General features: G+C 39.2%; 2 protein-coding genes across 11 annotated transcripts; both read right to left on the bottom strand.

Annotated features, from left to right (window-relative positions):
* Positions 1 to 1,497: 1,497 nt before the first annotated feature.
* On the bottom strand, positions 1,498 to 26,311 carry LOC146570951 (sucrase-isomaltase, intestinal-like). The gene is made up of 48 exons (XM_085279788.1): positions 26,207 to 26,311; positions 25,724 to 25,844; positions 25,183 to 25,268; positions 24,810 to 24,930; positions 23,954 to 24,063; positions 23,642 to 23,793; positions 22,571 to 22,742; positions 22,294 to 22,393; positions 21,932 to 22,044; positions 21,705 to 21,830; positions 21,457 to 21,588; positions 21,092 to 21,211; positions 19,311 to 19,424; positions 19,066 to 19,150; positions 18,566 to 18,683; positions 17,650 to 17,821; positions 16,716 to 16,832; positions 15,870 to 16,024; positions 15,364 to 15,448; positions 15,170 to 15,226; positions 13,569 to 13,693; positions 13,304 to 13,392; positions 13,015 to 13,064; positions 12,589 to 12,771; positions 11,974 to 12,108; positions 11,112 to 11,318; positions 10,861 to 11,015; positions 10,419 to 10,587; positions 9,786 to 9,882; positions 9,351 to 9,463; positions 8,732 to 8,857; positions 8,118 to 8,246; positions 7,855 to 7,971; positions 7,681 to 7,743; positions 7,488 to 7,604; positions 7,305 to 7,395; positions 7,061 to 7,199; positions 6,250 to 6,383; positions 6,037 to 6,071; positions 5,746 to 5,862; positions 5,239 to 5,387; positions 4,696 to 4,780; positions 4,491 to 4,547; positions 4,223 to 4,347; positions 3,856 to 3,944; positions 3,119 to 3,168; positions 2,149 to 2,316; positions 1,498 to 1,954 (listed from the first exon to the last, which is right to left on the bottom strand). The coding sequence occupies exons 2-48, from the start codon at positions 25,842 to 25,844 to the stop codon at positions 1,877 to 1,879; spliced, it is 5,448 nt and encodes a 1,815-aa protein (XP_085135914.1). The 5' UTR covers positions 26,207 to 26,311; the 3' UTR covers positions 1,498 to 1,876.
* A 3,479-nt stretch (positions 26,312 to 29,790) lies between these two features.
* Positions 29,791 to 59,707, bottom strand: add1 (adducin 1 (alpha)). 10 transcript variants are annotated; one of them, XM_085279794.1, is made up of 18 exons: positions 49,633 to 49,789; positions 47,297 to 47,505; positions 46,719 to 46,881; positions 46,384 to 46,535; positions 44,708 to 44,788; positions 44,390 to 44,539; positions 44,159 to 44,302; positions 43,970 to 44,068; positions 43,479 to 43,652; positions 43,044 to 43,394; positions 39,675 to 39,770; positions 39,475 to 39,567; positions 38,014 to 38,100; positions 36,895 to 37,051; positions 35,808 to 36,161; positions 34,799 to 34,888; positions 33,952 to 33,985; positions 31,907 to 32,047 (listed from the first exon to the last, which is right to left on the bottom strand). In XM_085279794.1, coding segments are annotated over exons 1-18 (2,496 nt in total). In that variant the 5' UTR covers positions 49,694 to 49,789; the 3' UTR covers positions 31,907 to 32,046. The 10 variants fall into 10 exon arrangements, with proteins under 10 accessions (XP_085135919.1, XP_085135915.1, XP_085135917.1 ...); XM_085279793.1 differs by lacking the exons at positions 33,952 to 33,985; positions 49,633 to 49,789 and adding an exon at positions 59,557 to 59,707 and having other exon boundaries at positions 29,791 to 32,047; XM_085279789.1 differs by lacking the exon at positions 33,952 to 33,985 and having other exon boundaries at positions 29,791 to 32,047; positions 49,633 to 49,788.
* Between the last annotated feature and the right edge of the window lie 1,241 nt (positions 59,708 to 60,948).

Below are 60,948 nucleotides of genomic sequence, written 5' to 3' on the forward strand. Positions count from 1 at the left end.
TGAGATGTGCCAGTATGCTACAGATCATAGAGAGACAGACAACCATTCATACACACCTACAGCCAACAATTTAGAATCACTCATTAACCTGATGCCACACAGACTGTGGGAGGAAGCCAGAATACCAAGACAAAACAGACACAAAGAAACATGCAAGCCCCACACAGAAAGGCCCCAGACTGGATTCATTCATTGTTTTTTTTGTCTGTTTTTCTCTTCCAGTGAGAATAAAATGAGACAGCTCATTTTGACCCCAACAAGCCAAACAGAACAAGTGAATGGAATGAAATAACTTCTAGCAACGAACATGCTGACCTTGTGTCTGCACAACAATTTTATTATAAGGAAGTACACCCCACTGTGTCCAATTTACACCCAATGTTTTGACCCCCTTAAATAAAAACTGGAACTGCATTTTGAAGGTCAATGCAGTGTCCTGCAATTTAGGGTTTTTCATCAATGTTTACTATCTGCAGAAAGCTGTATATTATTAATGTCCAAAATTAAAAGCAGAAACAACTGAACATAATTCACTGAAGTACAGAGTGTTTCGTGTGTTGACTAATCTGCTAAACCACATAGCAGGAGGGAATTGCAAAATTGTAGTGGTGAGAGTCAAAATGCTGCTGCTGGTGGAGATGTAGCAGGTAGAGACATGTATGAGGTTCTCTAATTAGAGTCTGAAAGGCTAGTGACAGAACAGAGGATGAACAGTTCACAGAAGAAAAGCTAGAGAATGATCAGGCCTGAGGGTTTGAAGGACATGGGGCAACCATAAGGAATTAAGACGAGGAGATGCGACCATGATTTGTCTGAGTTATTAAAATTTACGTGATCCTATAAGGATAGAAAGGAGAGTAAAGACTATGAAAGCCCTGGCTGTTTCACAGTCGTCATCTCAAAGTAATAATTTCTGTATGAATCCAGGAAGAATGTCCCATCAGATCATCAGCTCAATTAATCCCAGAGGCACCCAAGGTTGGGATGTTTTTAACAGTGAAAGTGTGAAACTCTTCATCTAACCTGAAAACAGGAAGTAGACTGATTCATCACAGATCTAAACATTTTCGAGAAAAGCACAACCCCCCTACACACTGTTTCCCATGGAGTGGTGATTAGACTGGAAATCAGTTTGAGGTTCCCATGGCTAAACTGACATCATTAGCTTCACTGCAGGCTGACTAATGAATAACTGCATCATTTTATGGGTAATTAATTGTGGCAACACAGCTGTACTATAAACAGATGCCAGCACATCCACACAAACACACTTTTCACATGAATCAAAGCATAGCCACCTATTGCAAAGAGATTTAAGATGTTTGTGACTGTTTGCCAGGATATTATCATGAAATCAATGATCCTGCATGTAAATTAGGTTAGCATTTCTTTCCTCCACAACTTAATGAATTGTTGCTGACATTCCAAACTATTTTTCATTGGCTAATATGACCAACAAGAAGACAGAGACATACAGGAGAAGAACAACAAACACACTTTTAGTTGTTTGATTTATTTGTGGCTTGTTTATCAGATCAGAACGGAAATGCAAATGATGGTAAATACATACAGTTAATGCACTTGGATTCATTTAACACAAGCAGCTAAACCATTATTCTTATCACTGATTCTACAGTATCGCACATTTTAACAACAGCAGTTGGTGGATGGGATAATGTTCTGAAATATAGCTTGACGTTTACGTAGAAGTGCAGAACAGTAGTAAACAGGACAGTTTCACTCTTGTACTTGGTACAAACTGAGGTTTCAGATTTCATGTTCAGAGAAAATGCACTATATTCACTTCTTAATTTAAATTACTCCATCATTAGTCATAGATATCTTAATTTTTTACAGGTCAACACAAATAGCGCACTCAGACACTGGTTTGCCATGTTATGATGAAAGGCTGATCCACATAAACATCCTTTGAAGTCGCATCAATAATCAGCTCCTATAAGAAGAGGCAGAGAAAACAGAGGGCGACTTAATCCTTTCGTTCATTTAACGTGGCCTGTTCTTCGTTATTTGTGAGCTGTATAATATTAATGATAATAATAACGCTCTTTAATTATTTACATTTAAATAGAGAAACCTACAGTGTTTAGATGTGTATAACAAAAATGAGCATCCCACAAATGCACTGACCTGGGAGTCAACGTTGTGCTCTGGGGTGAGATTATGTGCCACTCCAGCTACAGTCAGGGTAACCTTTGTGATCTTAGTACTGCCTGCACCCCAAACCTTCACGACGCCCAGCTTCAGCCGATCACCAGCAGTAAGACCATTGTGGGTCACCTGACTGGACAAGGTGTTCTAAATGAGAGGGTTGGAGACAAGGAGGAGGGTTAATGAAAACCAAATACATCCAGTGCAAATGATTACATATTTGATCTGTATCACTGATAAACAAAATAATAATAATAATAAATTCCACCAGCTATCAGTTTTACAGGATTGCGGTAATTGTATGACATGTTGGACAACAATCGGCACTGGAAGACACTTTAAGCCCTTTGGTGTATCTACAGATACTAAATCTACTCTGAGATCATGTCCAAGTTTTTCAGGTTTGTGAAAGAAATGCTTTGAGCTTGTCTGACTGCTAAACATGAACTTTTGCAGAAACCTTCCAACAAAACTGGTGGTGACTACATTGTGGCTTTTATTGTTTTATTTAACTAAATGGTGTCGAGGAAGAAGAAACACAACATTTCATTCTCTTCTGACTAAGCATGTACATTTTAAGCCACAAAAATGTAAGCACAAAATACCTTTGCTCTTGAGTAATTTGAAAGCATCTACTGAGTTATCATTTTTTTACTATAATGGTCACTTATCTGCTTTGACATAATTAAAATTATGTGTTAATATTATATCATTAAAGCACTAAAACATTTTTCTTTTCCCTTTTCTTTTCTATTTTTTAATACCGGTGTCAAAATATTTTCTAAAGTTAGAAATTTATCTGAAGAAAAACATATTTCAAACCACCAACTGCTAACAGTTAGCCTTTGACATCCACTTAATTTGGCCATTTTGAATGCTAAAGCATGCATTTACAGTAATAATGACAATGAAAAAAAAAACACGATACGTAGTTGGCTCTTGAACTCACCGACTGTGCTGAAAATGAGATCAGAAGATATTTGTTGGTCTCCACCGTGTCTGAGGAGAGAAAATACGAACATGAAAACAAAATAACTGACACAGAGACAACTTACGGATACGTGAGAATTTGTGCCGATGAAGACTTGAGTTGATATTCATTTGACTAAATGGAGAAAATATAAAAATGATGTAACATAGTAATGACTCGCAAGCAGACGAGCCATAACAATAACAATTAAGTAAAATAAGTAGATAATTGGCTTAACGTATGCAGAGTAAATATACACATGGGTGAATAATTAATTGGTGGCGTGAATAAGTGAACATGGAACTGGTTGGATGAATGACACCATGACCAGGTAAGCAAGTAATGCATTGAGAAAAGAAAATAAGACAGCTAGAAAATCACCATTCGTTATCAGGACTGGGGATTAAAAAAGTAGCTCTAAATTTTAATAGCAGTCCAAAGGAATGTTTGTTGAAGTATTTCAATTTAAGCAGACGGACTGACAAAGCAGCATTGCCTTTCATTAAAAGAAAAACACAACAAAGAGCTGGCAAGATGTTTATCTACTGACTAACAGGATTACTAAAATGTTAAAATAAAATAGCACTGTGTTCTGTGTGTTTGTGTGTATATGCATGTGTGAATAATCACTCTATAAACACATACATTAAATGTCAAACCCCATGCTATTCGGTGTGTTGATAGGTGTAGGTGTTTAAGAGGGACCTTTCACTTACCAATTCCCTCGCCATCATCCCAGAATAAAGATCCTTCAGCGGTGCCGCTGTCACTCAGAGGGACGATCAGTCCTAGAGGATTCTTCCGGCTAAAAAAAAAAAGCAGTGGAAATGTTTGTAGCAGATATCTAAAGGACACCGTCTGTTTAAACCTGATGCTGAGAACAAACAGGGGCCTGATCTCCTTACTGTTGAAAATGATCATCACCTGAGTGTCCCACCTCTCATTCCCACTCACACTTAAAAACATTCAAACACACAAGCAATATGTGTTTCTCTCTCACTAACCGACAAACAAGCACACAGGTCACGCTACACACAGGATGCAGACCTGTAGCTAACTGTATGGGGCATAATGTGTGCTCACCTGTAGTATGTAGTGTTCTCGGGCTTCTGCCAGGGTAAGATGTATCCTCCTCTGATGTGCAGGTTAATATGGTCCAAGGGTGTCGGCATGTTAATCATTTGGCCACGCACTCCAACATCTCCGGCCTGATGAAAGAAATGATTGAATGCTATTAAAGTACTAGAGGCACAGGTAGAGTGTGAAGGCATCTTTTAATTAACAGAATTACGCAAATGCATTGATAACAAATATTTGCTTTTAAATGTTATTGCTATAGACAAATACTTACTGTGTGGTAGTCATACCAGCGTGCGTTGGGAAGATAGCCATTCACATTTGTGACTCCCTGAAATCAGTCGCAAATAAAAACAATCAATCCCAACACTAATGGTGTAGACATTTAAAAGAAAAAGGGGAAAAAAATGTGTGTGTGTGTGTGTGCGTGTATGTGCGTGTGTGTGTGTGTGTGCATGTGTGTGTGTGTTACAGCATACCGGGTCAAGTGCGGGGCTGATAAGTAGGGCAGGTCCCCAAAGGAACTGTTTGTAGATTTCCCATGTAGATTTGTCGTCCACAAACCTGCGATACAGCAGCACAGACGCCATTAAACCTCAGTATTCAAGCACTCATTCAGGATTCAGTGGCTTCCAGATGAAAGCCAATTAAACTCAGCCAGCCAGCTCCTTAAATACCAGCTGCAACTTTTTAAGAGTCACTTAAATTGATCTTGTTTTTCAAAGAGTTTCACGTGTTCATGTTTGGAAGTTGCCAAGTGTAGCTAATCATCTCACATGCAGTGCCTTGCTCAGAGAGCTTTTGAAATGCCGATATGAAAGAAGTGCAATTGTCAAGAAAAACTATTCTAACTTTCTTACCAGTTCTAGTTATTCTCATGAGCAAATTACTTAAACTCCATACAAAAGTCATGGGTAACCAAAGTGAGTTTTATCTACCACTTTAACTGAACATCTGCAGCCAGTCAGAGATGTTTTGTTAGTAGTGTTTGTGTATTTGTGTGTGTTGTGATCTAAGCTTACTCGTGCAAAAGTGGTCTGATCACTGTGTTTCCTTTTGTATGTGCCTCATACATCAGCGTGTACAAATAGGGCAGGAGGGTGTAACGGATGTTCAGGACATCCCGGCTTGCTTCGGCGAATGGTTTATCCCAAGCAACAGGATCTTGTCTCTAAAAGAAAAAAATGTAAACACATTATTATTTAAAAGTTTCAAAATTTCAGCTTCAAAAAAAGCAAAGTTCATGAGTAAAAGCACCATTTTCATGGCACTGTTCATGACACTAGACAAACTCCTAATTCCCAGATTGGTGTAAAAATAAATTAATTCTATAGATAATGAAATAATTCAATTGTTGGCACTGAATCCAAGAGCAAAAATACATTTTAAAACCTTTAGATTTTAAGATCCAATGATGGTTTAGTAATTTAAGTCAGACTGCACAAATATAAACCTGAAAAAGTCAAATAAGCTGATTTTAAAATTCACAATCCAATCCATCTCTATGGATGCATATTTAACCCACTCACCGGGTTGCCCTTGCCATTGTGGTTGCGTGAGTATGGATAGAAAGCACCCAGCTGCATCCAACGGAGACACATCTCATAGTCAGGTTTATTAAACAACCCGCAAATGTCTGCCCCGGTCTGAAAGAGAGAGTCAAACCCAAAGTCTTTTGTATTTTTAAGCATCATGTTGAATCAAATCACACATTGCATTTCAAGATGTAAATAATGAAACTCAATTTAAGCTACTGTATGTTATTTAGTAAGTACAAGATCACTCAGAGGGTCAAAGCCAGGAGAGATGATGATACTTACGTAAGGGATCCCAAAGAGACTGAACTCCATCATACCTGTAGAGCAAAGAAACATTGGAAATTATGTAAACTGATTAGAGTTTTTGCTTCGTTTTAGGGGTTTGGGATCATGTTAACCTATGTGTTAAAGACAAAATATATATTTTCAAAACACAATTACGAACAGCACGTTTTATGCAGAAGAGTAAAATTAAAAATAAATGTGTATGTGTACCAATAATGGATTTGTAAAGCTGGTCCCAGCTGGCATTGTTGTCTCCGAGCCAATGTCCAGCCCATTTTCCACTAGAGGGGTAGGTGGACCTGGTGACCACTATGCCTCTTTTACCAGTCACGTCCAGAAGGGCACTGTGCAAAGGAGAAGGACAAGCATATTTGCCTTACACATGCAAATAACACACGTGCGCATACATAGCCGAGCAATTAGAATAACATAAAAGTGTCGTCTTTCTTTTAAAGCAGTTATTCATTTATTATAGAAATGAATTATCCAAGGTGCTATTTTTTAAATTAAATTAAGCTAAAGCAATTGAGCTAACAGCCTGAGCGTCCGCGTATCCTTTTCTGCAGCTAATTCTTCTCTGCGGTGAGAAAAGTGTTTCACTTCATGGACAAATGTATTTTCACATTGTTAAGTTAAATAAACATGCTGAAAGATATGAATTTTCAGTCTTACATTTACATTATTTTTATTCACCTATATGCAATTGGACTTTATTCCAATTATGGATTTAGATTATGATGACAATTTTGTCTGCTTCAACATATTAAAACAGATCTCTGGCATGATTTGCATTACTCAGATGAAATATCCTGGATGCTTAATATGTAAAAAAATAAATAAATAAAAAAGAGCGCTTGACCTTTTATGGTTAATTGCTTTTCTTAAATACAAAACAATAACAGCACCTGCACAGATACTGATGTCAGCAGGAAAGAAAACAATAACGCACAAAAACACGCATACAGACTTGCAACGACACACACACATGAACCGGCACATATATAAACACATATTCACTTACTCATAGGTTGGCTTGGTGTGCGACCATCCGTACAGGTTATGGACATCATAGTGTCTGACTCTCGTTCCATCACTGAGTATCTGTTCACTGTTCATGCACAGAGTCTTGTGGTTTAAGCCAAGATGTTTGGACTCCAAGGCTGCAAAATGCAGGCACATGTAGATAAACATAATGAGTTTAATAACCTAATTATTCTTATTATTGTAATCTAATTAGGATGAACAAAGACAACATTCAGCCTTACGTGGCATATATGGTGGGTTCTCTAGTTTTGGATCACCAAGACATTTCCCATCAACTGTGCCGTGGACAAAACTGGCAGGTTCATTCATGTCCTGCATGGAAAGGTAAAGTCCAGATGATGAGAGTGAAAAGGACATCTGGTATAAAGGTGCCTTTGTTACATTTTCTACTTCTGGACACTCACGATCCAAAGGCCATCAAACTTCATCGTTTTCTCGTAGAATTCTTTGATTTCTTGGTGCCACCACTGTGCTGTTTCTGGCCGGAAGAAGTCTGGGAATGCGGTGTATGACCTGTAGAGCTGGAGGTGAGAAGTCTTAAGTTTAGGCACATATTAAATATATCTGAGGTGGTGAGGTGAATGGATATTATTGTACCTGTACTTGGGTATCCCAGTCCAGATTCTCATCTACTATAACGTTGGGATAATCAGGCCAGACCTGTAGAAGAAAGCCACAAAAAAGCCACAGAGTTTAAATGCTTTATTTTACAGTACATACTGAGCTACACACATGTTGTCCAACCTCATGTAACCTTTCATTCCTTCTTACCTTGCCCCACACAATTCCATCACTGATGTGTTTGGGCCACTTGATGAAAACATCTGCTGCTTTGCCTCTCGCAAAGGCTGGGTAGGGCTGGGTCTCATTGCCTGAGATAGCGGGATCCTGGAAATAAATATGCACAAGTCTTGTGTGTCCAGTGGTAGACAGTGGCTACTTTTTCAATAACATTTATCCTTTGCAGATATAAATGACTACCATCACATTCAAACATCTTTTTTTCTTCCCTGTGGTTACTAATATGTCATTACCAGGATGAAGATGAATCTCATGCCCTCTTTTCTCATGCTGTCAACGAGTGCAGGCAGTCCTTTAAACTCTGAGTCCAGGACAAAGTCCAGCTGACGCTCCATGTAGTCAATGTCTGCATACTGCACATCCTGGAACAGACAGCAATTCAAGCTCAAATGAACAGATGTTTAAGTAACTTTGAACAGCCTGCCACATGTTCACCTGAATGCACTTTATATAGTGAGTGGATACAGTTAACTTTTATTTAAAGTTGTTTTGTTTGTTTGTTTTTTAAATAAACCCATTACTAAAGCACTAAACAGCTAAATCACGTTTTAAAATGAAAACAGGAATAGTATTTAAATTATAAATCATTTGCTAACAAGGCATCATTAGCTGGGTTTTAATTAATAAATATGTCATAACAAATAATGGTTCCTTTAGACGAATGTTTAAAGAATTGAATTATTAAACTTTGTGCAGACTTTCTCTCTTTTTCACAAGCATTCATAAATTAAATGTCTTTTATTTAAATAAACAAATATCATAGGTGTGCACACTTGCTCCATCGCTGAATAATATATTCTGCCACAGAACTGCAGAAAGTACAAACATCCTGTCTCCATGAACTTACATAGGGTATAGCAGCTGCCCTCATGTCTTTGTATAAGTCTGCTATTTCCTTGTCATTGGCGTAACCATAGCGACAGAGTTGGAACCCAAGAGACCAATAGGCAGGTAGAACAGGTCGTCCAATCAACTGTTAAGAAGAAAAACAAACAAGGATGTCAAAAAGTGTTAAGCACAGGGAAAAAGGTGTTATGCGGGATTGGCTAAATAAGAGTGCACAATGAAGCAAAAAAGTAAGGTGCTGTATTTTATCAACAGCTGCCCAGAGTCAGGGCCCTGTAAATTACATCTAGCCTATTTGGAGCACAAAAAGGAAAGCTGGCAAAAATGCTGACTGTGAACGGTTCTCAAAAGACACGATTAGCATCTGAGAGCAAATTAATAAAACATATAAAAATGTAAGCTTAGACTACGTGTGAATTTGATTTAAGGTGAGCAAATACAAATAGGTATCCAGTTTCATATATTAGTAATTGCAGAACAATATAAAATTGTTTGCAACCAACGGGAACTTTTTATTTGAAGCATACCCTGCTCTGCTTAGTTCTACGACACAAGTTACCATGACGATATACCCCACAAACTACATAGACGCAAACAAACCAGAAGTCCAGAAGACGTACCTCAGTGTACTCCTGCACCACCATCTCGGGCGTAGGTCCCAGGACCATGTAGAAATCCAGGATGCCACCCAGAGTTCGGTAGGTTAAAGCTGGATCAGGTAGGAAGGTCACATCTACAAAACAAAGCAAAAAAGACATTTACGTGACATTTTTATTACTTTCAAATGTACATTAAATTTACAGTAGGAATTACTATCCTCGCAAGAAATGTATGGATATAACAGTATGTGTAATGCACGTTCATCTGTTTATGTTTCAGGGTATGAAAACAAAGGACACAAAAGCAGGGGTGTGCTTATTTTGTGATGCTGGTCATGCAAATATCTCCCCATCAGAGGAACATGTGCGCATGTGTGATTATGTGTAGATGCAAAAGTGGACCAGCAATAGTGTTTATTCATCAGTTCCAACGTGATGTGTGTGTATTTCGCTTACCCATTGCATTGCTGTTTAGCAGCAGCACACCGTGAGCATCAGCTGTGTTCTCAAGGCCCATGTAGAAAGGATGGACTCCATAGCAATTCATCTTGTACTGCAGCAGAGACACACAAAAGGTGAGCATCAAGTGTGGACCATGTTTAACATGTACTATAGCACGCCCCTCCCCTATTTTATTTCCCTTAACAGTTGTCTGAACCCTGTGGAGCTATTTTTTTAAGCTTAGCAACTACCCATGATAATGTCAAGGACATAAAGTGATGGTGTCATGGTGAACGCTCATGTCAATAGAATCTCATCAAAGTATCATGAATGGGCTTTAAATTCTCTGGCAGGTTCTTTACAAGTCATCTCTATAGCCTCTACAGCTCGTGCTGCTAAAGATATTTAGTGCAGGGTGCTCTTGTATACAGCAAGCATGAAACCAGTTTTGATGAAACACACTAATGCCTAAATAATCTATACCTTTCAACCATTCCTTCAGGGAAGTTATGCTCTAATCTCTGCATCAAGAGTAGAAATAACAACTAAATATTGTCAAATAGAGAGTAGCACTCGTTTTTTTACATTGTTTGCAGATACATATACACATGTGCGATGTTACAGTATGCGTGTTAGTGTGATACTTACACCAGGAGGCTGGTCCTTGGCAAACATGCCCCAGGTGTGATAGTTGAGATCGTGCTTGTAGGTGAGATGCTCTGTTTCCCCAAAACCATAAACATACTGAGATGGCAGCTTAGTTGACACTTGGATGAACATGTCTGAGAAGGTAAAGCCTGGCACAGATGAATCCCAGCTAAGAAATGCAACAGAGGAGTGAGGGAGAGAGAGGGAGGGAGTTAATTGCGATATGTTTGACATATCTACAAAATAATTTCATCCTTTCTCCCTATCTTTGCTTTATTTAACTAGAGAAGTTTAAATTCTCTGTAAGTGAGTACTAAAAATAAGCAGTAGGAAGAATATTTTGAAATCACTGTGTGAAAGGTCAAAAAATCAATAAAATCAACAATTAATTCACAGCATGCCAACTTCCAACTTTTTTGGAAATGCAAGCCAAGATACTCACATTACGGTTCCTGTGCTTTTCCTAATGACCTGGATGCCGAATGGTTCGTTCACAATGACCACCTTGTAAAGTCTCTTGTTCTCATCAGTCTCAGGAGTGGCAGGAAGTGACAATCCCACTGGTACCTCATAGCGCTTTGTGTTTGGGTCAAAGATCTGAATGCGGAGGAATTGTTATTGCATTAGCATATAGGTAGAATCAATACAGATGCACCATTGGCTGAACAAAAAAATAAATGAGCAAAATCAGACCTTGAACTGCAGCATTTCACCGGTGTGATAATTAATCTCAACACGGAGTGTGTCAATATCCCGTGACTGTGGACGACCGCTGCTCCTGTACTTCCTGTTCCTAGTGATGTCAAGTGTCATGCCCGAGCTTCTTTCCCGTACTGACGTGACAGTGTAACCATAGTCTTGAGGATAGATGCACCATGGGCCTTGTCCACTGGTAATTGGCTACGTAGGGAAATAAAAGAAAGCATAGAGATTTTAAATATGTGCAACTTTGTTTCTAAAATCGCTGGGAGACTCTACAAAATTAACAAATTTAAAGCAATAGTCACAAAAGCAACACATCAAAGGCTTAAATAGAAACGTTATCTTATTTTTAATAACCCCAACCGGTTCTGGTTCTGCTGGAGGTTTCTTCCTGTTAAAAGGGAGTTTTTCCTTCCCACTCTCGCCAAATAGCTTGTTCATAGGGGGTCATATGACTTTGGGGTTTGTCTTGGTTTGTAATATTGTAGGGTCTATCTTACAATATAAAGTGCCTTGAGGCGACTGTTGTTGTGATTTGGCGCTGTTTAAATAAAACTGAATTGAATTGAATTGAATATGCACCCATCTCACTCCAGTCATGATTGGTGCTTCTACCTGTTCATACCTGATACCTGATTCTGACACTATGGCAGTAAGAACAGGTGTCATGCACCATAAACAGTTCAGATCAAAGCTTAGAATTTTTTTTATTTTGAATTAATAACAGGATTCAAAAAGGATTACTTGCTTAATAAATTATTTAGAAAAAGTTTATACTTCGTTGTCATATGCACCTATCTTGTGTTTTAGAAAAACACATGTGTATGTGAGCATATGACCATTTTTTACTTACATCCCAGATGCAGCCTCTGGCCTCGCAGTTAGCCTGATCCGCATGTTCCTCTGGATGGCAGTCGATGCGTATCACTTCCCACTCCAACACGTAGGTCTCCCCGAGGGTCAGTCTGAGGTCACGCAGGAACAGCACCTGAAGTTTAAGGGAGGAAAATGTTTTTGCGGTGATCCTTTCTGAGCTGTCTCTGAATTCAAATTTCCCCATGCTAGTGAGCTCAAAACCTGCTTCCTCAAGATAGAATGTGGGCTTGATGATGGATGTCCTCTCATTTCAGAATTATTTGTAATGTTTCTAAATTAGTTGTTCCTACAGCAATTAATAATTATTCTTACAATAATATTGTAAATCTTTTTTTACTTTTGCCTCTGCATTGATCATCTGATGCTCAACTGGAGATAAAAATAAATGTGTGGCGTTTTAAAATATACATTCTGCTGACACGTGAGTAACAGTAACATGGTGTTAGCATTGCTAGCACTATTACACCATGTGTTTTGTACATTAACTTTTTTTGCGAACATAATTTCCTTCGATATGAAAAAAACAGTAATGTTGTTTTTATTTTACATTTATTTTGTACGTAATCATGTCGATGCACATTCATGTGTTTACCTTCTTGTCTCCATCGTGGTGGATGTTGCTGGGTTCTAATGTGGTAGTAGAGTTTGTGGTGCCAACATGAGTCACAGAGATGGACACGGGAGGAACGGGTATCCCAAGGATAGTGATGTTGTCAAACTTCAGGTTGTTCGGATCATTGTAACCAGCATGGGTCACCTGCATAGTCAGAACTCCCTGCAAGGCAGCAGATACATAATCACACGATCTGACTTTCTACACATTATCCCAGATTTAAGAGATACAGCATTTATTTTCACTGTTGCCCTCGAGTAATGTTAACATATGAGAAATGCACATTATGGACAGGAAAAGCTAAAATTCTCATGTGGTTTGGAACTTTGAACTTTAGCGCAGATTGAAAGGAACATGTCGGCTGGATTTGAAAAAGTGCTGCATGGTTTTGTGAGGTGAACTCACCTGCTTAAGAGAGAACTTGTAGTGGATGTAGTTGCCATTCTCAATTGTATCTGTAAAGAGAAGGATGTGCAGATCTTTGTCTGAGTAGATGAACACGAGTGATTCACAGGTACATAGCAAAGTGGCTCACTTCTACTTGTTAATGTAAGTGAGCCAACTGAAAGTGATTTCAGAGTCACATCAATTAATTAACTTTTTTGCTAAAAACAAACAAACAACCAAACTTGTAGTGCCCCAGATACAACACATTTGCAAACAAAAAGGCAAAAGATGAGAAAAGAGATAATACCTCTGGAATCTCCATCATCCCAAAATAGTTCCCCATCTGCATTGCCGTTGTCATCAGGAGCAATGAGCAAACCCATTGGGTTACGCCGACTAGTTAAATATACAGAAACAAATGTAAAATTACAAACATATGAATAAATGAACAAATCCATCCAATGAATATAGTCCAATAAAATGAAAGAATTGTGCAGTATAAAATTATGCGCACATTTGTGTGTGTGTGTGTGTGTGTGTGTGTGTGTGTGTGTGTGTGTGTGTGTGTATACCTGTATGTGGTAGTGACATCAGGTTCCTGTGTGGGGAGGATAGCTCCACCTCTGATGTGTAATCCGAGCTTGTCAGCTGGTAGATACATTTCCATGTGTGTTTTTCGGACTGTTAGCTTTTGCATCTGATCAGAAGGACAGAAGAATAAAATATTATATCCCTAACTTTCCTCTTGTGTGCTAAATAATCCATGCAATTAACTTTTCATTTTTAGATATGGATTTTTAATTGTGTTTTAGTTCAGTTTCAATTTAATCAGGGTGCCCTGATCCCTCAAATCTGTTAGTCATCATTAGTAATTGTTATTTAAACTCCAGTTTAAAACTAGAAGGGGCGTATCAACTAAAAAAAGGACATAATAATTAAATATGTCCTTTATAGCACACTATAATTAGTAAAAGACTTATGATTTGTAGAGTAGCTGTTCCATTTTGTACAAGTGGACTAAGCACTAATATATGACTTCCTTACATTATGTTGAATAACACTGGACCTCATTATATATCAGTCAACTTTTAAACCTGTGTCTTACCTTAGACGACAGGCTTCATGACATTTGGGTGTTAAAATGGTTTTCAAAATATTATAAAGATAAACTTCACATTGCTCTCTTTGTTTTGTTTTGTCTTTCTATCCTCCATTCATTTCTTTATTGGCCCACAATCAACCACAGTTGATATCTAATCACTTGAAGACAACATGCTCACAGCAGCCTAATCTTCATCTTCCTTTCTACTTGTCCTGTTTTTCTCTCTTGTTTCTGGTTTTTGCTGTCTTTGTGTTGTGCTGTCCAACGTTTGCCCTTTCTTTTCATTCCACTGCTTATCGATTTGTTTTTGCAGTATTTCTTTGCTCTGTAGCTTGTTTTTCATGGTCACTTTCACTGCATCATTACTCCTCCACTCTTCTATACTCCTACCCAGATAATAACGGGGGACTAACCAGGACAAGGGTCCAGCAGCATGACAGCCAGCGTAATCATTCATCTGATCGGTGGATGCTTTCCATCACCGCCATGGCGCCTAAATAAGGTCCCAAAGGAACTTAACACCTCTTTTATCTTTCTGTCTCTTTCTTCTCTTCTCCTTGTCCTCTTTCTTGCTCTTTGTTCTCACTCCCACTCTGTCTTATCGCCTTAGTCTCACGATCTCAAACAAAGAACTTTCATGTGAAACATGTTTTTGTCACAGTGTAACATGATGCTCCATCTATCTGATCTCTTTATTTTTTAATCTATTTTCTTATATACTTATTGTGCTAATTCAGCTCAATGGGATTTTTAAGGCAGTTGTTTTTTGTTCAGATTATATTGAAGATATTATTTTAACTCGATAACTGGGTTTGCTACATTTTAACAGCTGCTCATACTTTACTGTCTGATTTATGGCAATTGTACCTAAAAACAGTTACTTTTGGAAGTGCACTTAGCTTGGACAACTTCCTGAAAACAGCAAGAATTTGACCTGAAAGTAGTGCAGTGTCCAAATTGAATTAATTATACAACTGCTTTTTTTTTCTATAGATCTATCAAGACAATCACACTAAAGGAAATAGTCGTGCTTTATGGAAAACATTTTAATCAACCAGAACATGTTCTTACCGACTCATAGTCATACCACAGAGCATCTGGTACATATCCCCACACCATGTCTACGCCCTGAACAACACAAGAGCAAAAGGCGTCTTTAGCCATTTTCACATTTTCATAATTTTATATATCTAAATACAGAAAGAGCAAGAAGGAAAAGAAGAAAACAGATGAGTAGGGGAGTGTGTTTGTGTGTGTTCACTTACAGGATCCAGTACAGGTGTGATGAGCAGGTGTTTTCCCCAAAGGAACTGGCGATCCACTGTCCAGGTTTCACTATCAGAGTAGAATCTACGACGAGGAGGAATACAAGTGAAATTAGATATCTGTCATCATGTCGTGACTGACTAAAATATATTTTAGATTAAGGTCTATATGTTTAATGTTCCACTGTTTAATGCCAACTTTTTAAAAAAAAAAAAAAGCTTCATATTGTTTATATATTGTTACTGTTTCTGTGTCTTTATTTGCTGATTATACCTTCTTTTTAATTTGTCTGTGTTTTTCAGTTTAGGCCTCATAGCTTAGCTGTCCTTACATCGGCTAATCATGCCAGTTTTCCATCATGCTTTACAATGATTGAATCATTGGAGTAATCTCCAATCATTTTTTCACTTCTATGTCACAATCACTTTTATCTCATTATTATCGTTATTTTTCCTTTTGTTATTTGGTACTAAATTGATTTAAGACAATATGCTGAGTGACTTACTCATGCATGACGGGACGTACAACAGTCTCCCCCGTGGTGTGGGCTTTGTAGAACATTGTGTAGAGGTAAGGCAGAAGTGTGTAACGTATCGTCAGGTAATGTTTAGAACTCGCCACCAGTACTGAGTCAGCGCCATATGAAGCTGGATCCTGAGGCTGGAGACAGAAAGACGGATTAAAGGGATGAGGCTAATAAGGAACAGGTAATGGGAAAAGAAAATAAAGATTTGTGGGGGGGTTTACTGATAAACTAATGGAAAAGTGATCAAACAGCAAAGGGGCGAGGGAAGTAAAAAACTAGAGGATTTTAGAAGGACTAGAGAATTAGAAGAATCGAGTGGCAATAAAGCTGTCAAAAGGATGGGTGAGGTAGTGCAAACAAATACACATTAGGCCTGTTCATAATGAATAATCACAAAATTACTTTTACATTACGCTTTTTAATTACTTTTTACATTTGAGCGATCCAGAGGTAAAGTTCGTAAAGACAGCTAGTAAATGAAAACAAATTATGCGTGATGCTAGTTCAGTGACAGTGGTGAGGGCAGGCTGTGGTCCTTAATCTGATCTGGGTGATCTTTTAATCCCATAACTCGTTTGTGCGTCTGTGTATGTGTTGGAACTAGCTGTATGGGATGTGATGAGTGCCATGAGTAGGGCAAAGCAAAGGTCACACTTCAGCTGTCTCTCCCCAGCTATGCAAAGCTTTTAACTGCTCGGGCTCTACAGCACCTATAAAGTGTTATGAAATGAAATGAAGTGTATACCCTGCAGCACTTTAGACCAAACAGGCAAAAAGTGACATCTGATATTAGACTTGTGACAGAAAAAGCTGCCTTTAGAGTACCTTGTAGCCCTCAGCGTTGTGGTTCCGACTGAAGGGATAGAAAGCGCCGACCTGCATCCAGCGACGGCACAACTCTTCAGGGGAGTCGTCAAAGAAACCACAGATGTCGGCTCCGATCTGAAACACATTTCCATCGACGTTTAGCCAAAACCAGCTAATTTAAGTGTATCTTGTTGTATTGGAAAAATGAAAGTTGAATAATATTTGACAAACTCCGAGAACAGGGAATGTCAAGGATTTTAGACAGATTTGATAATGAAATATTTCTAGATTATAGTAGCCAAAATGGCACCAATGTGATAACTTAGCCCCTTATTTGTCTTTTGAAATGTCTCTCTTGATCTTGGCTCAGTCCACTTGAGATTTACTGGCAGTAGCTGTTGGTTGTAATCTTTATTTACATTAATTGCACAATTGAGTCCAAAAAATAGACTGCATTCAAAGGCCACTCTGCAGAGACTGTTTGCTTTCTATTATTTACTTATTGGTCACATTTTACAGCAGGCTCAATGGGAGGGAAATGATCCAAATCCTTTTTGCCCTGTGTTCTATATGTGTCTTCTGAGAAACCTAAAAGGCAGGCTGCAGTGATACAGTTCCAATAGGAGTCCCTGGCATGTATATACAAATGCCTGATGTGCACAGCTGGGGAAGTGTGTGTGTGTACATCTGACTCACTGTTTTTCTACTGTTGTTTGAAATCTGTGAACTAGGCATATATGTGTCCGTGAAATAGTTTGTGAAACCCTCTGTTTTATTTTTTTCTTTACCTATTCTATGCATCTGCACATGTCATATGTGTGTGATAATGGTTAATGTTATTATCATACTTTTATATGTTGCTAAAGTGGAAAAAAACATCTTTCTTTTGTTTATATTCAAAGCTTTTTGGTCAGCTAGCATTTAACATTTTTTCTGAAGGTTTGCTACTCACATAGGGTATTCCAAAGAGCCCAAACTCCAGCATGCCAGGGATAGCCCATTTCATGTCATTCCAGGTGGCAGCATTGTCGCCTAGCCAGTGACCTGAATATTTTCCCACACCTGGAAAGGAAGAGCGAGTCAGCATCATGGAGCGGTTTTCTCCAAACACACGGTCCATAGCTCTGTGGGATGGAGAGAAGAAAGAAAGGAGACAACCAGATGATACCGGATCACTAAGTTACAAAAGGACAGGGGGACAAAAAAAAGCAAAAATGCACAAGTAACAGAGAAACAGGTATCAAAAGTGGATATGAGGGGTAATACTGTACTTTTAGAGAAATGAGAATTAGGAGATGTAAAGTAAACAAAATTCATTTGTGTGTTGCTATAACTTACTCATGAGTCTCCCCTAATCTAAAAACACTCTTTCTTGGTTTTCTTTGGTTTAGTTACTCTGAAATTTAGCCAGTTTAGCACCTTTCAATCTTAGAGATAAGGCAAATTGCACAGTATGTAAGATATTTAATCTATCATAAATGGGCATTTGCATTAGCAGGATTTATGCTAAGGTTCCATTAGTTATGCTAATGTTATGCTAAGGTTAGCGCTAAAAAAAGCTAGCATGAAGCCTGCTAATGCAATGTGTCTGGCATTAGGAATAAACTAAACAGATGTGTTTACAAGTCAGGTGTTTATTTTAAGTATCTGTGCAGTCAACTAGCTGTTTTCATGAATTTCAGGCAGTCTGTACAAATCACTCTTTAACTGTTTGCCAGCCCCTACCAGATTCTCATATCAGCGCGCCTTTCTAGGTTTGTGTACATAAATTATCATTAAACTCATGTTGAGGGCCATGGGTCAGTAACTTCTGCTTCTACATCACTTGATTTTGAAGATTATGTATGTCACACTGCTTGTGTACTCACTTCTTAGTAGCCAGGACCATAGAGTAGCCATACAGACTGTGGACATCATAGTGGTTGCCCCAGGTTTGCTTGGCATCCATACACAGAGTCTTACTGTACATGAGGTCATCCAAAATTTCTGGGGGAGAGAACAGATAAGGGGAAAGTTAGAAGCAGCACAGAGAGAATACAGGATGCAGAAAAGGAAGAGAGTGAAAGGATGAGATAGGCATTGATGTACTGTATACTTTAATAGGAAATGGAACGAGAGCAATAAAAAGGGTGGCATCAGGGGAAGCTGCTTTTCATAGTTATGATCTTCCTGTCTGGGAAACGGTCAGAACAAAAGACATGGCAGAAGATTCATTTTCAGAATTCTTCACAGGGGATCCACTATGCCTGATGAACTCACTATGTTTGCTATTGTTGGACGTTCAGCTGCACTTCTATGATATATCCTATTTCATGAAATATGTAGCATTATCATGGCTTACCAGAACATAGAAAACAATGTCTCTTACTTGGAATGTAGGGAGGGTAGTTGAGTTTGTTAACAGCACAGCCCTTCGATGATCCTTGCTTGAAATTAGCAATCTCATTCATGTCCTGCAAATGCATATGAGAATATTTTCTTGTAAATATACAAGAAATTAGAGAGTAAAATTTATTCGGTGCTTCTTTATTGGTGCCGATGTCCAGCCCACAATTTGACTAGCAGCCCCTGTATGCATAATACCTTCATTTTATGTATTTACAACTGACTTACAATCCAAAGTGCGTCGTGTTTGACCTCCTTGGAGAACCGCTCGTACTCATCCACCCACCAATCGATGCAGTTGGGGTTGGTGTAGTCTGGAAACACGGTCTCCCCTGGCCACACCTTGGAGGGAGAGAATGTGACATGATGTTTACCAAAAAACCCTAAAACTTTGAGGCATAACTCATATTCCAGTGTTTTGTTTATACACCTGACCTTCCAGGTTTGGGAGAAAGCTTTAACAGCTTTTTTAACATGCGTTTAATAAAGCAAGAGGTTAGTTTACACAATAACATATATGCAGACAACATGAGATGGCATGAACAGCCAAAATTATGAGCTCTGAGTGAGAAATCAGTGTTCCTATGAAGATGCTGGAGGAACAGTTTAGGGGCGTGGGAATAACAGAGAACAGAGATGATGATGCGATACAGAAAAAGGAGAGAAGGTAAAGGATAAAGGGGCTAAAGAGACAAATGAGCCGAGCAACAGGAGAGAATCAATAATGCAATAAGAATCTGTAGACATGTCTGTTTGAAGTCAACGTTAGTGATGCACATTGAGAAAAATGATTCATCCACTGAGAAGAGTGGAGGTTTGGTGTGTGCGTGTTAGGATGACAGGAAGATGTTTTTAGCAGATGGTCAGAAATTCAAGGTCAAAGTAGTTCCTTGCAGATGCCATCTTTTTTCCTTCAAGACTAGATTTTATCATCTCCAGCTGCGTACTTATAATGACAGGAGTGTAAATAAAATGTCAGCAGCTGTAACTCCATACGTCACTTTATTATTGCCTTTTTATGGTCTTTTGTGTACATGTCTCTATCAGACCCTGTGCGTACTGCCTTTCTAAAGTCTCTTTCTACCTTCCATCTTATCTATCCTTTATTCATCTATCTACTTTGTCTCCTCTCCCTCATTATGTCTTGCTTCCTGTGTATGTCACCATACACTCAGTGCGATCGTCGATCTGTTTCCCTGTAGATTTTCTTCTAATCTGTTATTTATGTCCATCTATCTGCACCTACCCTTTCTCTGCACATGTCTTTGTCTACATTTATAACCTTTTCCTTAAATCCTCCACTCTCCCCGCTGCTCTGTTTACGCTCATCTTTTTTAACTAAGCAGAAATGTTCAGAAATGTTTGAGTGAGGTCCTGCTATGATGTTCTAACGCACGCCAACATTGTTGTGCCACCAGGAAAGGCTTTTATCTTGTTCTTTCCAAGCAATTTTTGCTTGGTTGTAAAAGCAGAATAAATACCAGGTCTGTTTATGTATCTCCCTCATTACAAATGCAGCAACAGCAGAGGTCCCGCGGCAGACACCTTTGTTTTTATAGCCGAAAGACAACAACATATGTAAATAAAGCACAAACCACACATATGTGTGCACTCATAAACCACAAAGTAACACAAATACATTTGATCCAGACAAGCGGATGCAGGTGGATGAACACAGGGTGTATACAGCATGTATTTTTCTACTAAATTTGTGACTTTGTGTCACAACAACAACAATATCATATGATGGTACTGTAATAGTCTAGTTTTACTGGTCTTCCAGGTAAAAAAAAAAAAAAAAAAGAAAACAAAAAAGACATAATAGTATATAGTAAAAATATATAGTAACATATAGTAAATATACAGTAAAAAAAAAAAAAAAGATTAAGTACATAAAAGGAGTGGTACCTTTGGTATTTGATATCATTAACAGAGTAAGTAGCAGACAGGTGCTGCTAAGCAAATACGCTTGATGCATCAGAATATCAGGCTTGTACAATGTAGCTCACCTCTCCTATCAGAGGAGTCTTCCCATCTGATTCAGTGACCCAAGCATTCTTCGCAGTGCCACGGTCATAAGACTCATATGGAGCATCTCCAACCCTCTTGCTGGTGGCTATTGCGGGATCCTGGGGACAAATGATACAGTCATAAGAATATATGCTCAAATCAAATCAATAAATTCATAAAAATTACACGACTGCCGTCATTTTCATTTCTTCTTTGGTGTTGCTGATGTAGCAAATGTTACTGTGCGCTAGAAGTAATGATTTAAACACTTTGATGTCTGTTTTTGATTTGAAGTTTTTATGATTTCTTCTTATTTTTCTAGGTTACATAAATACACCCAATATGGCCACAAAGTACTTCTTACCAGGATAAGGATGTATTTCTGCCCCCTCTCATGGAGATAGTCAGCAAACCGAGGAAGTTCAGTGTAGTTAAGCTTGTCATAGGTGAAATCTTTTTTATTCTCCATATAGTCTATGTCGGTGTATTGGACATCCTGCATGGGATGGAAAAAACACTGCATTGATATGCTATGTCCATGCAATTTTCAATTCTCAAATGAGAGTCTGATGTATAAAAGGAATTTTAAAACTCAAACAGACTGAATCTTACATATGGGAGGCCCACAGCACGGTTTCTCTCCACTGTTTCCTTGACTATGTCGAGGTTGGTGTAGTTCCACCGAGAAAGCTGGAATCCCAGTGACCAGTAGGGAGGCATGACGGGCCTGCCAGTGAGCTGAACGGCATAATTGGAAGTGTTTTTAATGTAATTAGTGAGCCACACAACAATATTAACAAGAAACCTCGCGCCACATGTTTTGCATTTAGTAAAATCACCTCGAGGAACTCCTGCACCACTTGTTCCGGTGTGTCACCAAAGACAATGTAGAAGTCAAGAAGCCCTCCAATAGTCCTGTAGGTCACAGCTGGGGCAGGCTGCAGTGTCACATCTGGAAACAAACAGAAAAAAGTAGCTTAATCATAGCAATATAAGTTTATGTTGTGATTTTAAAATAAGTCACACAAATTTCCCACGTGTCTGATTATTAAAGGTTATTTTATCTTATTTCCTTTTTTTTTGCAAATGCGTCACCTTTTCAGAATATATATGTGTGGGGTGGGGGTTTTTTTTACACTTTCTGTTGGTTTTTAATCAACTGCTAGTGTGTGTTCTTGCATTTGTGTGAATATGTCTTTACCCATAGCATTGCTGTTCAAGAGAAAGACCCCGAATGACTTTCCACTCTCATCTTCCAGACAGAGGAAGAAGGGATAGTGTCCGTAGAGGTTGTGTGTTCCCTGCAGAGAAGCCACAGTGGGACAAATGAGTATACAATAGAGGCATGTGGGACACTTACTGAAACTGAGGGGGTGACTACACAGAATAATCAGCTTACAAGGCATTCAATTATAGGCCCTATGAGAAGGCAAACAGACTTGTAAGAAGCACATGCAACATGTGCATGCTGTCCTCACCCCATTAGGGAAAGCGTCTCTGGTGAAAATTGGCCAGGTTTTCCAGTTGGTGTCATGGCGATACTGCCTGTGGACGTGCTCCCCGAGGCCGTAAATATTATGTGATGGAAGTCTGGCAGACAGCTGTATGTACTGATCTTCAAACACCAGTGGTGCGATTGTGGTGTCGAACCTGAACGTTATGAGGAAACAAAGGACTAAATGATCACTGGGAAGTGTAAAGACAGACTGATACATTGGGATGTGGGGAAAGGGAGAGCAGGTAAGAGGGAAACAAAGAACCCTGAAAAAAATCTATTTTTGCCCAAATGCTGACTTTTAAGTAATCCGATTACATGTAATTCTGTTAAATAAGTGCAATGTAAAACGTTAAATTTAATGGGATCTCTCAAAAGCAATGTTCTTGGTTGGTATGCTTTCACTTGATACCAAAGATATTTTCCTTAATGATTAACTTAAGGATTAATGATTACTCAGAATTATGACTTCATGTTTGAGTGAAGTAAGTAAAGGAATTAGAGTGAAATGGAACTAGAAGTAAACATAATTACTCTGGGAGATGAGTTTTTAGAGCAAATTAAACAACAAGGAGGAAAAACACACAGAGACAGGCCAGCCCATTAATCTCTAATAAGGCCTCTGGGTAGCATTTGTCTAGTCTTCAAAAGAAGCCATACACTGCTGACGTTTCCAGTTCCATTCTTCTGTTATCTGTATTTATCTTATCTGAGGAGTACTTGATCAATGTGGTGTCAGCTAGGGCCAGCCAAGCATGACTTGTATCACCATCAAAGTAATCACGTGTTGCATGGGCATTATCTTACAGAAGTTCTTACACAATGATTTCAAATGATGCACAGAATCATTGATAATCTATTAGTATCTATCCTCTGTTGTCTAAAGCGACAGAATTCTGATAAGTTATCATTTCAACAAGCCTCTACTGCAATAAATTTTTTAACAAATATATCCTCGTCCGTCTTTATTTGTGCAGGCATATGTGCATACACAACCCTATTTTCCATCCATCACAACAAATACTCACGGCACCTACGCAGAGTGATTGCTTACACAACTTTCTGGTTCTCCTTCCTGCGCACAGTAAGGCCAAAGGGTTTCTGTGTGACCTGCAGTGTGCTGCTGATGGGAATGGATGGGTTACTGGGAAGACTGCTGATGTGTTCATGGGGGACCTCGAATCTGTTACTGTTGGGATCGTAGATCTGAGGGAGAGGAAAGGAGTCAGGCCTCATCTCACAGTCACAGTAACAATTTCTCATGTATATTGCTATTTTTGTATTAAGCATCCTTTCATTAATCCAAATCCTTTGACCATTAAATATATCTGTAAGCTGCAGATTTGCATACGGTGTAAGTGTTCACCTTAAATCGGAGACGATTGTTTGTCTGCATTTCTGCCTCAAGCGACAGTTGTTTTATCTCCCCACCGAATAAAGACGGAGAATCCATTCTTATCAGGTTTGCTTTAAGAACTGCAAAATTAAACAGAAGACAATAAGATGGTAAGAAGGTTAATATATCATCCACATAATACATCATATCCACATACTATAGAAATCAATTGGATACATCGGTATCAGACAACCAGCAGCAGTTCAATTTGATTCAGTTACATTCACATACTTCCATTTAACAGTCGTCTCAGTGTCCCAGCGCACTTAAATTGTAACATTAGAGACATAAACCTAACGATCTAATGATTCACTATAAGCAAGCATTCCTGTCTCATTCCACAGCTGTAGCATCACATTAAAATTGTCGGGTGAATTAAAATGGGAATCTGTTTAAACAATATACTTTAGTCATTCAGTGATAAAAGGGTGCAGAGCTTATCGAGTACGTTGTCAGCGCTAATATGTCAACGTGTTTGATGACATTTTAACTTACATGTAGTAAAAAAGAAATTAGTTCATTTTTATGTGACAGTTAAACTCACGTCATAATGCATATCTGACTATGCTCATGGATGGAAAATGCATGAAATACCCAGCACTTCACATGAGGGTAGAAAAAAGAAAAACCTGTTAATAGTGCCACATTTATACCAAAAACTTTGCCATAGGCAAAGTTAAAAAAGTGAAAAAGGAAAAGAAAAATTATGTGAAAAAGATAAGTGGAAGGAACAAGAGGCGGTTAACTAGAAGGCCACTTAATTTTCCTCTGTTAGTGAGTACATGAGTCCCAAAACAGGACAGAATAAGAGGGGAATGTGTTTTACCGTAAGGGCTTGATGAATCCTGCGATTCCACGGTGTATCCATGGTTGGTTGGGAAGAAACACCAGGGAACGTTACTCTCATCCCGTGGGCTCCAACAGCATCCACGCACCTCACAATTTGCCTGTTCAGTGCATTGTTGTTGTCTTAATTATTATCCGCATTAATGTCACTAATGCTGTGATTAGTATTACTACTGCTTTTTGTCACCACTGCAAATGTTTAAATAGACATTATAAGCAGTGCAAGAAAAAAATTACGTTAGTAGTTACCCACTGATTATAACTTTTTTTCTGTGTAGGCTCTTTGAGGGGGAAAAAAAACATATTCTGTTCACACATTACTTTGGACTCTAGGAAACTATGGTGACTTATACCTGGGAAGCTCCAGGATCAGGGAAGCAGTCTACTCTCTCGCCAAGAGGAATGTTGGGACAGGTAGGGACAAATGCTTTAGTTGTTCCTGGCAACAACAAAAAAAATTTAAATATCTCCTTGAAGCCAAGCAATCAAATCAATATTATAAAATGTAAATGCTGCAATCTTGCTAGTGTAAATTGATATGGAGATTATTCTCTGCATTGGGAAATATAATCATGATCAAACACGCAAAGAAGGAAGTAATGTAATATTTTAAGGGTAAAGAAGAAACAAAAAGCAAACTAGAGATATATAAGAAAACAATAATAAAAGAAAAATGCTAAAAACACTGAAATCAGAGTAAGAGTAATTTGTATATGTGCAAACAGAACTACCTACACTAAAAGACACATCACAGGGATTTTAAAAAAAATATGCACTTGTGGTATATAGATATTTATCCAGTGGGCATATTGTCTGCCTGCAGTCAGGATGAAGGACTCGATTCAAAGGAGGTATCATTTAAAGGTATGTGACATGCCTCGGTGGTCCACCTACCCTTTTTGACAGCAGATACTGTGGTGGCAGACAGAACTAAAAAGGTGATTGCAGTCGCGGTCATCGGCATGAACAGATCCATTAGGGTCACCCCCAAGCCAGAGAAGCGTCTCCTCCCCATCTAGCACACACAAAAATGAACATGAGCAAAACACTATAAAGGCCAATAATCATTAAAACCCGGGAATGGATAAGAAGTTTAACATTTCACATTTTCATTGCATCAACCTTGAAGTTTCTGCAAAGGCTTTGCAAAACTGAGACAGAAAATGTAATTACCTACAGTAAAGAACGAGAATGTGAGACTACAATAAACCTAAAGTTGGACATTGAAGACAGTGTTCAACAGTCTTAGCCTAATCTTTGCAGATGCACCCATCAAGCAATTAGGTTTCACGCGAGTGTACTCTCCTCCATACTGTAAGGTATAAGTAGTAATATTTTTGAGCTGAGCAGCTAAACAGCCTGCCTCTGTGGTCTTACCTTGGTTCCCTCCACAGGTTGGGGCCAAGTGCTCAAAGTTTGACAGCAGTAGCACCCTTATAAACCAGAGGATGAGGGAGTGTTGTGCATTGTCACAGAGACTCAACCCCCTTTACTTTGTGTGTGTGTGTATGCGTGTGTGTGTACGTGTGTTTCATGCAGGTCCCAAAGCCATAAACCATCTATCATTCGATAGAAGTAGTGTAGCCTACAATCTGCTTAGCGGGCTGTTAGAAATCACCCCATTATCATGCACACTGTGCATGGACATGGTTGTGTGGTTAGAATTTAACTAAAGATTATTGTGCATACTTAGCCATGACTTAGCAAAACCCATAGTTAGTAGTCTATAATTAGCAAATGAACATAGCCTCTCTCCCATCCCAACTTTTGAGATGTTGGGATGTTATTTTATCAGTTTATCACTGTGCAGCATCCCCTGCAATATATATTTTTTAATATATTACTATTAATATGTTATGTTTGCATTTAGTCAGCACTTGCTGTTTTAAAGCACTTCATAAATAAAGTTGGCTTGGTTTGGATTATTTTTTAAAAATATCTCCTTAAAAATACGAGAAAAATAGACAACTGACAAAAAAACACAAATAATTTAAAAAAAAAACCAATTACACTCATAAAAAAATATGTGTAACATAGTTGCAGTAGCACATTTACATTTCAGCAACAGCAATATGGCACTCATTCTGTTACATGATATGTTGAAGGGTTGAGAACTAGTTTCAAATGGCGAATATTGTACGATAGAAAAATCCAGTCTCTAGAAAGTGAAGCACTTTAGCCTCTAAGGCACGTTCATTTGGTCAATTATTTATGGGCTTGGCATTTGTTGATAATCACATGCTGCAATAAACACATAATCAAAGGACTGATTCTTGATTAAAATCAACAATAACAATAAAACACCCTAACAGCATTGCATTGTGTCCCAACACAACAGAATAGTTACTAAATATCAGCTACAACAGACACACACACACACACACAAAAGGTACAGATAAGGAAACATTTATTAGGCCTCTTCCAAACACTTTTTTAGCAAAGCAAGAGATTTTCAACATTACATTTCTAAATTTACTAGTTTTCTTTGAAAAAGCATAAATTATTTTGATTTGCACACAATAACAGAATTATTTCAGAAATGTCCTGGTCATTATTCTTAGATCCCAGAAAAACTGACCTTTTTATTGAGGCTTAGCACAAAACACTGCTTTGCAATGATGTGCTTTAACTTTGTAATGCAAACATGCAAACTGGAATAAGAAAATCTGCTCTGGAAACTAACTGAAACTAAACCGAATTAAAAACAAAAAAGTCAAAATTAAATAAAAATAAAACTACTTAGAAAATACAAAACTATAATAACTCTGAATATATATACTGGAAGCTCAAACAGATGCTGTCTATATTTGGAAAAAGAAGGGAGAGACCCAAAGAGCACCATCCCCACAGCGAAACACAGGGGTGGGAATATTATCAGCATCCATGCATCTGGAAATGGGAATCTCGTCAACGTGGAAGGAAGCACAAAGAACTCACAAAGAAATTACCACAGTGGTAATTGTCATTTTAGGTTACAACCTTACACACTCAAGTATTACAGTGTTAGCCAGCATATGAAAGAAATCAAAAATGTTCACCGGCACAGTGAATTAAGTGTATTTGACTGATAATATTAGATGTTGTCTTTATCAGTTGTTAAGTAATTCCATAGCTGCATAACTAGAATGTCTCCAAGGGTTTGAAGTCAACTATGGAAGTAATAATGGGTTTTAATGCAACCTCTGTTGGCTTGTTAATATGTGGCAAAAATCCACTAGATCCAGTGTTACACCTCAGTTTCAACACTAATGAAAAAGAAAAGAAAAAAATAGGATCCTGCACTACAACTCAGGAATTCGTAAATAAAGCATAAAGCATTGGGCAAAATTCCTGAGCTAGCTCTGTGGTCCTGAGCAGAAGTTCGTCAGGCTTTCTGGAGGGCTTTTGAATTTTTTTTCTTTGGAAATTGGTTGCTTTTTCATTTTAGTCCTGTCCATTATAGCTTACCATTTTCTATGAATTACTTGTGTATAAAAAAAAGTCCCCTAACTCAATTGATGAATCAACATTGTGCCTACACATAACAACTTAGCACTGAAAATATTTTTAAAATGTATCTTGAGGCACTTTGTTACTAGCAGCCTGTTGCAAAACCACAAAAATTGAGCCTATTTCTTTAGATAAATCTAAAAAAGCAATACCAAAACATTTAACATTCAGAAAATACTATTTTTGCACAAACAGGATTATTAAAAACTATTATTCCTTAACAACATCTCAGAAAAATGGACAAGTGACAAGTGCAGGGTTGATAGAATTGCAGTAGGCCATTTACATTTCAACAATATCCAACATGGTTATCATTTTGTCACATAATATGTAAAGGATTGTAGTCTAATCTGATCAATGGCGAATATAGCATAATGGAAAAGTCATTTGCCCACAGTAGAAAGCACAACATGTTATTCTCCATGGCATTCATTTGGTCAATTATTTATAGGCTCAGCATTTATTGTTGGTGATCATAATCTGTAATAAAAACATAAATCTACAGCATTTTATTGTGTCCCAAGAGAATGGAATAGTTACAAAATATCAACAGCACACACACAAAATTTATGCTTAAGTGTGTCCTCAACACACACTCATAAATCAAGAGTATGGCAATAATTGTTAGTATTCAGCTTTGATAGTTACTTCAATCAGATTAAGATTAAGGTTTTAAAACCATAAAAGCATCTAAAGTGCTTAAAAGGCAAACAGTGGACAGTACCTAGCGGTTGCCACGATGTTGTGAAAGACCATCATTCACTGGATAAATCAGGCCATACTTCCTCCAATAACACAAGTGTTTCTTCTGGAGGTGTGGTTATGAAGCTTTGCCCTGTCCTTCAACTCACCTGTAAAGAGACGGAAGATTATCTTCTCTTGGTGATAGGCGAAATTGGTTATGATCGCTAGCTGCAATAGTGAGGCTGGTAGTGTTTTCACTCTGTGAACTTTGGCCGTTTGTCTCTACATGTGTCATTCTGCCAAAATGAGGTCCTAAAAGACACCTCCTGCAGTGGGAACTATAACAAATGGTGTGTTTTTATGGTGCGTTTATGGCACATCTACAAAAGAAGGAGTTTAAGAACAGAGCGAGAATTTAGTAAAATTCTAATTCTTAAATGCAACTTCAGCACCACGGTCAGAGACAGATCGGCTGTTTCAGCAAACTGGAGAGAGGAAACATAAACAAGCAATAGTGCCTGTCTTAACATGACCTCTCTCAGCAGGCTTTCAGAAAACTAACACTACATCTAAAAAGTTTGGACTACTGCTGGAGACCACTTCAAAGAAAATACTATGAGAAAGTCTTAAATGGATGGCGGCGAAAGAGAAACTATATTTCTTCTGACTTATCTTGACAAACCCAGTTTATTACTGCATACTTAAAAAAGGGTTGTCGAGTTCCTTGCAGGAGACTTCTACATCATCTACCATGAAATTCCCTGTAAATGACCACTATAACACAAAAGTGATTTTAATTGTAGTATTTTTATTCATGGTTGTAGAAAGGAGGCAAATAACCATGACAAATAAGCAGTGAAGTGTTAAGTGTGTGGATGTTATGATGATGAGATATTTAAACTATAAGCAGTTCAGACTGAGGATACAAATCAGCAAAATTAAGCAATTTATAAAAACAAAACAAAAAAAAAAGAATATGGTACACTCAAAGGACTACAGGGGGCTTTGTTGTTATCAGGACACTAAAATTAGTGTGCCATATCTAAAGGGGGTAGTTATAGTGATGCACTCTTGTCATGCAGTCCTTCAGGAGTTCTCAGCTTATACGTTCAGCAGTGTAAGTAAAGCACCTGCGATGCCTTTTGGCTCCTCGTGGGTTAAAACAAGATGGAGAAACAAGTCGAGCAAAGCATGGAATAGGCCTTGATATTAATGCCCTGCAACCTCAAGCGCAACTCATTTTCAATCTTCAGATTACATCAGGTTGAGAAGAACGGAAGCGCTTCTCCAGTGAACTTTTTGTTTTGTGCAACTGGAAACAGGTGAAGGTATTCAGGGACAAAGTAGGTTTGAGCAGCGTGACGTTTCACACGAAGAGGTCCAGACATGCTTTATAACAGCCATTTATAAGTTCTGTAACAACTGCATCTATAACCGACTATTTCAAAGTGTTGTCTGAGTTCATTAAAAAAAGGAAAGAAAGAAAAAGAGGGAGGCTCACAGTGTGCTCACAGGAAGTAATCATGGCTCAATCTATTCAGGGAGTGAAATAAGACAGTTTATGCAGAATAAAGTTTGGAATTATACACATTATGTAGTATTGAGACTGTAAACAGAGGTAAATGCAAAAAGAAAAAAGAAAAAAAAAAAAAAAAAACCAAACTAAAAATTAAAGCCAAGCTTGGGAAGAAAAAATATGGGAACCACAAACTGAGATTTTTTTTTTTTACACATTCCTTCATACTTATGTCTTAAAGCCAGTAGCAAATACATTACATCAACCCTTAGAATAATCATTAAGCGCAATGCCTGCCCACATTTCCTGACTCACACGCCGCTGTGAACTATACTCACACTAAAGCTTCAGTAAAAAACACCATCTGCAGGTTTGCAAGCACCTCAGATGGATATTTTAATGGTGCTTGTCTGTGAAATATTAGAATAAAATTCCACTTAAAAAAAATAAAATAAAAATACAAATCAGTAGAAATCAAAATCGATAGAAAGCACTTTACAACTACCTAACCAGGTGGGTATTTAGAGTGTTTAAAAACAGAAGCAAAACCAACATCCAGGTGTGTTTAATATCGAATGCACTGATTGGTTTAAATTTAAAAATAAAAAATATGGACTTTTTTTTTTCCCACGAGCACGTCCTCTACTGAAGTGTCGCTCTCTTCCTCTGCCAACATGTAATTACATGGATGCACGGCTTCAGGGATGCAATTAGTGCTGTGCAAGTTGTAGTTCCCGCTGTCAGAGTTTCAAACCAGTCAAATGAGAGGGTATGAGCTTCTCTGTCTGCATTCAATGTTTTCTTGTTTTGCTTTTGCTGAAAGACACTTATATATTTCGATACAATCCCAATACATTCTAGTGGTTACAGTGGTTTAGTAGTAATCTAAAAAAATAAAATAAAATAACCTCACATTACTTATGTGGGCCTGTAGTAAGAGCCATGCATAAAAGGCCAGATGAAGTGGACGAGACAAAATGCAACACTCACTCGCAACTAAAAGCTGCTACTAATTAAAAACCTTATGCATTTCATTTTTTACATTGTATACAAAATTGGCACACACAAGGGAAAATAGGTTAATAAGCCAGCGGCAAATTATATATATTTTTTAAAAAGTAATGGCGTGTAACTGTGGCCTGCTTGAAACTTGACGGTGTAATGATATCAGACAAAAAGCAGAGACAAAAAAAAGAAGAAAGAAAGAAAAAGAGACAGGAGCCAGCAGTGAGGACCGATCCAACATTCTTCAATCTAGGACTCAGACTTTTTTTTGTTTTTCTTCAGGAAGGAAGGAGTGCGAAACTTCTTTTTCTTTTTGGAGGGGGACTTGCTGGGAGACTCGTCACCCTCCTGGTCGCCGGCGTCAGCGGCTTCCTCCCCCTCGGCTGTGTCGGCAGTGGCGGGGGTGGAGTCTTCGGCAGGAAGCGCTGGAGCATCTGAAGGGTCATCGGGTGTTAAATCTGGAAGGGTCTGTCTCAGGGTGGCTGCGTCACTCTCATCCTTAAAGGTTTGTTCTGGCAAGGACTCTGGTGGAGGGGCAGATGGAGAGAGTTAGTGGACTCAGGGGACAAACTAATGGAGCTGCACTGCTGAGCGGCGTTACTACAACTGGGTAAGCTGCAAAATCCATGCGATTTTCTATTTTAGATGCATCCACCTTTCTCTGCAGTCCACACAGTCATTTATTTATGTGACATAATAAAACCATCCCAAACACTACTGACTTAAGGTGCTTTAGTCTAAGAAAGCTTCAGTGACCACAAGTCTAACACTTGCGCAGGCAATACTCACACTACATTTAAAGAAAGAAAAAAAAAAAACTAATAATCCACTACTTCAACTTTGTAGCTTTTTACAGAGCAAAACCTCAACCAAGATGCACTGAACACCGCTCTCATTGGGAATTCTTCTCCCTGTTTCCTTTCATTTCCATCACTTTGACAGGCCTGAGCGAGCACTCTGCATTCTTTCTTTTACCTTCATTTAAACAGGGAAATCTTAATGAGGGCAGTTCCCTTGTTCATTTGTACCCTGTGTACAAACAAAACAAAATGAAATACAGAGCACGCACAAATCAGAGAAACATCCACAACGCAAAGATTCTTTTTTTTCCCTTTTTTTTTTAAAAGTGTATTTTAGTGTATTTTTCAGGGGAAGGGAATTAATTCAACACTGCATCAGCTCTCAAAAAGTAGTAAGCATCAACAGGAGCCACCAGTATGTACAGTATTAATCAAGCTGCTGGGAAGGGAATAAGATGTTTGCATACTTGTTGGCAAAGATCCCGTTTAATTTCTAAATACTAAACTTGTCCATATAGTCATCATGATGTGAGGGGTTATTTTGCCAATGGGAAGCTTGTTTATGAGAGTGCCTTAAAACTCCAAGTCAGTACTGACGTTGGAAAGTTTTTCTAGTGACCTGAACTAATTCTCGTCTTTTAAAAAACCAAACAAACAAACAAACAAAAAAAAAAAAAAAACACTCCCAGCAAAAAAAGAAAAAAGATAAGATAAGAAAAGAAAAAAAGTGCTGCATCATAGATGTTCTGTTTCAAGGGTCAGTGGCACAAACAGCATCCTAAAAGTATTGCTGCAAGCTCGCACTGGATTTTCATTATTTTTTAAAAACCGTTTGCATGCAACAGTGACTACTGCAAAACAAGACTCGAGAAAACAGCAGCGCATTTCAGTTTTCACATATCTTCATGTCTGTCAGTATACAGATAAGGCCGAACAACACAGACAGATAAAAATGGAGACCAAGCACCACCACACAGCCAAGCTTTTGGCTTCAACCAGCTAAACCAACAGCAAGTTCGCTCAGAAAGCCACAAGAGAAATAAAGCACTCGTGTACCTGGTAAAGGACTCGTCTGGAAGACAAACGACATTCAAAAGATATTTTCAAAACATTACCTGAGTTTTTTTTCCCCAGAACAGAAACATACAGTGTCATATAACAGTTACAGAAATGTGCTAATGTGCAAGAGAGGTTTGATAGCGAATAGTCGACAGGAAGAAAAGAGGTTAATGTGACACAGTGAAAGTACGGTGTGAGGTTTACTTCAGGAACATCCTCCACTTACTCCACTAGAGTTAAGGATCTTGCAATTTGTTTTGTGAATGTCAGTCTTTTTTCATTCATTCATTTTTTTCTTGGCATGAACTTGAAACACTAATTATGAGTGAGGAGCTCTGAAATAACCCATCAACCCCTGAGAAAGAGATTCAGAGGAGTCTAAACTGTCTGATCAGTCACACACCCCGACAAAAAGGGGTTAGTTTAGATCACAGAACACTGCTCTGCTACTGAAGCCATGCAAAGAGCGGGAAAGGGGGGAAAAAACAGGGTCGATGCTCACACACAGGCGTGGGAGGGTGACGGGTTAATTATGAAGGTGTGGAGGAGGTGGAACAGTACATACTTACTATGGTAACAGGTACTCTTTTGAATTTCCATCTCCTGATTGTAATCGCAGCCACAAAAAAAGAAAAAAGCACAAGTAGAAACAAATGTCTATGCAGATCAAACCACAGGCACTGTGTTAAATTAAAAAAGGAAAATCAAAAATGTAAAATGAAGATAAAAAAAATATATAAAATATTTATATATATCAGAAGATTAACAAAAATAAAGAATGGTTGGGAACCATTCTTCATAGACCCCAAGTAGATGGAGAATGGAAGTGAAGGGGGAACAGGAGATACTGTACAGAGAGACACATGTTATGCAACAACATTTCTGGTATTAGATTACACCTGCAATCAAAGCTAGATACCCGTTTACCCCTTAAGATGACTTCAACTGAGATTGCTCAATGTAAAAAATAACTTCCTGTTTTTAGAGGTCAGTTCCAGTATCATTAGGAATGATACCACTGACATGGGTGTAATCCAATAGTAATAAAGACCAAGAGGAAGAAAATAAATGAGTCTGTCCTATGGTCCATCAAAAGCTGATAAACAGGCTCTTTTTATTATCAGCATTTCCAAACTGAGCTTTCGGCAGATTATCAGCCCTAAAAATATTTCTTATGAAATAAACAAAACCTCTTGGCCTGTTATTACAGAAATTAAAGCACAACACTTATAGTAGTATTATTAAAGACCACAGCAACAACAAACTCAAGAGACAGACAAGCAGGTGGATAGGCAGGAGCCTCTGCATTCCCGCTGTAGACCCTAGAAACACCCAAACCTTCCAGCCACAGAACTGGAGAAACCCATGCTGAACCAGGTAGGAAATAAGTGAGCCAAGTATGGCAGGCTAACTTACCTTCCTCTGCTCTGATTGGGGTGCTGGGTGGTGTGGATGTGGGTTTGGGGTCTTTGGGCTCGTTCTCAGACTCTACAAGCTGCCCTGGATCTGGAAGAAAGGCGAGTAGACATTAAACAATTAAATAGCCATTACATCAGATTATAAGGTTATCAGTAGTTATCATTGTTTTGGTTTTTTTGCCTAAATATACAGTTAAAAGCCACATTTTTATGTCAATGAGTCATTCTGTGCCAACACCCACATAATGCAACACAAAAGGAGAGGGGAGATAACACACACACAAAAACTAAACAAAATAAACAAAAGCTGTAAGCTTTAATCAAGAAAGCACTGCAAACCTACTGATACAGACACCACTAAATCAACCTTAAAAACATCCCCAGAACCTGATTCAAATCAAGGTTTGATGGAAATTAGTCAGATGCGCAGAAGGGAGAGCCGACACCACCAGAGATGTATCCAAGACAAGTTAGCAGGAAGAGAATGACCATTGTTCTCCACACAGGGGATACTCTGATTGGATGATTGAGCTCAGATGCAGCTTCATCAAGAGTTAATTCTACAGAGCAAAAATTAATACATAAATAAAACTAAATAACATTTTTTGCATTTGAGGAGTGAGAACCCTGAAAGAAGAAGAAAAAAAAAAATAGAGCCAGAAGGTTTGAATGTTAAAAATGAACTTTACTCTAAGCATCCTATCTCCTCAGCCCCTCGTCCAATCAAACTGCAGAAAGGTATATGATCTGCCTTCGACAAAACATCAGAGACAGGGGATTTATGGGGAAAAAAAATAATCAAGCAAAGGCTTCAGAGATTAGAGTGTGGGTATGGAGGGTGCTTGCACATGGTAAAACACTTGCAGCAGACTCCAAACCCTCAGAAGAAGGAGAGAACACAGCAGGCGGGGGATTCCCAGTGTCCCAGGGCTGAGCAGGGGAGGTGGGAAGTGGAAGGCCAGAGTTTAGGCAAAACTCCACTTTATCTGGTGTACATGGAGCCTGACCTGCCTTAGCTGCATCTACCACCGAGGGCTCCTTGCTGAGGGCTCGCAGCACAGCACAGTGGAAGTCCCTATGTGGAGAATCTGGGGCTGAAAAAACCTCATCTGCAGTCGAAAAAACATCGTCTGCCACTGTTCCTGCAGAGTCTGCTCCACTCTGCGATGGCTCAGCTCCGCCGACAGAAGAGGAGCCGTGCTCAGAGGCTGGTGTGGCAGCTGTAGGCTGGGCTTTCTCTAAGCTGGAAGAGTCAGCTGCAGACGGTGGAGATGATGAGGCTTGACCCATCTGTGCCGTTTGAGGCGCCGGGCTGGGTACAGCAGAGGCTGATCCCCCCCTACTCATGGATCGACCCTGCACTGTGAATCCGTGTGAATGTGGGTGTGTGTGTGGAGAGATAACATCACAGTATGGCAAGTATGAAGTTTATTCTGTAGGATTTATTTTAATAATAAGCTGATTTTAAACGTACTTCAAGTCTTATTGTTTACATTTTTTCCCCCAATCATGTTTATGAGGTCATGAAAGCTCAGATATTTTCTGTGACGTTATTTACTCTGTAAACCACAAATAGGAAAATTATTGATTTGCCCCAATTATAACAAATCTCTTGAGGAAGGTCAAGTAAGTGGGACTATAGAAGAAGGGAGCTGTGAAATGCTGTTTCTTTCCCCTCCTTAAGACGCATAGTTATGCGTTGTTATCAAGTCTGATTTTATCGCTAAGAAAACACATTTCTCAACTCTTTAACGTTTTCCCCCTGAGATCTCCATTTATTGTCCATTTATTTATTTATTTACTTTTTGATGGACATATGAGTGACGCCAGTCTCAATTTTACTGTACCTGTATAATGAGAATGACATTGCGGGTGAAATTCAAAATAATTAGCAACGGCCAAAATACTAAACTCCAGCCCACAAACTGATGGGTAATGACATGGTGATTGCAGCCATCTTTGATATACAGTTTATAATTGAATGTTTAGATACAAACAGGTAAAGCAAACTTCCAATACACGTTTATGTTACTTTAAGACTAAACTTATAGGTGAAATCATTTTAAAAAGTTGCAATGTTGCTTTGCTCTTCACCTTCACCTCCTTTCTGTTTAAGCTCCACCTCCCTGCGGTACTCCTCCAGCTCCTGGTCGGTGAGTTTGGTGAAGGGGTTGGGCCCCTGCTTGCTGACGATAACCTTGGGCTGATACTCCTTTTCGATGATTGCCTTGGATGCAGTCACCAGTTCACCCTTCAGAACACAGAGAAGGGGAGGAGAAGGGAAAGCACAATCAGCAGATCAAAAAAATAATAAAATCCACGTACTGTAAGCTATAAATGGCATTTTATATGTAGAAATTTCTGTATTTCTGTAGTTGTTCTTTACAAACAAAATGTAGTCTGAAGTGTGAATATTAGATAAGATGCAGGCAGAAACACAATATTAGCATCATCAGCCATGAATTCATAAATGTAAGGCAGAAGTAAAAGTTAGGAAGTTTCCTCATTAAAAACTGCACAAAAAAGGGAAAAACCCAAAACAAAACACATAAGAAAAGAGAAACCTTTGGTATTCTTTTAAGACTTAATTAGCTTTGATATAGCAAAGCACTGAAGAGTCCAGTTCAAGCAGTCCAAGCCAACAGCGTAACAGAATAGTTACAAAGCAAATATTCATAACCTTTGTGCACTCACAATAACCTTTTATTTCACATAAAAGCATTTCTGGGCCTTGCACACATAGCCCGCCCACCCATTGTAAGTATGTGCCATTTGCTTACACAGAGGATGTATGTGCATGAGTTAAGATAGCTGTGTCATATAGGGGGTGTGGGGAATTCACAGCACAGACCACTACAATACACAACTTGAGATGAATATTACTGTAAGTCAGTTGTTTATATATCACACAATTTGTTATACATGCAGTAAAATTCACAATGTTACTGGATCTAAGCACTTTTCACTGCTCCTCTTGGGTTAAAAACAAAAGTCTGAAAAAATATCCATCCTTCAGACAGAGTCAGCAGAGTGTACTGAACATGAAGTATCCTTACCAACAACAAAATTGTCAGTTGAAGAAAACCAGTCACAACGTTCAAAAACCCCTGTAATCTCTCACTAAACTATTACTCATTAGTTCCAGATATCTGCCTATCTGCTGTCTCACAGGTCGAATAATGGTGTGAAAAAAGTGATTGGAGCAGTGAGTACCTTTCTAATAGATTTAGCAGGACTATAGGAGCCCTCGGACACATCAAGGCCATCAATAGTGTCTGTACAGTCAGACAGAGGGGCGTCCTGCAATAGTAAACCCAGTGAGGGGGGGGAGAGGCAAAACCCAGCTCTAACACTAGAACATTCAGATTAACACTGGTCCAAGCAGCCACGAAGGTGCGCAAATATTCACAAACCTTTCACACACACAAGCACAAAGGGGGAAAGACTATGATTATATCTCATTTCAGTACAAAAGTTAAGTTGTATAGTATTGTGTTGTGTTTAAAGGTGTTCAAATACATGATCTCACAAAGTCAACTCTGGTGGGCATAGCTTTAAAAAGGAGGCCCAAAGAGCATAAACTGATTTAAAATAACCCAACATTGTTGTATTCATTTACTATGAATTCATAATAATACTTCAGTTATCGTTGCGTTTAATGACTTTCCACCTCTGCATTCACACCATTCCATACAAACATATATTGGAAATACATGCAAAGAGAGATGGTTCCGCAAATAGTCATAGGGTTATGAAAAGGCTTGCAGTGACTGAACAAAGAGCCAGAAACATGCACTGTAAAGGCAAACTCTCCACACAAGGGGGTGCTACACAGTGCAAAACAGCAGTTAATCAGCAGTTATGCACTGGTAACGTTTTAAATTACCCCCTATAGCTTTATTATCTTAATCCAAAAACGATTAAGAGCTCTGTTTTACCAGAGCTATTAACTTAGCTAAAAACCAACGCTGGACAGGAAGGACGAGTCATGCAGACAAACGGCAGGGGGAAACATTTTAGGATGTTCCCACTGCTTTGCTTTGTCCCTCACTCATGCACTTAAAAAAAACAAAACAAACAAAAAAAACAATTATTTGACTATAACATGGAAATCATTTTAGCATTGTAAGAGACCAGCTTGCAAATGTTGTGTAAGGTAACAACCATTACTCTGCTACAAACAAAATAAATATTAAAAGCAAATTAAAACAAAGGAAAGACAATGTATGAATATGGACACAGCCTGAGCTGGCAGGTTTGGAGAGGAGAATGAGGTTGCCTCTCTCACTTACTACTCACCTGCCAGATTGACACTCTCTGTGATCAAAGAATAATTAAAGTTAAAGTCACCCATGCTCTGGTAAACACAACGGATGACATATTTTTGTTCTTCGTAGTTATTCTGTCATAAATCTGATTTTAGTAGCAACCATGTCTTTCGTTAGAGTTCACAGTGGCCAGTACAGCTTCATGCACAATATTCACACATTGCAGCCTCTTGGTTTAGGAGGGAAACTCCTGACCTGGACAGAATGTAGATTTTGTTTTAACTGAGCCAACCTCAATAGAAGACACTAACAGACACAAATCAAGCTAGTTCAACAGTGCACATTCATCTCCAGGTCAGGAGAGTTGTAGCTGTGAGGTGTTTCAGTGCTCAGTTCTCACACTGACCTGGTTAAAGGAGCGCTCGACCACAGTGCTGGCACACAGAACCTGAGACTGGGGCCCTGCTGTCTTTATGTCCTGCAGGTTCTGCTCCCGGATCTACAAACAAAAATATTCAACTCATAAAAAGGACAATAAAAGTATCCTGTTAAATATGCTCCTAGAAGGACGAAACACTTAAAGCAAACAGGAGAACGCTGTGATACCTTATTCCTCATTTCCAGGACTTCCTTTGGGTTGGTGTTCAGTGGGATGAACTGATTGACTGCAGCAGCCTGGCGGAGCCCATCTTCCTTTGTCCACTGTAAACACCAGATAAAGAGTTAAAACCAGCTAAAACCAGACACATGAAATGACATGACAAACCCAAGCACAAAAATATAATCAGACAATACTATGCAGGCTTCACAAAACAAGAATCATGCTCAACTGAAACTGACAAAACTGGTCTGAATGGGGGAAAAAAAAAAAAAAAAAAAGTGAACCAATGATGATGAGGCGCCTTTTCCACTTTAAATTCAGGGGACTCCTCTACACCACAACCAACATAATCTATCCAAGGTTACTTTATCAATGTATTATATAGGATTTTCCCAGTAATACAGAATGTTAACTGACGCTTCATTTCCACAGAATGACTAAACATACAATAAAGCGGTAGATTTTCATACCTGACGTTACTAGATTTCATACTAGATGAAATGTGACTGGGAAGCTTAAATCAGTTTGGAAATGATCATTTAGGTTAGTACTTAAGAGTCAAAAAATAAGGCCTGTGGGCCAGAACTGGCCTGAAAAATTGAGCCTTGACTCCTGAGGTTAAGGTCACTTAGCAGATACACCTATGGTATGAATTTCAAAAATCCTACTTTGCCTCGTTCTCTAGTTATCACATTTATAAACTTGAGCGCTCACACCGCCCAGCGGGGCGACAACAACAGGGGTAATGATTCTGACATCCATGTCTTAGATCAAGGAACAGTAGGCTGTTGGAAGGCAAATGTGAAATCAGAGCTGACATTAAAGGATTTACAGCAAACACCGTGTTTAACATTATTTAGGTGAGTATAAACTCATCTGCCTTTGAGATAATAAATGACAAAATGTTTAAAGGTGCCTATACACAGATTTAAGCAGACCTAGCAGCTATAAGTTCATTACAAATCACTTGTATAACACTGATCTAATACGCTTTGGTCCCTCCGCTGCATTGTTTCCCCCTGCATCCTCCTCTTCGATGCAGTCACAAAAACAAGTTTTTGTTTGGATGACTCAACTCCATTTTCTTCTTTGGGATTCCAAGAAACATTTGGTTTTACTTCCATGTTGTGTTTGGGTTTGTATTTGTTTTTTTTAATAACAAGTGACGTCTTGTTTGTCGAAAATGGTGAGCTCCAACACCTTCAATCGCTCCTCCACTAACTGCTGCACAATCTTCCCGAGTTTATGATGACTGCCAGCTTTTGTAGTAATTTTAAGTTCCAGTTGGGCCTCCAACTCCTCACGGTCCATCTTGGGCCTCTTACCCTCTATTTTTACAGTTTGCCCATCTTTTTCAGAGCCCTCCGATAAAGTGCGTTTCAGTCCCGAGGTTGAGCTCCTCTCCTCTTTCACTGTATCAGATGGTGGAGTGGACGATGGTCGAGATGGCTGCTGCTGTGACCTGCTGCTGTTCCAGGTCACAGCAGCAGTCATCCTAAATTTCTGACTTTGTTATTTTTTGGTCACAAGACTGTCACTGTGCTCCACAGCAGCATCACTGGTGCTACAACCAACTTCTTTCATCAACAAAAAACCCTCATTTGTCATCATCATTGATATGCTATTTTAACTTAAAAACAAGAACTGAAAACATCACAGGATGGAGAAACAAAAAGTGGTAAAAAGGGTAAGGCGTGGAGGGGAATAAGGAGCTGGGTGGGTGGTTAGTTGTGAGGGAGAAGTGAGACATGACAGGGTGGCTGAGTGGGTGACTAAGACGATGAGGCTGGCTTACGAAGCGAGAGTGGCAGTGAGGGGTGAGCTGGCATCACCAAAGTCATTTTCCAGGCTGATACACAACAACAAGGACGACAGAGATAAGAGAGAAATACACCCGAGGACACCCGCCCATGTTGGGACAAAGAAATCGAATGTCACAACACCACAGACTAAGAATATCTTACCCAGCTGAGGATCAAAGTGTTAGGTGTCTTGCTAAATAATGTGTTCCTCTTAATGTGAAGAAACAACCCATGGTTGTAACGCAAACCTGGTAATGCTCAGCATGATTGCAGGGAAAACCCATTTCCGCACCAAACTGAATGAGCAGCAGGTGAATACAGAAATCAAATCTTCAGCTTTCATGCAAAATGCTTTAATTCAACCTTTGAAAACTAGGCATGTGTAAGCATAAGCTCATGACTTCATTCCTGTGTTTGTTACAAGCTTGGCTGGTTAGCTGCCAAACTAGAAGATAGATGAGGAAGGGAATCTTGATGGAAGTAGCTGGATTGGGTTGGTTGAGTATGAGATGAACATGTAAACACGATATACTCACTGAGAAAGAGTCTCACACACAACATTTCCTACTTTCCCAACAGGAGATAATTAATTCAAGGGTCAGGTCAAATTTCAAAAGTTTTAGTTCTTTCTTTCTTTTTTTTTGAACCCCGCCCCAAACAGATCCACTCATGCAGGCCTTGAGGTGCTCAAAGCCACTTTGGAAATAAAACTGAAATCAGAAGATTAGAGAGAATATGAATAATAGGAGGAAACGCACAAATGCACAACTGGGAACAGTTGCAAGTGTTTGAGGAAAATTAAAAAAAGGAGCAGGCTGCATAACTCTGTAGTGAAGTAAATCTGGAATAATCCAGTGTGTGTAAAGTATATTTAACCTGGAAAAATAAATACTCTCATCATGCCACCTTCCTTCTTTACTCTATAGTACGTCTATACAGATTCCTAAAGATTTTTGGTGAATAAAGCCTCAAAACTCAAAGAACTTTTTTTCTTAATTTCTTTTTTTACTTCATTATCTTCTCACTCTTCTTTAAGCAACAAACGTCACGATGCACAGTTGTGTATTAAGGGATTGTGAACAATACGGTGGTCAGGAGCAACATCACCTGTTTGTGCCACATTCACCTGCCTACCTGCAGACTCATGCCACACCCCTGCTGCTCGCTCCTCTGGGAAAAACATCAACACCAACAATGCATTTCACTACTACACATGCAGTGGGGCATGCTGTGGGCAGCTGGCCGGGCATCATGAAGTATTAGGATACCAGAATAAGAGTAAAAATAGTCAAGACATAATCACAGCTGTGAGGTAAGCTGTGAAGTACAGAGACTGCAGTAGAAAGATGGATTACTGGGGCATTTAAGCACTAAGAAAGAAAAGCAGTAAAAAGATAGATTGCACCGACTTGCATTTTAGCAGGCAAGCAGTTCTGTGAGAAAACGTGAAAAACTTGCAACATTCTTTTCATTTTCATTGTACTCAGACCCTCAGGATGCCGACCATCTACCCGTTACCACCAACAAGGTAGCTGTAAAATCTATACTATGAACAATAAGGTAGGCACAGACCAAGCAGTTGGTTATACAGCTTGGCACGCAGACACCGGACGAGAGAGACTGCAGCAAGGGTTTGACGTGATCATGTGTTATGTTCGTCCACACCTTAGGCTTCGACTTGGGGCTGCTGCCGTCGGCCCCGTCCTCAGAGGGCTCATCGGGGCGGCCGCTGGCATTTAGCCAGCGGGTCTTGTCGCGCTGGCCGCGCTGGAAGCTGTGTTTCAATGGGGAGCGAGCACCTGAGTCACTGTCCTCCCCATATGAGTAACCACCGTGGGCGGAGGAGGCCATCTCCACATCACTGTACTTTTTACCTTTGTCTCGCAAGGCTGGGCAGCGGTAAGGATAGCCCGTTCTGTAGCCCTGGATGGAGACAAAGCAAAAAAATGTGTGACTATGTATGTGTCTTGCATATAACTTAAATCATCCCTCTCCCTTTGTGCTTACCAAGTTGTCGAGCATTCTCATGAGGGCTTCAAACTCCTGCTCCCCGACTTGCCACTTGGGATGGGTTGAGGACCCGTCACCAGCTGGCTCAGGGACCTGTGGGCGTGACTTGTATTTCCCAGGGTCCAACATCACCAGATTATCTGGCCCTCCAGCGCTGGCCAGTGTTCGTACCTACAAAATATTAAGGGGGGTATACAAACAGACCAAACCATCGAAAGATCCAGAATCCAGAAACAAAACCAAAAAAAAAAAAAAAAAAAAAGAGAATGAGGACACAAGCACATCAAGGAAGAGACACAGACATCCAACACAAGGACAGATGAACATGTATAAAGAGACAAAGAGACAACGGACAAAAGCATTAGTTGTGAAAAACGCATACAAACATGTATGACAACCACATGAAACAACAAAGCCAGAATATTACGGATCGTTTGACATTAAAAAATTTCAATGTGTTACCACTACCAGGTGGTTCAGTGTCCTACCTGGATCTCACAGGCAGTGACCAGATTGTGGATGTAATAGAAAGCCTCCTCCACTGTTTCACCTACTGACACCAAGCCATGGTTCCTAAGGATCAACACCTGAAACAAACGAAATAAAAAGAAAATTCCCTTTAGAAATAAATTCTCTCCTTTTGATTTCTATTACACACACAAAGACTCTGCTGTTACCTTGCTTTTAGGGCCAAGGTTTCTCTGTATAAGAGTAGTTTCTTCATCATCCACGAGGATGCCGTAGTAGTCATGGTAGGCCACCTCACCCAGGGATAGGGCCTCAGGAGAGATGGGTAACAGTCCGCATTTCATGGCTGACACCTGCAAAAAAAATAAACAGGCTCAGACAACACCTAACCAACTATGTTTTTAAATTGTAAATTTACAGCATGCACTACTGTTGCTTACCGCTGCCCCTGCAGGTGTATGTATATGTACGATACACTTGACATCAGGACGTGCAGCATAGATGGCAGAGTGGAGAGTGAAACCGGCCTGGTTGACTCCAAGGTTGGTGCTGCCACGGTCTACCATTTCACCTTGGAGATTAATCTTCACCTAGATGGAATAGCAGATTGTATGAGGTTGTATAACCCCGTTTTGAAAACTTAATCTCAAAAGATGTAAACTCATGCAGCTCAAGGTATTATAATATGAGGGGAAATTGCTTCATTCAATAACAAAGGGAAAACAAAGCCTCGATTAATGATCTGAAGTGCTTCTTACCAAACTGGAGGCAGTGACTTCACTGTAAAGGAGCCCAAAGGGAACAATAAGGAAGCGCTCCTGGTCTGAATTCACTCTGACCTGTAAGACAAGAACACAGCAATGTTAGATTACTGAAGGTGGCTCAAACTGAGCAGCACTGTGAGGAAACAACACTCACAGAATCCTGAACAGAAGTAAATTTCTATGGCAGAAATTTACAAATAGCCAAAAGTGGTGGAGGAAAAAAACAAAAACTGGAGTTACTGTGCAGATTAGTGCACTGTTCAGAGTAGGGCTGCACGATTTTGCATAAAATGAGAATCACGATTTTTTGGCTTAGAATTGAGATCACGATTCTCTCACGATTTTCTTTTCCAGTATAAATATTTATTGCACTTATTAACTGCACATCAACTTCGTAACAGTTGAGACTGAACATAAAAACAATAAAAAAACATAAAAACAACAAATGTCTCACACTTTGTTGTTGCCGCAAAATGTTGTACTGCTTGAAATTCCGTCTCCACCGTTGCTCGACGCTGCGTGTATAGAGCAGGTAGTGCAACAATAGAAAAATAGTTGCGGGTTGGGACTGTGTAGCGTTGGTCTAGGGTGTTGATCATTTTCCTAAATCCCTCGTTTTGCACAGTGTTGACGGGTGCCATACCTTTGGTCAGGTGATAAGTAATAGCCTCCGTAATTTCTTTGTGCCTGCAGGAGTTCGACGGGTATAGGGAAGCGCTGTATAAGGTTCCCGTTATTGATGTTTGGGTGGTTGACCGGGACGGATTTTCTCCTGTCACTTTCTCGTCATCCCTGACGTGTTCTCCGTTGTTTTTTCCCTGCTAATTTTAGCATCACACGGCACAGCTTCTGTATCACGTGGTATAAGGCTCCGCCCTTGTCATTTGTTGAGCAGGAAGAGTGAGCGCTTGTTTTCATGCAGATTACGTCCCGGATCAAAATGAGGTACAATTGTCGTCTTTTTTTCTTTTTTTAATCGTTGTCATTTGGAAATGAGATCGCACATAAGTATGAATCGAGATCACGATTTTCTAACGATTAATCGTGCAGCCCTAGAACAGAGTATATTTTCAGTTATACATTCTGCTGACCACTAACATTAACGCTATTTAGATAATGCTTTCAAGTAACTCCCTGTATAGGTAACGAGTTGTGAGAGTTGATTCTAGAAGATCTTTGGGATGTCTCTCTGCTGATTATCACAGTAAAAGATGTAGGGCTTTTTACTTCTTTGCTTATTGGACAATAATGTGAACAAACATAGTATTTGTTCAGTGGTCTCTTTGGGTGTAAAGAGACCTGTTTAGGTTAGCACTCTGGATTAAGCCTTCACTGAAGCCATCGTTTTATGAAATTATGGGCAGTGGAAGTGTCAACTGCAGGAAAAATATGTTTTACACCTTATTTTGTGACACAGTCAAACTTTTGAAAGTCTTATTTGTTTCGACTGGTGATTGTACACACATCCCAGTTACCATTGAAATTGAAACTCTATCCTTGATTTAAAAAGGGGCTTAAAAATAACCACCCAGAATCATCCCAGGATCATTGTACAGTTACAAGACTTGCTTCTAAAATGCAGCAATGCATCAGACTCAGACTGCATGGGCATACTAAAAGCTGTGTCAAAATATCAACCTGACGTTTTATTATGGAATGAATGAACGTACTGTGAGGTGGTTGTAGATGAGCTCAGACCAGCCAAACAAGTCAGCCAGCCGATAAAAGGCAGCCAACTTGCAGCGCAGCAGCTTCTCGCCCTTGTCGTAGGAGATGGAGTCAGAGCCACGCAGATCATTGACTGGAGTCACCATTCCCAAACCTGTGAAGAAAGAAAGAAAAGGCAATCTCACATACAACAATTAGATGGGTTCTGCCACTGAAATCTGACTAGAGTCTTTGTGCTGAAATCAACTCTGGCATGCTCTGCATTACTCATTGTGAGCACAGACACAGCAGGGCTGAGGTCAAGAAGTCACACACAGCCATTCTCTTCTCTGCTTACTCATATTGAGTGCCGCCATGCCTCCTTGTGGTGCTGCAGGGTACATGGAAGGCATACTGGTGGTCATGAAATCTGCGATCTGCTGCAGAGCCAATAGGCTTGTGGGCGTCTTTCCCTTCTTCAGCTGATCCTGGATCATCGTCTCTAGCTCCTCGCAAAAGGCCTGGAGGGCCGTTGACACAGACGCGACAAACAAACAAAAAACAAGAAAACGAACAAATGATCAACTTTGAATTTTAAAGGGTGGTAAGAGTAACTTTCAGAAACAGGGCAAATCCTAAAGGCAGAAATAACCACGGATCTACACAGATCTAATATTAATTAGATTCAAAAATGCATAAAACTGAGCCTGTATGAAAGGGCAACTTCTTCAGCTTCTCTCTGCACAGTAAAAACTTACACATCAGTGCTTTTCATGCATATAATCGACCTCTGAACAAATTTTTTCACTGTCCTGGGCATTCTGCTGACGAATCAACGAATCAAGAGATTTCTGAACATATGAACCATGACCTGACTCTGATCCATGAAAACCAAACAACATGAACAAGCAGAATTAATGAATACGTCCTACTGACGGGGCTCTGTAGGATCATGGAGACTCTCTTCCTCTGCTCCATCATGTTGAAGTCCTGTCGCAGGTCCGGTGCCATGTTCCTCTCCCTCTGGTACTCTGGACTGCTCTCATCTACCCGGTCAAAATATCGCTCCTTGTGGGGGGCTGTGGTGGGAGGGGGGGCTGTCACCACCCCGGCACCTGACTCGCCGTTCATCCTGGGCTGGCCTCCTGTAACCGTGTCAGAGACTACTGTTAAACATCTAATAGAGTAAAACAAATAGTAACATTGTACATTTCTTAAGTGGGTTTGTGTGGTAGGCTTAATGTAGCTCTTACGGTCATAATGTAGTCTGTAAAATGAGAAAGAAATTGTTCAATTTAACACTAATTCAAAAACTGCTAAACATATAATTTGAAAGCAATTCATGTTTTAAGTGGTTATCCTTTTACTAGAATATAAATCAAAATTAGTACTTTCTGTGTGTGTTTTGATGGCACACCTATGTACTGTCTGACATACAGTATATAGATTTCCATCATAACAGTCAACACCATCTGTATTTGAAGCTTGGTTACAAAGTGCTTTAACTTAAGGAAGTTTCCTGTTGTAAAAGAGGAAATGAGAATCACCCATCATTAAACCAGAAAGCCAATCATGCAAACCATACCGCCCTTACATCCTGCCTTGGTCATGTGACCACATAGAGGTTATCATTGATTTCCACAATGTGTTTCCTGAAATCACAACAGCACTCCACTGTCAACTCTGGCCAAAGGAAATAAAAGAAACTGAAAATACAGCCAGCTGTATCTTGTTATTTCATAATCTTTGTGATAGATATTTACTTTTTTTTTTTCTTCATTTAGATAGGACAGTGATGCAAAGTCAAAAGCTGGGAGAACAAACAAGGGGAAGATGAGCAGTAAATGACCTTGAGGCGAACTCAAAATCAGGCCTCTGCTATAGCCTTACAGTGTATGGGTTTCCCTGCTCAGTCATGTGAGCTATAACAGTGCATGTTCTGTTATGTTGTTGACATGACTTATAGCATATAGCCCGCTAATTCTAACAGTTACTTCTTACAGCTTTGCATATTACCTAAAGCAGCTGCTATAAAACTATAAACTGACAACAACAATAGTGAGGGATCTGCAGACATGAAGCCAGATTTATAGTAGATCCAAGTTGATCCTCCTGGCTGAGTGCTTGTAAGGATAAATAGTTTGCAGCTGTCTGTCACTGGACAAAGTACTCAAGTGCTGACTCTGAAGGGCACAGACAAACTCATGAGGAAGCGTGTGTGTGTGTGTGTGTGTGTGTGTGTGTGTGTGTGTGTGTGTGTGTGTGTGTGTGTGTGTGTGTGTGTGTGTGTGTGTGTGTGTCTGAGCCAGCCCATTAGTTCAAATCAATACAAATTGTTGAGCCAAAAGTGCCATGACAACAGCATACTGAACTCAAAGCATCCAGCATCACAGAGGGAGCTGACGGACCCTCTTTTTTCTCTTCCTGTCCGCTTTTATTGGTGTTCTGAGATTTTCCACATCAATAACACCAATATTTCCACAGATCTGAGGTCACGAATTTAAATCAGGACTTGGTTTCCCGTTTTGCAAATTCTACACCAACAATACTTTGTCCAATTTTTTTTACTTAATAAACTTAATCTGTACAACAGATAGGCAGGTTGTAATACCTTCATGTGTGGTATAGTCAGACCAACAATATAATAATTAAAGACCACTGACAGAGACCAAAGATAAGTCCTAAACATGCACCGTCTCTTTATTAAAGTGTCTTTATTAAGTATGATAACAGGTGTGTATCATATCAAAGTAATTATTGTAAATCTAATATTTAAAATCTAATATCAGTAAACATGTCACTTAAACACAGTAAAGCACATCACAAAAGTCTGAGACCCATTAAAGATAGCAGTTACATTTAGCAGCACTAGTTTGGCTGGTCAATTGATTTACCTCCTAATGCTTATGGGATGTCCAACTTTAGTGCCATTTGTTGTCCCCTATGCATTTCAATTAAAGGCTTTTGGCAGACCTCTCACTCCAGCAGTGCCGAGATACAAAGTAACTGTTGCTTTTACTGCTTGGTTCCATCTTTTAATTGCACTTTTATACATTTGCTTTTATTTAGCATTATGTTTAAAAAAAAAGACCCTTATTTTAAGATAAATGTGTTTAAATTCAATTTACCAATTACATTCAAACTAAACATGCATTTCCTACATTTTGTGCATTCTATCAAAAAGGTTAGTGTATAGAATTGTCATCATTTTTAGTATTACTCATTGAGCAAAATAATGAAAATGTAAATACTTGAAACAAAATAATCCTTACGTCTTCCACGTGTAAGGAAACTCCAGACTCTGTCCAAAGAGGAGACAGCTGAGGTTGACATGGCTATCTTTGCAATGGCATTCGTCCCCAATTTCCTAAAATCAAGCACTTTTATGTTCTTCACCTTTTGTTTTCCTATCTGTTGCTTTCCTTTTGTCATAAAAACCAACTTAAAGTGCAATTAAGAAATAAGAGAATGAGAAAAGACAGCGAGGCTGCATACTCTTTGAAACCATTCAGGAAAAAAACTCAGTTTTGATTCAGTCATGTAACTAGGGCGTGAGTTATTGACAGAGGAATACAGAGCACTGAGATCTGGTGCCAGACACTCATTAGGGAGAGAGATCCTCTGTCCCTGGCCTATTAATGATGCAAGGGAATCTCCAAATAGTAATTTTTTCCATGTTGTTGGTCAATCTCTATCAACAAAATATACTTTATTTTTTAAATGTACAGCATAAAATGTTACATATTTAATAAAATTTGTCAGCAGCACTGCTTTGATTGTGTACTTTTGCACATATATTTAAGCCATCTGCCACAAATCATGGAAGATCTCAACCTGATGAATCATTATGAATGAAGTCACTGAAATATATGCCAATCACATAGAGCCTCAATAGGACTAGAAAAGCAACTTTTACAGGTCATAGTACAAAGCTTTCTGCTCTTCAGCCATTAATGTGTCATGTGAAGCTAAAAGGTGTTAATGACGGATCCTCAGTACATGAAGGGGCAAATCAATCATTTTAAAAACTGAAGCAGTGGCAGCTTTTGTCACGCTGCTTAAAAATATGAAAAAAATCGACTATATTTAGTTTGATGGAGAGCTGCACAATTAATCACATTTTAATATCCATCCCAATTTTCGCTTCCAATAATTAAATGAAGTTTTTGAAGTCACCAAGTAACAGCAAATCAAGCGATACCTAAATCAGCGCCAAGTTAATGCCTCCACGAGCCGATCACAGCTGTTCCCAGCACGGTGCAAGTTTCCTGGACTAGTATGGATAAGTAATACTACAGATAGACAGATAACCAAAGTCAAAGGTGAACATCACCATCCATTGTTAGGAAATAATTTTAGTGATGTTAACCAAGAGGAAATCATAGAGTGCTGAAGAGCTGTTGTTGCACTGCAAAGCAACATGAATTAAAGACTTTATATTTTGCCTCTAGGAGAGGCACGTAGGTCAAGTGGACCTCATTGTCTGCAAAAATGTTTTAATTACCAGAATTGTAGCTCAATGTAAATGTATTTCAGTTAGTGTTACGTTTTGGTGAAACTTGATTCATTATTTACAAATTTTCTTCTGAGAAATTCACTGAATTTACATGAACGAGGAGGACAAATTTTTATCTTTATGCTAAAAATCTGTACATTAGCTGCAATGTAGCACAACATGGATGTTAAAGCACTGTTATGTTCACACGAAAGTGTAATAAAAACATTTTTGTCACTAAAAATGAATAATCAGAATCTCAATACAGATTAAAAAAAATAGTGATAATCATTTTGGCTCTAGTGTGATGTGCAAAACATCCAGAACGACAACTTAAAACCCAAAGAATGCTCTTTAAAAAGGTGCAATAAGTGTAAGTATTTTATGCATGTATGCAGGGATCATGCAATTATCAGACTAACCAATCGGGCCAATCCTTTTTCACTTATCAGTATCAACATTCTTCTTTCACTCCTCACTGATCCCCCACCTAAAAAACTGACTGTTTACATATCACGAGTAAAATCCTACCAATGCTGAGCAAACAGTAACATTTGGAAGCAGCTCTGATGATCGAGCAAAGCTGTGGTTTGAAGGTGGGCAGATATTGCTGAACTTTCAAAAACCATCACAATCGCCTCTGCTGAAGTTGCAGCACCACACCAGCTGCCCTGATGCCCATGTGCCAAATTAATTAAATCAGGCTAAGAAAGACAATTTGCATCACTTAGCGTCCAAAACAGCTGTTACATGCTGTTGCAAGGCAGTGACCTCTTCTAGAGTAAGCTATTCATACATCATAAACTTTTTAAAATCACTGTACAATCATTTCACTTTATTCATAATAGCTACAGGCAGAGTTGAGACTAACACATACCAAAGCTATCTGACAACACTGCAGTGTCTGCAGTTCTTCAAACACTGACCCATGTCAGAGTGGGTTACCAGAAAAAGGTCTCAATGCTTCCAGACAGTTAGTCACATCTTTTTCACTTTGATTTAATTTGCGGAAAAGCCACGTTACATTTCCTGTTGATGGTGTTAACTGTTAATGGCAATGAGGCAAAGAAATTGTACCCACAGTCAAGAAACGCAGAAAAATCAACACCACAATACAGAAATATACCTTTTCATGCTGAGTGTAAAACACACCAATTTAGAGCCATCTGAGAAGTGGAGAAAGTTTGCCAGCATTTTCACAATCTGAAACCGCGTGAATTGTAAGACCGCAAAATGTTTATATGATATTTCACAGAATAAGTGCATAAATAAACCGCGTTTGATGAAACTGGACTTTTGTGACTTACTTTGGTTAGGGAAAAAAAAAAGAACCTACAGATATTATTGACACTAATGGCCCACAGCATTTTATCGCAAGTCAGCAACATATCAGCATTATCCATTTGAGCTTAATGCCCTAGAATCAATATCAAAATTGAGACTGTTTATAAAAGCTTTAACTCTGCATCTTTTTCAGTCCATTAGCACTCGGTGGCAATGAAGAAATTTGTGCTTGTGTTGAAGTTTCTAATCAGACAAGTACTGATAGGTTTTTTGATTTTAAAAAAAAAATGTTTTGGAGATACTAATAATTAATAAGGTTCTTTGAGGCAAAGTTAATATAGTAAAACCATGAAAACAACATTTAGGTCTGATTGGAATCCTAAATCTTGTTCACATTGAGCCAACTCTGCGGACTAAAGGACTGCAGGAACACTGTAATAGGATCCTTTCATTTAAAGCTGCCATCACCCTAGAATCCAAACCGGCAATGCACAATGCTAAAAGTTCTGCTTAGTGCTGCAAATTCAGGTGGAACCATGTATCTCTTAAATTATATTCAAACCACATAGAGGCAGATGAGAGAAGGAGAGCTGTGAGAGAAAGAAGACAAAGGGTACACAATAATCTGCTAGCTTTCAAATCCACTGCCATACCTGCGTAAACAAAGCACAGAAAGGTCAAAAGGAACATTTAATTTTATGCATTTAACAAAACCCTCAAACAGCACTGAATAAGGTCACTTTCACTGCTATCTCAAAAGCATTTGATACATAATTTCTTACTCCACTCAGCCTCACTTCAAACATCAACAGAGTCCCTCCAGCTGTTAAACAGCAGACACTGCAAATTCCAGCAGGAGCATATTCAGTGCAACTCTTTTCTGCTGTTTACAAGTGACAAATGATCAGATCTCAAAAGCGTTTATTCCTTGTGGACAGAGTAAGCAAAACATCATCAGACACAGAAAGTTTGCCATTTCACCAGGCCCTTTCCTCCTTTCTCCTAAGAAATGTAGATGCATGTGTTCAGCTGGCCTCAGCTCCTGTTAGGAGTACAGTTGCCTTGGAAACCAAACACATCACCATGGAAACACAGGACAGCCTATAAAGATTGCTGTTATGTAAGAACAGCTGTGGGCCAACATCACACTCCAAGGCAGTCAGTGTCAGAAAGCACGACTTGGAATTAATGTGCCACTCATTTAACTAGTTTGGCCATTCGCTATCAGACCACAAGACTACAAGAAAAGAATTCCACTTCCACTATGGTGCCATTTAGAGTATGATAGCAGTATATCCGGTTGCTTTTGCTCTTGGTTTCTTAGTCTGAAGTAGTCCAGGATTTTTAGTAGATGCACCTATAATGTCAATTTCAAGCTCCTATGTTGCCTCATTTTTAAGTTATTTCAGTGCATTTAGGTGTCCAAGCCATTCACCCACTCACCCTCCCAGGTGACAACAAGGCTGAGAGGTAAATATGTCTATCCTGGTTGTTATAATTTAATCTTACAGGAATTATTTTGGAAGCAAAGTTAATATCATCAATCATGCAGTAATGGATTAAATAGGACATTTTGGCTTTTGTAACCACACCCACTGGAAAATCCGTATTGGAAAGTGCTCTGTAGTTGCTGAATAGAGCTCAGGGAGTGTTTAAAGACTACCCTGCAAATGCCGGGGACTTTATAGCTACCTTTACTATCATCACTTCATCTCAGCAGTGTGTTCTCCGCCTTAACTAAAAATAAGGGACACAGAGGTTTGTGTAAAAATGTATTAGCTGCTACAAGACTAGCTGTGGGGTGGAGATGTGAATAATGATCTTTTGATACTGCATACTGGAGAGACAACAACTATGTTAACCCCAGCCTGCCGCAAAGGCAATCAGAAACAGAACTGAAGACTAAGAAACTCTGCTCTCAGGCAAGCTCTAGCTGATGAACAGTGTCAGACTCCCTTATCGCCAACTGCAGTAATGGCAAAATCCCCTTGTTTGAGGTCTCTCTTTTAACAGGGTGCTAAAGCTGATAAAAGAGCACATTTGGTTTCACACTGACTGAGGAAAGTGTGATTTTTTTTAAACAGCATTTGATTCAATATACGCCAAACAAATAAACCTTAGAAAACCCTGCAAATTACTTAATAAAAATAAGCACAAAATTTTAGATAAATAAGGTAGGGATCAGGGCAATATATTTACCGAACTAATGGCACACCTGACAAATTAATGTCCTATAAAATCTTATCCTGCCAAAAAAGAGCCATGCTACAGAACTTTCACCAGTAACTACCAATAGCCTGATACAGACTGAAAGTGACAGTCTGTCCACAGTTTTAAAGTATCACAACAAAATACTCCAGATCCTAAAAAAAAAAAAAAAAAAAAAAAAAAAAAAAAAAAAATTACACATAACATATAATGTAATTGCAAGGAGGTATTTCTGTAGTCTATTGATACTAGATAGTGGAAAAGGGGTGGGATTAAATAAGCTTATGCTTCTTCCTGCTCCTTTTTGAACATGGATGTTATTTGGAGTTGTGGTTGCTCGTTTTCCTTTTGTTTGCTTTGTTCATTTGTCTCTTTTAATTCTATTTTTTTTATACTTTTTCAACATGTTCAAAATAAAGATTCAATCAATCAATCAATCAATCAATCAATCCTAGTCACGACCTTCTACAATATACATTTTTACCCTTAAACAGGAAGATAAACAATAAGCTGTTGTACTAAGCAAATAACCACATTCTCTCTTGGTGACTGATGTTTTGAACTCTTTTGACAACACCCGATACAGATGTTTCCATACTCCAGAGACTGATGAGACAAGGATGGGCAGAAAAACAAAAACACAGACGAGGTGGCACATGAAGACCAGCCCCGGGCTTTCTCATCTCTGTGCGCCCGGCTCTTAATAAAAACTCCCAACCACTCAGTGTGTTCGTGCACACTTCAGTGTTATCATAATTTACTTTTGAGAGACGGAAGCTTGGACTAAAACCATCTTTTCCACATGACTAAGCTAAGACTAAAAGATCTATTTTGTTGTGTCCAAAAATATGCCAATCAAATGAGAGACTGAAAAGATTTGTTCAGGGGCAGGAAAAGAAAAACAAACAAACATAGAAACAGAAAGACCATTACTACTTTTTATCTGTTTTCAGCCATTTGACAGATGCTCTGAGACAATAACTCCTTATATCTCCAAGCTGGATGCCTATCATCACTGGGAATAAAGAATCCAATAGTAACTCTTGTATTTCTGCGTGTGTGAAAGCGTCATCTCTAGCTGCTATTACCAGAAAGAATGCATTAGGTGTCATTCCAGCTCTGCCCAGTGCATGTTGTCTTGTCTTGTTTTGTGCACTCCACTGAAAATTAAAGAAGCTGTATCAACAAAGCAATCTACCAGCACTTTTAGAGACTATTTCATTCTCATTAAATTAAACAAGCTAACGTGTTAAAATCAAGAGGCAGCAAATCAAATACACAATGCTGCTCTCATTAGCCATGTTTACACGTGCAAAATGTAAATCTAATTAAAACCTGTAATATAACGTCATTGTTTACATAGAAACTAAACCAAGTGATCTGACCATTACCTGCATTTACACACATCCAAGCATTTGACAAGCGCAGAATAGTCTAACTTTCTGGAAAACAGTAGAAGCAGTTGTCTTTTCCAATGTAAACAAACGCCGCATGTCACAGATTTCAGCTTCTCCCCTCTCTAACATTTGTGAAGTTTGTGTTATTTTTCCTTTTTGAACAGACCTTCAACTTGTTTTTGTTGTGTTGATGTAACAGACATGTAGAGCAAGAATAATTTCACCCTGAACACTGGAAGAACTATTTACATACAGATCAAACTGATTAACAATTGGAAATTTTAATCACCTTAAAGGAGCATGATCACATAACAATCTTCAAATTGGCATGTTTACACTTCTTTTTAATGCAGACAGGCTTTTAATGAGGTTGCTTGTGCCCATGTAAACAAGGCTATTGACATTAATTTACATTAATACTATTTTTTTCCTTGATCAGAAATAATGTCAAAAAAAGAGGAGGGGGCATTTAAACTAGGGCTGCCACAAACGATTATTTTGATAGTCGACTAGTCACCGATTATTTTTGCGATTAGTCAACTAATCAGATCATCATCCATTGGACGTAAAACGTACAGCTTATTGCACCAGCAGCATCTGCTCTTATATAACTATCATTAGCTTACAGCTTTAAGTGTTTAAGGTATGTGGTAACTAAAAATAAAGACAAGATGATAGTTTATTAAATTTTAATGAAATTTGCAGATTGTTTCGGTGAAGTTTAATAAACTCCTTGCTATCTAAAATATAACAGGACACCGGAGTAAATTCTCGAGCATCTCACACTTCTGATAATCAGTTGTCTGCTTGATGTTTATTCAGCTGTGTAAAAACGATAACTTTAGTCTCAGCCAAACCGATTTACTCAGGAACAAATAAAATACTAAAAAAAAAAAAGCCAAACAACAACATTTTTAAGTTATCTAAGTGACTTATATATGTTTAACCTGAGTAGCGAAAGACGGCGGTGGGTTTGAAAACGATTTGCTGGGAGTCCGGTGCTCTCACGGGCTCCAGTGAGCCTTGCCCTCAGCTAACTATCGAGCTAGTGGGTAACAGACGTCTCCGAAAACGTCGGAGCGCTTTGAAAATATGTGGTGTCCTGATAAACTGAGCAGATATTTGAGGTTTACACAGCTACATTCTCACCTGAAAATATGTTAAACGTTTATTTTGTGACCAGAAAGAATAATAAGAGTAATATCAAAACTAAGTAGCTGCCGCCATTGTTGGAAACTGAGCTGGGCTGCGCTATGAATTCTGGGACACAGTTTCTTCTTCTTCGGGGTTTAACGGCAGCTGGCATCCTTGTACATGCAGTGCTGCCATCTTCTGTTTCAGTCCGTTATTACACTCTTAAATCCTACTACTTATTCCTGCGTCTTTTGGGATCTTACAAAGCTTCAAACGACGCGTCGACTATTAAATCAGTCGTCGACGATTTTGATAGTCAACGTAATCGTGACTAGTCGACTAATCGTGGCAGCCTTAATTTAAACAAGTAATTCCTTTTTTCCATTTCATATTCAAACATAGGACTTAAGAGTCAAAGCTAAGTGAAATCTTGAAATCTTATTTTTCAAAATGAGACAACTTTTTTTGGTCCATTTTTTGGGGCTTTTTAAAAAACTTTGCATTTCTTGATCATGCGGTTGAAGCGAATCGCAGGAAATGTGAGAGGGGGAAAAAACAAAACAAACAAACAAACAAAACCACAGAATCGACATGCAGCAAGGAGTCTGCTTAGATCCCAGGGTACTCCAAGCACAGCTTGGCCAACGTCGACCCCTTAAGCATCAAGCATTTTTTACATTTATATTTTTTGTTAAATGCACACACTACAAACAAGGCGGGAGTTACACTGTGTTGCAAAAACAGATTAACTGCAGCCGAAACTTATATTTAAATTAAACTGAAATTTCTTTGCTGGCATCTAAGACATTATAATTTGTTGCTCTCTCACTGGTATAGGCTGTAAAAGTGGGCACTAAACTCTCCCTCTTTCATTTGTGCAGTGATGCATCCCAGCCAACACGGCTCCGACGTTCCATCTGTGCCTCACAGGGAGTGTTTCAGCAGGCTGGTAGTGCTATATTTACTTTGTGCTACATTAACTGCATCACCCTCAGTGGGTCGATGAGTATGGAAACGATATCTTTTGTAACTGCCATGACAAGGTGAGACACTTTTTAACCCTACTGTGAAAATGCAGTTCAAGATTCATCTGCCTGTCGTATGTCACATGGGACAGGGTGGTGGAAGACCATTCTCTGAAACAACACACTCCTCCCTGTGCAGCTTCCCTAGCATTACACTAAGGCCTATGCTATTCTGTATGCATGTATCTGCCAGCTAAATATGCAACCTAAACACAGCTGCATCAAATTGACATGATCTTTGGTGACCTCTATGGTGCAAATTAAAGTTCACCAATGACCATTTTCACATCTGCCACTACCACCTGAGATGCTGCTATAACTGATCACATATGGAGAGGAAGGAAGGAAAAAGTGAAACGGCGAGAAGGGAGCTAAAATGAGGAACACATTTTCAGCTGCACTGAAGTCAAGCGTGTAGGTGTGGGGAGTGGGAGTTAAACACAGCTAAACACCATCCTCTGGGAGTTTCGCTCATTCTGGCAGAGTTACCAAATCCAGGGAGTTACCGTGCCTCAACACATACACTCACAGACAATTTATCTTGGCAGTTTGGCTCTGATAATCCTCATACAGTACAAAGTGGGGGAAGGGACTTCCCAGCAGACTTTATAAACAAGCCAGACACAGCCACAGCTTAGGGGCTCTGTTCGAAAGCATGGGCCTCAAAACAAATGAGCAACTGTATTGAGATTGACCATCTTTCAATCATCCTTATTCAAGGTGAACATTTAAGGCTACAAGTAGATATTTTCTATCATTGTTTTAGTGCACAAATATGACAAACCTTTTTGTGAGCAACACCACGTTATCAAAAGGTGATCAATTTACAGTTGTATAAGCCACACTAATAAATGAAATTTATCCTTTAAGGATATATTTAAAACAACAACAACAAAAATCTATGTGGTGTGGTACCCACTCCAGATGCCATGCACATCAAGCCATAACACTTTTAGGCTTTCAGCTAGCCCTCATTTCTGTACTATACATTTCAAGCTTTCCATTTGACAGAATGCATTATTCCACGCGTTTCTCTTGCTCTCTTTTGAAAACCCTGTTTATTACTTAAAAGTGTGTGCGAGCCCATATTATCATGCAGGACATAAAGCTGTCTGACCTAGCACAGGAAACTGCTCCATCACCAGCACACACACAGCTGGAAAGAACCCAAATTTCTCCCCCACTCTTTGGAAACACACCCAGACTAGAGTAAGACCTGCACGGCGAGGAGCCTCTGTCCGACTAAACCTATCGACCCGAACAGCTAGAGGGGTCCAAATTACAACGCAACGGTAACTCTGCGCCAATAAATAATAAAATAAAAAATACCACCTCCACCATCACCATCACAGGCCTGCTAGGAAAGAATGCTAACGATACTTAGTGTAAAACATTCTGACTACCAAAGTGTGGGGTCCAGGGGAGCAGCTGAGCCCATGTGAATTGTTTAATAAAGGACAGTGAAACGCAGAAACAGTCGTTTAACAGTGCACAGCAGCGTCTGTGCAGACTCCCCCGCTCAATGGCAACATGCTAGCAAAACAGAGCCGAGCCTCACTGAACACACAGCGAGAAAGACACCGATATGAAGAAGCCGCCACGGATAAACACCGTCGCTGAAATGCAAACCAAGTTGATTATATCACCGCTTACCCTCTCTTTGATGAAATGGTGATATTTAAGCAGGACAACGGTTTTCGCTATTTTTCCTCACGGTGGGGTTTATCTCTCTGCGCTTGTCGTCCCCGCGTCGTGGCTCCGCCCAGCCGCCATCATCCTCACTTGGGTGCGGCAAACGGCCTAGTCCGTCCCTCGCTATTGGTCGTCTGGGAGCACATGTTAACCCATTGTAGCCGCTGATTGGAGGGCGAGTTATCGGCCCGCCCCGCCCCGCAAAAATGGCTGGATTTATATTTCAGTGTTGAAACTTAAAGCCTATTAAAACGAAGGGTACGCACCTGAAACCTGTCGCAAATGTTTATTTTTAATCAGCTTTACTCACAGCTACACTGCAGTGTAATTTTATTAAAATATATGCTGCAAATGTCATGTAACTCACTTCAGTCCCAGCTTAGATATTTTGGGAGCAGCACTGTATCACTTGCTACTCTTGACCTCCCAGGATTGTGCCATTGGATGCTTCACTGATCATGGTTAATGATGGTTTGTGGTAATATTCATTCATAACTTCCTCTGAGTGTGCTTGAAAAACAGTGGCACAAAAAAAACCCATACTGAAAATGGTGCATGTTTTTAGAACAGTAGTGGAAGTTTGTGATCATGTTGTGATTTGATTACATAATTTAAACATGCATTTGCTCATTCTCAGAACTCATTCAAGTGCACCAAATATATTAAGTAGTGATGATCTCTTGTAGGCTAAACATGAGGTAAGTAGAGGAGTTCGCTAAGGTTACTCTTGATTCTTTGCATCCAACAAAACTGTTGGTGCAATCAGCAAACTTGCAGTCATATTGATTTGATGATGATACCATGGAGGCCACTGACAGGGAGTGGGGTTAACAACAGTCATTGTAGGGTATATCTGTCGACAATCGGACACATTGGAAAGCTGGCAGCCAGGGGGCGCAGTTAACTCATTTGGGATAACTGCAGCAGGCTGTTTTTTCTATACAGTCTATGGCAGTAGATGTGAGGGCAATGGTTCATGTAAACATATTGACATGTTCACTATTTGCCACTAGATGGTACTGCTTTGTCAGACTTCAGGCAGACACCTGCTGCAGAGCAATACTGGTTTGCAGCGCTGGTAGGGCATAACATTAGAGTGTTCAAGGTATTCAGAAACATTTCTAAATGAGATTTGAAATTGACACTGTGCCGTTGTGTGGCACAGATGACTGTTTCTATTACTGCGGTCCAGTGTAAAATTAAAAGAACACAAACATATATAATCTAGCACCACATACTTACTGTAGCCTTGCTGCCTCAGGCAAACATATCAGCTGCCTTAGTTGTTTTGGTGTTCATAACTAGGCGTTGAATTCAGAGAAGTACCTAGGCTTTGTAAAACAAATACCATGC

The sequence above is a fragment of the Mchenga conophoros genome, linkage group LG7 (assembly GCF_057382185.1).
Source record: "Mchenga conophoros isolate Kocher_MC1m ecotype Shallow Benthic linkage group LG7, M_conophoros_male_GT1.1, whole genome shotgun sequence".
Classification (NCBI taxonomy): Eukaryota; Metazoa; Chordata; class Actinopteri; order Cichliformes; family Cichlidae; genus Mchenga; species Mchenga conophoros.

Coding starts and splice junctions, on each gene's coding strand:
- add1 (XM_085279792.1), bottom strand. CDS start 49,792: ATGACAAAAGGAAAGCAACAGATAGGAAAACAAAAGGTGAAGAACATA. Junction 46,536..46,718: donor CATGGCGGCACTCAATATGA/GTAAGCAGAGAA, acceptor CTTTCTTCACAG/GTTTGGGAATGGTGACTCCA. Junction 33,396..34,798: donor CCCAATCAGAGCAGAGGAAG/GTAAGTTAGCCT, acceptor TTTGTCTTCCAG/ACGAGTCCTTTACCAGGTAC.
- LOC146570951 (XM_085279788.1), bottom strand. CDS start 25,844: ATGGGGAGGAGACGCTTCTCTGGCTTGGGGGTGACCCTAATGGATCTG. Junction 25,269..25,723: donor AGTATCTGCTGTCAAAAAGG/GTAGGTGGACCA, acceptor TGTTGTTGCCAG/GAACAACTAAAGCATTTGTC. Junction 19,425..21,091: donor AGACTCCTCTGATAGGAGAG/GTGAGCTACATT, acceptor TCTCCCTCCAAG/GTGTGGCCAGGGGAGACCGT.